Source organism: Harpia harpyja, chromosome 22, assembly GCF_026419915.1.
Source record: "Harpia harpyja isolate bHarHar1 chromosome 22, bHarHar1 primary haplotype, whole genome shotgun sequence".
NCBI classification, from domain to species: Eukaryota; Metazoa; Chordata; class Aves; order Accipitriformes; family Accipitridae; genus Harpia; species Harpia harpyja.
This window is the reverse complement of record NC_068961.1, coordinates 20,074,042-20,146,130: the sequence shown is the minus strand read 5'-3', so window position 1 is coordinate 20,146,130 and position 72,089 is coordinate 20,074,042. Positions and strand designations below refer to the sequence as shown.

General features: G+C 40.5%; 1 protein-coding gene across 2 annotated transcripts; it reads right to left on the bottom strand.

The window, feature by feature from the left end:
• Nucleotides 1–12,272: 12,272 nt before the first annotated feature.
• On the bottom strand, nt 12,273–66,260 carry TUBGCP3 (tubulin gamma complex associated protein 3). Of its 2 annotated transcripts, none has more exons than XM_052773926.1 (22): nt 65,961–66,260; nt 54,057–54,164; nt 52,260–52,327; nt 48,826–48,903; nt 47,993–48,210; nt 45,010–45,182; nt 42,356–42,474; nt 39,835–39,960; nt 36,225–36,293; nt 31,587–31,719; nt 30,082–30,248; nt 28,180–28,290; nt 27,675–27,783; nt 22,898–23,087; nt 21,490–21,625; nt 20,629–20,697; nt 19,751–19,886; nt 17,116–17,204; nt 16,850–16,981; nt 16,329–16,469; nt 15,625–15,741; nt 12,273–13,414 (listed from the first exon to the last, which is right to left on the bottom strand). In XM_052773926.1, exons 1-22 carry the CDS (start codon nt 66,034–66,036, stop codon nt 13,256–13,258), a joined length of 2,724 nt encoding a protein of 907 aa, XP_052629886.1. In that variant the 5' UTR covers nt 66,037–66,260; the 3' UTR covers nt 12,273–13,255. The 2 variants fall into 2 exon arrangements, with proteins under 2 accessions (XP_052629886.1, XP_052629887.1); XM_052773927.1 differs by having other exon boundaries at nt 12,273–13,349.
• Between the last annotated feature and the right edge of the window lie 5,829 nt (nt 66,261–72,089).

Genomic DNA, 72,089 nt, shown 5'->3' with positions numbered 1-72,089 from the left:
ACCAGCCAGTCCCGGGAGGGACTGCAGGAGGGAGGACGTGGCAAGAATTCAGTTAAAGCTAGCTTAGTGAAGTGAAGAGGGGGCAAAACAGAGGGAAGGAAGCAGGAGAAAAGACGCGAGAAACTCTCTTCATTAAGCAAGCACACGACCTGCAAGTGACGCTGAAAGACACGACAGTTTGGTATTACAGGTCCCATCCTCTACACGGGTCACAATTAGTTTTATCAAATACATTGCCATGATGGATGTTTCTGTTGCAAAACTTGGAGATTTACATTTTATCTTGCTAAAGATAACTGCTTCAAAGCGAAGCTCAGAATCTCGGCACAGCTTACCTAGGTCAGGACAGAGCTCAGCCATCCTGTAACGCAGGTGAGGAAGAAGCTGATGCAGGGCAGGCTTCTCTCCTGGTAGTAAAACCGCTTGCTTACCTCAGAGGCTGACCTTTGCCTGCTTCAGAAGCCTCATGCCAATTTAGCCGAAGTTTCTACTATGTCAGACCTTTGCATCATCAGGGAGGTGCTCCTCCCTGGCCTAAATCAGCGATTTGGTGCTGAGAGATCACCCTCTTTTGAGAGACAGCAAAATGACAGACAGACCAAACAGACCGGCAGTGTAAATTGCAGCTCGTATCACCCAGATTCTTCGGGTGAAAAATACAGGGCATGTTCTATTGGAGCTGGGAGAAGGCAAAACCGTGTCTTTGCCTCAGCTACAGAATCTGCAAAGTCTTGGTCAGCAGATTTATTTCAAGGGATTGGCAGCCTGCTAAAAAGTTAATCTGCCCCTTTTGATTTTGATTTAAAAGGCTTCCTCTTGAGCGCGATACGTCTAATTGTCCAGAATGAAAATGACATCGCGGCCGAATCCCCACCTCCCTCCCTCGCCCCCTGCCACCCCCGTTCCCAGGACTTACTCACCACCTGAACTTTACCTCGTCTCTGCAGCTCCATCCCTCTTACACCACACAGTGCAACTGGAAACTCTGCGTCCATCCCACTGGGACAGGCAGGTTACCCTGCAGGATAACCTATGGGGAGCACCGCTTCCACCATCAGCAGTGTCTGGATGTCTGGAGGGCAAACCTTTTAGTCTGGACCGGCGGGTTTGAAGCATCGTCCTCGTGAGAGCTCTCCTCCATCGTGACTCCCAGCAGCCGCGCCTGCACGGCCCGGCAAGTGCCTCTGCTTCCCAGGGTTCAAGCAGAGCAAGGGCAAAGGGCAAAAAAGGCCACAGACCTGGTTTATTTGAGGGCAATTGTTAATTAATGAATTGCACACAACTGTAACTATAGTTAATACAAGTACCAAAGCCTTGTAATGGGTTTGTTCGCTAGAGATATCTGTAAACCAACTGCACTCCGAACTGGAGGCTTCTCCTTGCTTACCCTACTTAAAAGTCAGTCTCTTTCAATTGCAAAAGGCAAAACAAGTGTTTGAAAGACAACTGTGTTTTTCTAAGTTTGTACTTGTGGAATACAATGTATGGATACTTCAATTACCTGATATAATGACATCCTTGCAAACAAAAAAAAGAGACTCCCTCCCCCAATATTTGGACAGCAATATATAAATACTTACAAAAGAAAAATAGGCAAGGAAAGAGAAATAAAGCACTCTTGATTACCCAAGTCATTTTCTTTCTAAGACATCGGATTTTGACAATAAACTACGCTTTCCCTCGAGAGTATTGAGGTTTTAACTTCAGTTCTTAGGATATTTCATATGCAGTAAGGTCACTCCTGCTCTGCTTCTACAGTTTGCTCCTATACAGTAACCATAGAATTTCCCTACTAAATGACTTTTATTTGTAATATTAACCTTGAAAACAAACACAGAAAAAAATTTAAAGTATGTAAGTTTGCCATAAATATATCACAGTATTGAAAATGAGCATAATTACATGCTTTATATAGCTTCTTAAGAAGAACGTTAGGTCTGAGTCCAAAACTCTTGGCTTTAACCGAAGTGATTTCAAATAGAACAAGTATATATAGAAAAAGAATCCTATTTTCTTGTTAAAAAAGGAAAGGATGCTTTCTTAAACAAAAGAACATGTGATTTTCTGGACACAGACCCAAGTTACAGTGGGGAGAGCTCAGAAGGCTCTAAATTAAATATCGCATTCATTAAGGATGATTTAAGAAGTTGATTGGACGAAGTTCAATCAGCCCGTTTAGTCTGGTAATTCTAGAAACGTCAGTGTAAAAAAACCCTACTTTTTTCCCTTTCTGCTATACAGTGTCACACGATCACATGACTGAAAACATGTTGCCTGCAGAAATGGTAGACACCGATCACGCACGATTTGGTTGTATTACGTCAACACTGATTGCCTTGTCCAACAAGAGGTTCAACGTCCTTCGGATACCGAGGTGCGGTCCTTAGCAGCTGTGTCACATATGTGAGCTTCGTCTGCCTCTAGCGCCCAACGACACACGAAGCCTTGGCTCTCTTGCTTTATAATGTTCATTGAAGTCCAATCTAAAGCTAAGAAACCGAAGGCTTTCGTCAGAACTCGTTGTCAGCAGGACCAAGAACTGCTGGACGATTCCCTGAAGGAGACAGAAAAACCCAAGAGACAGCTAAGACGACATCACCGGTGTGTTTTGCACAGGGATGCCGCGTGGTGCCCAGGCCTGGCAAGGAGGCAGAGGGAATCCGGCAAAAGGCGAGCACAAGCCTTTCTCCCCCACCGTCGGCAAATCGGTCGTGCCGGATTCGTTCTTCCCGCAAAACCCCAGAGCTTCATTTTATCTTCAAAGGTCTGCCACGCACGTCAGAGTCTCCAGGGCAAACAGCTCGGTCTTTTAAACCGCTCCCCCCGTGCCCTGCTGGCACCCTCCATCTCTCTGACGGCTCCCGAGCTGCAGGGGGGCTGCCCCTCGGCCACCCCCCCGGGGCAGCCCCACCGTCCCTGGGACACCATTCGGGACCCGACCCACGCCAGCGGGAGACCTCCCCTTGTTTCCGCGCGGCATCCAGGCCGGCGTTAGACCACCGCGTGCTTCAAACCCGCGTATCTGACGCAGGTTGTACAGCAGCATCAGCACCCCAGCACAGCAGGGCGCCTGCCCAGGAGTGCCGTCGGTGCTGCTGACCCAGGCAGCTTCTACCAATTTAGAGCAAAACCCAACTACAGTCTTATCACTGCTAAGAGCTCTTAAAAAATTTGGCCCAACTTTTCCCAGGGAGGGAGAAGTGCGATATTTGGACCCAGATGGCAAATTTCTCACAGGTTTAAAGCCCCCGTGTCAAAGTTCAGGATCACTACAGCCTCCAGCAAGGGTCACCAGTATTTTTTATCTGGGGACACCGTTCTCTTTACCATTAGACCTCAATATGAAGCTCTGAGCTCCTTTTGACAATGCAGCAGTTTGTTCAGCAAGGTTATAGCTTAGCCAGGTGGAAACTGGAATTTTTCATGATAGAAAAGGCTATAATGTAATTAAAAATACACAGGTGTTATGAGCCCCAACCTTATCTTAGAAAGCCATAGTACATAAACAGCACACATTAAAACAGAAGTTATACTTCATCTGCACTTTGAATCAGAACTCAGAATTCATATAAAACCCCCAAGGATCCCAGACAATGAGGCCAAAGCAGAAAATGTGTCATTTGCAATTCTCCGCTGTCCTCTAAAGGCTGTTTCAGGAATTTCAGCCTCGGAGTTTGCACAGCAAATCGCTTCTGCTCTGTGTCCATGTACTAAAGCACAGGCCAGCGAGTCGAAGAAAAGTGGGAGGTTTATGCAGAGCTTCAGCTGGAGCTCAGCAAACCCCTGCAGGAGATCGGTCCGACCAGAGACCCGGAGGGACCACGTCGGCGAGGTGTGCGACGCCGCATCGGCCGCATCCCTGTCTGCGCCGAGGGATGGGATCTGCAGGATTTCTGTTCTTCTGCAGCCTGTACATCCTTGGAAGCCCCTTGGTATGTCCGGGTGCCTGCTGCAAGTAATACTAACCTGCATCCGCATCAGCTTGCCGGGTTGAACTTCAGAATTTGTTGTTGCTTGGTACCTACCTACGCCTTCGTAAGGTGCTCTTGAGGAGTTCTTTATTTGTAATGGAGAAAGGTCAAGCCTCAAAATAAGCCTACAATTATATAATTGCCCATTAAGAAACCCTATAGTTCAAGCCACAAGCACCTGTAAACTTCTTCTATGCAGCCGTTTCTTCTGAGTCACTTACTGTATTGCCCTTTAACAGTCTTAATTAAGGAAATGTAACATTTATTCTTTTCTTATACTGCCTGGCTGCCATCCAATTACTCTTTCTGTAATTATTTCCTATTCTGTTATTAATGTCTGGTTTGCTCTTTTGGCTTGCAGGAGCTTTGATTTATTTTAACTTCCAAAACTTTTTTGCCTGTGAAATATTGGAACCTGTGCACACATTCCAACTCCAGGATACGTCTGGGTCTGGCAGGTACCATTCCTCTGCTGCTCTGCCTCTCACAGCTGCTTTGCTGCTTTTCTCCTAGAAGATGGGACGTCTTACCAGTAAAGGTGTCTCTTCACGATGCCAAAACTATTTTTTTCCTGTTTCTTTGGTGTCCCCTGAAGACTTTTTTGAAAATGCCTACCTGTTTCTTTTGCCCACAGGGGCTTACAGAGTAGATCTCACCAGCTAATTGCTCCTGTGGGCAGTGAGGTAACCTGGTTGATGGAAACATCAAAGACCTGGAGTATATTGCTTGTAAAGCCTGTACCATACAATGCTGGAGTACAAAGGCAATCAGAGTCCAGGACTCTTCAGCATCTGAATGCTGTTAGGAGGGTGTTGTGGGCAATTCAGAGCAGGTGTTTGTGTAATGTTGTGCTTATGATTATTTGTTTATTTATGGCTTTCTAAAGGATCCACCTTTCCTGCAACTCTTGACTAACTTAATCTCTCAAGAACTGCATTTATAAGATCCTTTGAACTCTCCTTCCTAATTGTATCAAGGATCCCAGAACTCCCCTAGAGGTTTGAAAGGGAGAAATGAGGCTGGTGGGGAGGGAAACCAAGGTGAAAGGGAAGTTGTGACATGACTTATTTTCAGAATGTAGCCGTCTTCTTTATTTCTCAGTCGTCTTTGAAAAAGAAGAATGACAAGAGATTTAGGAAGTCGAGTCACTACACGTTCCCTCTTCAGTTGTTTTGGGAAACACTGATCTCCAATTGTTCTTGCAGCTAAGTTGCAAATGGCTTTTGCAGAAGCACAGCGCTTGTTTTGTCTGCAGTGCTTATGAAACCCATTTTCTGCAGCGTCTAATGCCCTGTCTGGCACTTTGGAGAAAAACAGTGTTGGCTTACCCGTTGTTCTGCTGCAGCTGAGAAATCTGTACCATATCTTTTTCCTTAGCAAATAAAATGACATAGTAATTATATTCCTATTGGTCTACTCGCACTTCTATTAATTATGCGCCACGTATTATGTACACACATATATATGTGCACAAAGAGTATAAATTTATACCGCATTAGTATCTTTTACAGGATAATAAATAAAATATTCCAGTTCATTTACAGATGTTGTAATAACCTGGATCACAGCTGTCAAAAATATATTCTGGTTTTGTCATAAACTTAGTTGTGTTAATAAAAGTTGCAATGAGTGGAAATTCTATTGCTTTTTGCATTTATCAAATACCATTTTCACCCCACATTTTATGTTCTATTTATGCTTTCTGTTCTCCACTAAATGGTGCAGTTTTACTCCTCTCCATCTGATGGTTCAATTGTTTTCTAGAGAATTTTGTTTTCTTCATTTTCTGCCCATTATAATATGCTCTAATTCTATTTTTACACACCAGGTTGTTAAAGGAAAGTTCCCATTTGCCTTTTTAGTTGCTGTTGTAAGCCTGTCTGTAATTTCCTTCTGTTTCTTTACGCCCTTCAGCACTGTTCATTAGAAACAAGAGGTAAAACTCAGTACAAATACCCTCTTTTAAGGAGTGAATGCGGTGCCTTGTTAGAAAGCAAAGCAGAAGACTGTGTTCTTTGCCTCTCTCTTGGCAATTTTTTGAAAAAACTTTAAAGGGCAATGAAGTGGCCTTGACTAGTTTTGGGCATGTTCCCACTGTAGAAGTGAGAGGGGTCCTAGATGCGCAACTACCTTGTTCTTGTGGCGTGTATCTCAAATGCAAATAATTGGTTTTCATTCTCCATGGCACTGGATTTCATACACGGGGTAATCACCTTGCGACAGCTTTTTCCTATCAAACCTTTTAATATTCAGACTGATGGTAATAATCACTCCAATTGCATTTTCCATACTCTAATGTTTAGCTAACTTAATTGCTGTTCTGATGACTTCTGGAGGAAAACATTTAACAGAATTTGTTCCACAAAGAGCTAAAGTAAATTAACTGCGCAGTGATAGAAATTTCACCTCCTACACTCCTCGGATTTTTCTTGCTATGTTTTTCTTTCGCTATTCTTTCCTGAGCATCTTTTTGGTCACCATTTGCTGTCTTTCAGGATCCCTGCTCTCTTCTCCTCTGCCCTCCTTTCCTTTTGTGAGCGACTATCCATCACCTTGGTTTCTTTAATTTTCCTGACCTCTGTATTCTCTCTGACCCTGTCCACTTCTGCTCATCTTTGTCCTTTCACCTGCCTTTGAGTCTCTATTTCCACTCACGTGGCACTCAGGTTTTGGCCCAATGGTTTTATGAGAGAATGTACAATATTGGGTAGTCAAAGTGTATTAGCAAAAAGCTAGCTTCGGAACAAAAAGAAGGAAAACAAATACTGACTGAGGCACCTTTGCTGCTTTTCTGGTGAAAGACAGTAAGTACCAAGTTAACCCTTATGAGTTATTCTGATGCCTTAAAGACTGCATTGCTCCAAGCTAACATAAAGTAGTTAAAATACTACATCAGGGAGCCTGGCTTAATACTTCAGAAAGACCAAGTGGTTCATACATTAAATTTGTAGTATTCCCTGTCAACATAAAACTAAACATATTTTAAAATTGCAGTTCAGTGAGCCCTCAGAGTGATATATGACGAGTTAAATCAATGGCTGCAGAAACATTTCATTTTGAACAACTGCAGGCTAAGAAGGAGAATATCTTACTTGTGCCTGTTTATTGTTATCTTTGGCACTGTAAGTAATTTTGGTTTGTTAAATTAGGTAGAGCAGGTGATGGTTACAACGCCCTTCTAGAAACCATACAGAATTATTTCCTCCGACTTCTGAAACAGCAAGTTCTTGTATCTGTCCCTGCTCTACTTACAAATGTTTGCACATCTCTTGCAGGTCTCCCAGCTCTTTTTCCCTCTCTCCAATTAGTAGAATCTTACTAGAGGTTAAAGTGATATTTTAGGTTTCAAGTAGCCAAAAGAGGATTCTCAAAATGAATTAGGCACTTCTGAGAAGTCTCTGAGCACCTTTCCGTACGTGTGAAATGTGCTCTGTCGTCTCTGAGGCTGCTCCTTTGGGTGAAAATTGAAATGAGCACAAATGTCTACACCCACAGCTGGTTTCTAAGGTCAGCATTAGGAAACATTCATGCAATGTCACAGGGGACTCCAATCTTTAAGTCTAGAAGTTTTAAAATAAGCTTCAATTTTCTGTCCAGATGCCTCCCTTTTTTTTGATCATTCATTACCTTTCAACTCCAGTGTGTTTAAAAATTTACACGTGCACTTAAAGAGTGCCCTTAATACTGAATATCATTCTTAGATGCGGTGTTCTGGAAGTTACAGTTTCACACTGACCAAAGATAATTGGCCATTCTTGATAAAAATGCTATTTTAAAGGGTTGAAAAAAGTTCTTGTTCAAAAAATGGACACCTTAGATATGTGGGAGGATGAAGACAGAATCCTTCCACAACTAATTTTAACAAAGTAAATCATGTAGATTTAGTTTTTTTATAAAGAAAAGTATCCTCCTATGTAGAGTTGAGAGACCCTGGCATTTGTTCACTGCATCTGGTATAAGAGGAGAAAACCCACAGGGCCTTGAGTGAAAAATAGAATCACTAAAATAATACTGGATTATGATTATATTTTGTCCTTGATCACCTACCCTAAACCTAAAACTAATTCACTGGAAAATACATTATATCATGGGCTTCTGCATTTCCTAGTGGATGTTTCCAAGATATTAAATTGCATCGTCCTGTACCCCGAGGCAGTCGAGCTGTTGTAACTTACAGAGGGAGATTAAATTTTCAGGGCTCTTTTTTAACATTTTCTTCTTCAGATTTCATATTGGTTAAGATACAATTTCCATGTCAGTTACCAGAACAAATATCCCTTGTAATTTAAAAGAATAAGACATAAATACTTTTCAGCAATTTTCCTTTCAATGTATTTATGATATTGGTAGCCCCGCACGGATAGCCCTTCACCCTAGAAGAGTTCTGCATATTGTGTGACTTCCTGAGGCGGGTGATGATTTTATCCTCGGTTTCTGCATTTCTGCTTTTTGCTGCAGTTTCTCTGAAATTTCTTTAGGCCTTGGCAACTCTGAAAAGGAGGGAGCCGAGCCTGCGGGGTCAGTTAGCAGTGGCCCCAGAGTAGGATGCAGAGAGCAGGAGAAGCTGCGCCTGTTCCAGCCTGGAGACGTGGCTGCTTAGGCCCCCAGCTCTACTTGTATTTTCAGACACTGTAGCTCCAACAGCAAAACACTGTAATTACCAGCCAGAAGCCCGCATTATGTATCTTACAAAATGAAGAATAGCTTTGTATAGTAAATGTGGTGTTAAGAATGATAATCCTTAACATTGATTGTAGTAGATAAGCAGTTCAGTGTTAAAAAATAAAGCAAAAAGCTAAAACTCCTCTTCTCTTTAGAAACGTACCTGAACGGTGCTGCTGCCACCCACTGCAAGGCAAGCCATCGGTGCAGTCGCAGCAGGAGGAGGTTGTCAAGTTTTACACTAAGTACGCACGTTTATGTAGAATTCAATATTGGTCTCCAGGCACAAATGAAATGCAAGATCACTTCTCTCTCACTTTTGTTAGGAATTGCTGAATCCAGCAGCCTGACAGAGGTGAGGCTGCCACAGCTCCACAGCCCCAGGTCCAACCAGTAGCAAGGCTTGGGATGCATCCCCTATAGGCACATGCACACACCACATGTGTGTGTGTGTATATATATATATACACACATAATATACACATGGCCAGCCACACAGATCACCCCAGACAAACACACAGAGCGCTCGCATGAACACAGGCAGCACCAACAGCCTCATCCTGCTCCCCCCTCTGGCTGAGCAGGGTGGAAGTCCATTAGTGGGAGATACAGATATATATTAGTGGGAGATCTATATATCTGTATCTCCCACTAATATATAGTGTGTGTGCATGTGTGTGTATATATATATATATTACTTACCTTTCTAAGTACCATGTTCTGCACTAGGAGGTCAGTGAGTGAGAGAAGGGGTACAGAGTTCTTTCTGGATCTCAATAAGAAAGGCCTGACAACAAATGGCTTAACAAAACAGCTGTTTTAACACGACAGAATAAAACCAGGAAAATGAATAGGATAAAAAGAGGAATACAGGTAGTGAGCAAAACTTATACCTCTTCAGATGCTGGAGACCCCACCTTTGTGCAGCACGGGACGGAGCCTGGATGGATTTTCCCGTGGTGCAGTGCACAGGTCCCATCCGTGGAGGGTTTCCTTCTTCCCACGCCCCGGCACGCGGGATGGGCTGGCACGGACGGGACACTCCATCAGGTTCCCATACAGTGGCTGCTCACACTGACATTCAGGCTGCTCAAGCCCCAGGGACAAGGCCCCGTAGAGCAGACACGGCTGTTCAACCTCCCTAAATCCTTGAATACAGCACCATCCGCAAGGCTCGCACTACAGAGGCGGATCTCTGCCGTAGCCAGGCTTATACACAGAGTCCAGCCAGCCGCGGACCCCTGGACCCCTTCACCTCCGGATCCATACGTCCTCTCACGGCAGCGTCCGTGGTCGCTAGCACCACAGGCACACCTCCCACCCGCGATCCCACTCCAGTTGCCGCACTCAGACCCCCATCACAGACACCCAGGAGAAGGGAAGGGGATTTAGTAAGGAGACACGACAGGCTGCACTGATCAGGCGAAGGGCAAGGCTAAAAAAACATACTGGCTAGCACGCTATTTACACACAACCGGCCCCTTTTATCTGCTTATCCCACTATTTTCCCACGCTTTCTCCTTCCAAAATCACCTTTGGGTCACCTGGTTAAATCGCTGCTGAAGAAAAGGGTGAGTTGGTTTTCCCAGCATTCCTGGGTGGATGGCTGCTCCGCACAGTGAAGTATTTCTAGGGACAGCATCCTGGAGCGCAGTTAGCTGTGGGCAGCTCAGTTAGCCTTTCTTTTGCAAGAGCTTTATAAAAACAGTCTCCTCCTTCGTATCGATGAAGATTCTTTCATGAAAGCCATGCTTTGGTGTTGCAGAGAAGCAGCACTAGGTAACGCTGACAGTGCCCCAAAGAGGGAAGACCCAGCTGCAGGTGAAGGCAAAGCAAAAAATCAGCAAAAGGGTGGGGGGGTGGGGGGAAGGCTGAAATTGCCATAAAAATCAAAGATGACATCGCTAGCTCCCATCCACTTCCAGGGGATCTTCCATCAGAGCTGATCCAGTTACTGCGTGCCAGGGATTCGGAACCTTCCCCCAGCCTGGAGGTCAGAGAGGGTCCAAGAGCGGTGATGGCTCTTCCCCAGGTACCGGCGTGGGCAAAGCAATCTCTGAGAAAGAGAGAAGAATGGATGCCATTGCCTGAGAAACCAAAGATCTCAGAAACAGTTCCCATCCATTTCCAGGGGATTTTCCTGCAGAGCTGGACAGGTTATTCTATATGCCTTGCATTTCAAATATTTATTGATGCATCAAGTCATAATTTTCTGCTCTGGTTTGAAGTGTTGGTGCTGTCATATAATTTATTATGACAATGCTGTTATAGTTATTTCCAAGCCCAAAGGAAAATCTGAAGTATTTATTGCTCAACTTTTGATTAACTCTCTTGATGAGAATCTGGCCCTAACAGTACAGTGCCAACAGACGATCACAAACATTGATCTTTTTGTCTGTGTATTTCCCATTGCTCCATCTCACTTGAAAAGGGGTCACCGGCTTCCTTAAGCTATGCTTGTTACACCACAACTGATCAGTTTGAATTGTAGGATTGGAAGCTACAAAAAAAAAAAAGGTAGATTGACATAAACATGACAGCTGCTGGGTTGGGGGATAAAAGACCGGTCTCTACCCACAAAGGAGCACCGAGGACAACGGCAGGTCCCTGCCAGCCCAGGTATTCTGTGCCTTGGGTTCCAAACGTCCCCCTCAGCCTGGCAGTCAGAGCAACTCCTACAGCACTGAGGACTCTTCCCAAATCAACAGATTTCTGCAGAATCACCTCAAAGTGATCGTCCCCAGCATGGCCACTACCGCGTACTGCCGGCTTTATTTTAGCAGTGAAGGGAACTAAACCTTCCTCTGGAACTTGTCCTCTAGTTCTGACATTGATGCTGCCCCTCTGGCCTGTGGATTGTCTAACGACACATGGGATCATGTAACATGTGTCTCAAGGCACTGGCCAAAACAGTGCCCACGCATCTAGGGTTTCCCCCCCCCCCAACAGTTTTGGCCAAAACAAAATTCGCATAAGCTTTGTAGTTCTTTCAGACTTTACAAGAACAATACGCTCCCACCACACCCACAAAAACAGAGTACTCCTGCTTGCCAAGTGATTTGCAATCTTGTGACGCCAAGCTCAGCATCCTTCAGCTTTCCTTCAGCACACAGAATATCACTGGCTTCAGAGTCCGTATTTTTTTACGGCCAAAATGCTGCCTGCAACTACCCCCCCATGAGGGTAGCTGCACCAGCAGGTCCTTTAAGGGCACATGGTTAAGCGCCTTACATGTTTTATTTAACAAAAGCAAGGACTCCAAGGCCTGCACAATAACGGGAATTCTGGTGTCCGGAGGGCAAACCCGCTAGTCCAGGGCTGCAAGTCAGTGCATCATCCCCACGAGAGTTCACCTCCATCGTGATTCCCAGCAGTCTCACCTGCACAGCCTGGCAAGTGCCTCTGCTTCCCAGGGTTCAAGCAGAGCAAGGGCAAAGGGCAAAAAAGGCCACAGACCTGGTTGATCTGAGGGTAATTGTTAGTTAATGAATTGCACACAACTAAGTATAGATAAGACTAGTACCAAAATCCTGTAATGGGTAGGGGTCTGTGAATCAATACACTCCTAACTGGAAGCTTCTCCTTTCTTACCCTGTGGAAAAATCATCATCTTTCAATTACAAAAAGCAAAACACTTGATTGAAAGATAATTGTGTTTTTATTTTTCTAAGCTTGCACTTGTGGAACATAATAAATGACCTGATATAATGACAACTTTGCAAAAGAAGAATCCCCCTCACCCCAACATCTGGACAGCAATATATAAATATTTACAATGAAAAAATAGGGAAGAGAAGAGAATGAAGTCAACATTAGCCAAGTCAGTTTGTTTCTACACATCTGATTCTGAACATCAATTATTTCATTCAATTCAATCTTAACCAACACTTTCCTTTCACAGTACTGAGGCTTTAACTTCATTTTTTAGATCTTATGTGCAATAGATACACTCCTGCTCTGCTTCTATAGTTTTCTCCTGTACAGTAACCATAGAATTTCCCTACTAAATTTTTATTTCAGTTAACTTTGAAAACAACAAAAAAATTAAATATAGGTTTATGTCTCCTGATACAAAGGTTCTCACACAGTCAAACACATCACAACACTGAAAATCAGCATAATGAAATGCTGTATAGCTTCTTAACAAGGACATTAGGTCTGGGTCCTAATCTGTTGGCTTTAACAAAAGCTCTCTTCAAATAGAACAAGTACATATAGAAAAAATAACCTTCTTATTTTCTTGTTAAAAAAGGAAAGGATGCTTTCTATAAACAAAAGATGCAATTTCCTGGACACAGATATAAGTTACAGTGGAGAGAGCTCAGAAAGCTTCAAATAAAATTGGCATTTGTTTAAAAGGATGATTTAAGAAGTTGATTAGAAGAGGTTCAATCAGCCCGTTTAGTCTGGTAATTCTAGAAACGTCAGTGTAAAAAAACCCTACTTTTTTTCCCTTTCTGCTATACAGTGTCACACGATCACATGACTGAAAACATGTTGCCTGCAGAAATGGTAGACACCGATCACGCACGATTTGGTTGTATTACGTCAACACTGATTGCCTTGTCCAACAAGAGGTTCAACGTCCTTCGGATACCGAGGTGCGGTCCTTAGCAGCTGTGTCACATATGTGAGCTTCGTCTGCCTCTAGCGCCCAACGACACACGAAGCCTTGGCTCTCTTGCTTTATAATGTTCATTGAAGTCCAATCTAAAGCTAAGAAACCGAAGGCTTTCGTCAGAACTCGTTGTCAGCAGGACCAAGAACTGCTGGACGATTCCCTGAAGGAGACAGAAAAACCCAAGAGACAGCTAAGACGACATCACCGGTGTGTTTTGCACAGGGATGCCGCGTGGTGCCCAGGCCTGGCAAGGAGGCAGAGGGAATCCGGCAAAAGGCGAGCACAAGCCTTTCTCCCCTACCGTCGGCAAATCGGTCGTGCCGGATTCGTTCTTCCCGCAAAACCCCAGAGCTTCATTTTATCTTCAAAGGTCTGCCACGCACGTCAGAGTCTCCAGGGCAAACAGCTCGGTCTTTTAAACCGCTCCCCCCGTGCCCTCCTGGCACCCTCCATCTCTCTGACGGCTCCCGAGCTGCAGGGGGGCTGCCCCTCGGCCACCCCCCCGGGGCAGCCCCACCGTCCCTGGGACACCATTCGGGACCCGACCCACGCCAGCGGGAGACCTCCCCTTGTTTCCGCGCGGCATCCAGGCCGGCGTTAGACCACCGCGTGCTTCAAACCCGCGTATCTGACGCAGGTTGTACAGCAGCATCAGCACCCCAGCACAGCAGGGCGCCTGCCAGTTAGGGCAGCCAGTGCCCTACAGACCAGTAGCTAGACTCTATGCATTTGGAGAGGTTTTTATGTGGGACTGGCACTCAGCAAGCAGGAAGCACTCTCCCGAAGCCCATCTTCCCACTGGGCTCTAGCCAAGGGACTGCAGGAGCTGCTCAGCATGCAGGAAAGGAGAGGACTTCAGGAGGATGGGAAGACTCATTTGAAGAGCTCATTCCTGATCTCTACTAAATACTAACGTGGACATGCCCATAACTAGAGCACCCCATTACTTCCAAAGATGACCAAGGCTGGCCAGGTAAGTCCTGCCTGGAAAAATCTATAGTAGGGCTCAGCAGGAATACAGTCCACGCAGGCAAAAGATATATTGTCAACTTGTTGCAATCCTGTAGAGCACACAAACTACAATCTATTCACAGCTTACACTTAAATAATTTGGCTCTATTTTCCTCTGGGAGGGAGAACTGCAGTATTTGGATCCAGGAGCAAATTCCTCCCAGATTTGAAGTTCTCGCATCAAAGCTCAGGATCTCTACAGCCTTCAACAAAAGCCACCAGTATTTTATAACGTTTATAATTTTATAACAGTATTTTATAACAGGCAATACAGAAATGGATCTGATGCAAACCACCAGAGAGGAGGACTGGGAAGTGCTCTGCACATCCTGCAGAGGTGCTAAGTCACAACTATAACTGCTATAAAGAACTAGTTGTACTCTTACAAGGTAAAACAAACGTAAGGGTAACAACCCAGCAAAACCACTTCAAACTCATTCATTTACCTAGGGAAACAATGCATGCTTAAATGTTTAGCATTTGTCTAAATGTGTATTTATGGATATTGAAATAAGAAAGAAAGATACAAGAAATATCAACAGCAAGAAGGAAGAAAGCAGGCCCTACAACTTTAAGTCAAACTCAGTATCAACATTATTAAAAAAATCCTAACTTCAGGCATGCCAAAGGTGATAAATAAGAGAAGTTAAAAGGTACACCACACTACATCAAGAGTATCTCACATATCAAAGTCAAGAGATGAGGTGGGATAGGATTTTGGTTTTCAGTTGACCCAGGGTCTAATCCTGAAAGGCTGCTGTGGCACATAGTGCTGTGTCACTCCCTTTCATCGCTTTCTGGAATGCTTTCCTTGAAATCTAACAGCTGTTTTTTCTGGGGAATGGGAGCTTTAGAATCAGATAACAAATTAAGACAAAGCCAGAATAATTACCATTAAAGACGACAGCCTGCACACATTTGCCCAAACAGCTTACACATTGCCCACCTCGGTGTGTTTAAAATCAAGTGTTAGGCCTTTAATAAGGACCCTTTCTGCAGTCTTTAACAGCAATGACTTGCAAAGATGGTGAGAAAAAAAATGGAATGCAGAAGGATTTTTTTTTTTTTTTTCTTCTCAGATTACACCAGAAGATAGCTATTATTTCCACTACTGGATGAAGGAGGAGACTTACATGAAGAGACTATTCCCTTTGTCAGGGGAACATACATGATCATAACACCTACTGTCTGCTGAGGAACAGTGAATCCAGTCTTTTAAGTAGAGAAGCAAAAAATGAAGACCTAGATCCACAAACTGCACACAAAAATATGAAAGTTACACCTACTCTATATCTGAAATTGAGTTCTATATATCAAAGCTCAGCATCCATATTAAAAAAAATATAATCTAAGGGGCACCTGGTAAAAGTGAGTCAGTATTCGCAGCTGTGAACACATTTTGGGTATTGAGTCTTGAAATTCTTTCATCCTCTTGCTCTCCTCTTCATCTTCTGACGCAGTTACACCCCACTTGCCCTACGCAGAGACCAAATGAGTTAAGAGGTCAAGTGTCACATGATGAAAGTTGCTAACTGGGCCACCTTCTGCCCAGCTAAACCACCATGTTTATGCAAACCAACCATTGCCATAGTAAGCCACACATGGAGTCTCTAGTACTGAAACTATCAGTCCCCTTGGTTGTTGTACAGCACATGGAAGAAATTTGGGGTTAGCAAAGCGAGGCGAGTCTTGCACCAGCACTGCATGTCCCACAGACTGACAGTAGGGAGGCAGGCATGGAGCTATGGTATTTTTTGCAAAAGGGTTCAGAATCTTAAAGCCTCTTCTATTTCCTTCACCTAAAAGAGCCCTAAATTTCTCAACCTCCAATGGCCACTAGAGAATCTGCTCACCTAGAGGTTTTGGGCAAGACAGAAATGAAAAACACCATTCAGCAGTTTTGTCTGAATTCACTAGCTACTGCTGATGACTTTTACATTTGTCCCAACTACATTTTTCATTTTTGCTGTACCTCTACATAGTATCTAAAATCCTGAGCATGTCAAAAGGCAAGTATATCCACCTCAATTAATTTTCATGTTCTAGTAATATCCCTACTGTACCTCAAGCTCCCGCTGTTTTTTCCTCTCTTCAAATTGCAACCTCAGCTGCAACTCCTCCAAAGCAGCTCTGTACATTGCATCTTGGGCATTCTGGAGCTCAATGATCTGATCAAAAACAGCTCGAAGTTGGTTGAGAAGTACCTGTGAGACAGTTAAGCAACAAAACAATGAAGCAGTTGTACAGCAAAGGAGTTTTAAGTTACTACCATTCTTCAGGACATGAGTAAACTAAATCTTTTCATGCACAGCTGGAGAGACTGTTTTGCAAAGCTCTAAGACAGTTGTTGCACGATCACACAGCTTCTTAGGACTGAAACCAACTGGCCCACATTGTCACAAGTTTTATAATCAGCATCTGTCACTGTGTCTGGGGAATAAATACAGAGCCTACCATAATAAGGTCTTATATCAGAGGAAGAAAAATGACTTTTCCCCTTGCTCCTACAACATAAGAGAAGGTGGTTCCTAACACATAAGCCAAGATCAGAAAGCTACAATTTCATGCAAAGGAGAAGACTTACCCTGGAATCGCTATCCAGCAAGCACCGAGCTATGATTGTGTCTAGAAAAACTTCATGAGCTGCGATGATGTGATCCAAGTCCTGTGCTTGTTGGACCTTGTTCCAGAGTTCATCCCACGAACATTCAAGCACCTGGAGCAATGATTCAGGATTGTGCTGTTTTGATTTGCTAGATGACAAGCTCTTTGGAATTTAAGACACACAACACATACAGAATATTAAAAGTACTTCATTTTTAAGCAACTAATTGGGTGGATAGAGTATACCTCAAATGTAATGTAATACTGCATTTGATGAATGAAATGGACCATTTCTGATGCCAGAACGTGACACTGATGCAGCACCCCAGAAAGCTCTGTAAAAAAATCCAAAGAGATGGCATGTTAAAGACTGCAAGGACAGGCACAGCCATCAAACCAGCTTGGTAAACTTTTTTCTACCAAATTGAATACTTCATAAAACAGCCACTAGTCTTGGGTGGTAGCAGCAATACTGGCTGGCAACAGATGAGCAAAGAATATTGCACAATTAACTCCTAGAAAATGTGAGCCAAAGATGACGCCAACTGCGTGCTTGGACAGTGCTGGAAACTTGCTGAGTATCACTAGTGAAAAAGACCCTCTCAGTCCCAAGAGAGTAAAATACAGTTAATGTCCCATGCCTTCTTTCAGTTGAAAATCTGAGGCCACAGATTTGCAGCTGCTTCTGGGGCCTCTCACATCTCTTACCATTAGCCTTCAAACCACAGACAGCATATTTTTGCATTACTTAGCTACAGTGAGACCAGAAGAGAGGGTGGGTGTGACAGGGGGTAGGGAATTTGTGGCTCATGTGGTCCAGGTTCAATTCCCTGATCCACAACAGAGACCCACAGGCAAGTCACTAATGGCCTCAGCTGCTCACCTGTAAGAGAAGGTACCTCTGTTGCAGAAGGGTAATATCAAGATTACCATCAACTGCCAAAATTCTCTGGAATGAAGATACTCAGCCTTCTGGAACCAGGCAAATATCCAGACAGAAGAAGTAATTTCTTAAAAGCTGCCGAAGTAATTTGCCACTGCAGACAAGCTGAGACTACAACAAAAGGAATTCTACATTTTCATATCTTGGGATGTTACAGGACCATCCAATGATCTGAAAGATATTGTAACAAGCTACTTTTTTCTTCATTTCTTATGCCTTTGCAGGAAGACTATCCCTAACACATTATGTTGCATCAACTTTAAATAGGAGCAATGAAAAAAACCTCCAGGGTTGGCTAAAAAATAGAAATTCTTCAGCATCGGTGAGTCGGATACATCTGTATTTCTTCTTCCAATTACTGATAGGAAAAGAGCTAGCGTGCCACTACTGTGTAGAAGTACTACTTTAAAGCATTAAAATCCCTGGCTGTTAAGACTTTTGGGGAATTGTGAATAAAGCTATCCTGGAAAGTAAATGGTACCTCTTTGGGGTTGAAAAACAAAAGACCCTGGCAGCTGCTTCCTCCTATCAGTTACTGTCTTCCATTTAGTGCTCTGTGACTGGAAGGGCAAGGTACTGTTTTGGAGGGAGAAAGAGAAAATAAAAGCAAGTTCTACTACTACTTCATAGATCAGTGCTAGGGTGGACTCTCCATGTATTTCAGCTTCCAACTTAGACATGCCAGTGAGTAAGAAAGACTCCTGTCCCTCCAGGCAGAAGGCAGTACAGGTTTTTGTAAACATAATCTCCTTTGTCAGAGGCACAAACTGAGAAATACAACACTGCTCCTTCTGCCAACAATAGCTATAACAGCTTGGCCAGCATTTTAAATGTCTACATTACTTAAAATGTAGCCAAAACTAAAGTCGACAAGCAACTGCAGTCTACAGAAGACTGCTCCAAGGCAAAGAAAGGCCTCCCAAAGGGGTGTGGGGGGTTGGTAAAAAGGGAAGAAAAAAAGGAAGAAAATCAAACTTCCTCTTGAGACCAGAAGAACAAATAAAACCCTAGCAATGAGAGACAGCTCCAGCCTGAAGACCCTCAGGTGATAAGAATAAAATCTGTTAACTGCACTCTAGTCTCAAAGGGAACAAAATCCTGTCTCACAGAAGCAGAAAGGAAACATAGTCATCCTGTACAGGTCCAGAGATCAGCCTTGTGCACTAGAGCATACTTTACAAGAGCTTGTTTCCCAGCAAACTTCTGTGGCCCACCCACCAAACAGTTCCTATTTATAAAAACATAAACAAATTTTTGTAAATATTACTACGCCACAAAGAAGTGTAACCCTCAATAGCTATTTTTTACTGAGAGAAATGTAGACAGGTAAAAGAGTCAAGAGTGAGCCAGTACAGATGCTCACAAATTTGGCTATATTCTCAGCTGAGAAGTAGGATCAAAAAGTCCCAGTCTATTAAACATACACCAGAGCCACTACACTTAAAGAGCATTCCTCTTTCTTCTCAAACACCTCTCTCTTCTTAGCCTCTTCTCTTCTTAGCTAAACAAAAGCACAGGGAATGAGCAAAGGTAAAACTAGTAAATTCAGGAGTGTGTACGTGTGAGACTTACTACTTCCAGCACAAGAAAGAGGAAGACACAGGGTACAGATAGGAAGGCATCAAGGAAGATGAGTAAAAGGGGATGGAAGAGTAACAGTCTTTTTCCAAAGACATTGGATGTTTCATTTGCTCACTGCTACAAAAACTCACAACCAAGGATTAAGTAAAACAACAAACAGGAAACTTCAATTTACAATAATGTTATTTTATCTTCATCATCATCTAACATTAAACAGTCAGTCATGAGAAGCAACAAAATATAAAATTCATCTGTCCCAACAGACTACTTTTTTCCCCTCTTAACACACAGTTTAAAATAAGATGCAGTCATCTAAATCCAGTTTACCAGTATGTCATCCATTTGGGCCTCTCTCACCTGGTATACTTTTCAGAAGCTTTGCATTACACATGTGCCCTTTCCATATATCAGTAAGAATATACTCCATTCGCTTCGCTCTCCAAAGGAAATTAAATACTCTAAGATAGTGGCTCATGCACTCACGTGTAAACACCTACAAAACAAACAAGGTATCAGTACAAATTTAATAGACTAATGTTCTGAAGGACCAAGAACCTCTTCACAGTCCATCTTATCTGACCCATGCAGTTTATTGGTAAATATTGTCAAAACAAAATCCCTGGATACCCCAGAGCTTTTGGAAAGATCCTCCCTCAAGGGCTGAACTGAGCTACCTAACATTCAAGTAGGCACAGGGCACTACAGGAAGTCTAAGAAGGGATGAACATGGCAAAGCCTAAACATTTCGCTCTTTTCAAACTACATATGAAAAGTTCTTTACAAGTTTTTTATAGAGGTTAAATGATCAATAGTGTAGCTATTTTCTCAGTAGTTCTAATGAACACTACCTATCAAATTTCATTTAGACAATACAAATAGGTTCTCCTCAAATACATTCTTCAGTTCCTTGCAAATTATCCCAAATTAGCAGCTACAGACTAGTAATAGTGGAAGAGGAGCATGCCAGTTATTAAGTACTTGCTAAAATCTCTGCTGGAACAAATGAATTACTGATTTTCAGTAATCATTGTTTTAAATATAGCTTTTCAGCACTCACGGTCAATTTATAAGAACTGAGATTTTGGCTCAACTGTTTATACAGTCAGTGCATCCTAGATGCCAAAAAAAGACCCTCTGATCTTACACTCCAAAACAAACGTTATTTAAAAAAAAAAAATTTAGCAATTCAATTCAGTATTCAAGACATCTTCACAGCCAGCAGTATATGACATTACCGTTGCTATTGGCCCATCAACATGATAGTCCAAGCTGAAGACATCCCATCCAGTGTCCCCAGGAGATACCTGTATTAAAAAGATATGCTACTTTCAATGTATAATCAGAGCATACTAGTGCTGAAGACCAACTCTTGCTTACTCTTCCATTCTCCACAGCATATGAAGAAACAAGCATCCACATCAATATGAGTTACAGGAGTTCCTTGTTCAAAGTAGTAGATTAAGCAAAAATGAATCGGAGTTTGACACAAGGGTGGGATTCATCTCACCCAAATGTTAATGTTTGTAATGTCAATGTTTTTCCATTGGAACTAGTAAAGAAAATGACAGGAAGGAAAAACTTCTTAGGCAGGACTCAGCCTAAGGTATAGACTTATTTCAGATGCTACAGTTCATCAGTTAACTCCCATCTCTGAGACTGGAGCGCTCTCATTAACAAGTTTCTTACCAGAGGTCTCCTTCATGAAACACACATTCATTGCTTCACTCTTTGTAACTACTGGTGACAAAGAGACTACCCCCCAGATTCTTGTAAGAGAAACAGCAGCAGGAGCTGTTTGCAGAACCTCAAATCAGGGCCACCAGCATCAATTACAAATCTCAACTTTGTATTGTCAGTGAAACAGCTGTAAACCCACAGCTTGAAATACAAATAGACAATAGGCAGGAAATGAGAAAAGAAGGGAAGACCTATTAAATGAGGTTTACATAATTCAAAGTAGACTTCAAAGGGAAGGGGGGGGAGGGGGCGTATTTACTATATAAACATATGAAAATTTTGTTTCATGTAGATGTCTGCACATATACACACACAAAATAAGGTATGTTTCAGGTCAGAGTCACCATGATGCAACAGACCTCCAGAAGCCGAACATCCAATCGTTTGAGAATCTCAGGATTATCAAACTGGGCATTAGTTGCCCTCACCGCTGTTTCAAGGATTCCAGTTAGATTATGCTGGTATAAGGTTGTAGCTGGTCGTGCAAGCTCTGGCCTGGTGGTTATGAAACAAACAGTCATGGCATATCACCAAGATATTCTGCAGCAGCAATTTGGTAGTAACTGCAGCACACAGTGAAACACTTTTCTGACAGACTTTCAAAACCTCTCGTATTACTCTTTCAGTCTCAACCACAAAGAAAATCAATGAGCAAAATATTTCAGCAGAATATGTCTATTCATATGCAGCTATACACCTGAACATCAGCATGAGGAGTAACTTTATCCTCATTTAATGCCAGTAATTTGAAATTACCAGGATTCCTAGCATAATTATTCTGTAATTTGAGTTGCATTCATATCTAAAATGAGGCAGATTACATCATTAACACATCAAACCAATAATTTCATTTCAGTTTTGAGAGACTTACTGATAGGCATCTCACGGGCTTAGAAGTGCTGGCAGAAGCACAAACACACCCCCTCTACCTAACTTAAACTTTCCAAAGAGCTGCAACATGCAAGTAACAAGCACCTTGCACTACTCCTCTCCCCCATGATCAGGACTGGAAAGCCCCTCACTACTGCCTCAAATGTAATACCAATTCTGCAAACCAACCTTATTATGCTTCACACTAATTTTCACTTAAAAAAGCATGGTCATACACAAATCGTCACCAGACAATGTTGATTTTGATTTTCAAACAAGTTAATGGAAGCTCTATTACAAAGCCTGCCTCCTAGACCAAAGGAAGGCTTTGTAAAGGACATTTTTGATAGACTAACTTTCATCAGTAGCACCAGCATGTAAAAGCAGTGAGCTTGCAAATACACCAAGAACTGAAACTGATACTTGTGGGTGCACCTGAGCGCTTAAAACAGAGGCTGGTGAGGCATCAATTTTTGAAAAATGCACTGAGGAGTTTTGACAGAATGTTTTGGACGAAACACCTCCAAAATATAGAAGCCTAACGTTCACAGCAATGCTAACTAGTGGCATCAGGAGCAACAGAACTTTTCTGCTAAAACTTGCTGACAGGAGCGAGAGAAATGCTAACATCCTCGAGGCTGATACCTATCTTAGTGCAACTTTTCAAGACATTGTGAAATGCTCCTGTATGTACTTCCTACCAAAAAGGAAGAACAAATTTTAAGCCTCGGGGTCAAGAAATTAAACCCAAAATAGAATTTAAAAGTTGTTCAATTAAATGTTTGAGTAGTAAGATTCTTAAAGGGTCCCCTTCCAAAAGCAAAACAGTTTCTGTTCTCATCATGCACATTTGCAAGCTTCAGAAATTCAATATAGTTACCCTTCCTACTCTCTTACTTGAGCAAGTCCATTAAATGCCTGATAAAGTCTCCTTGACCAAGTAGTAAGTAGCGCCTCATGGCCTGCATGTGTTCCAGTAAATTGTACTTCTTATTGAGAACATCCAGCAGGTATTTGCTGGTCTCAAAATAAGCTGCATCAATTTTCTCTTGAAATGCATTTTCCAGATCTGTGAACAAATCAGCAGCTAAAAAAAAAAAAAAAGTTAGAATTTAATTACTATTTTTCCAAAACTGAGGCAAAGAAGCTTTGGAATTGAAACACAGAAGCAGAGAAATTGCTATTTATTCTGATCCACTATATTATACATTTGGCATAGCCAAGGTGCAAACAAGTCTAAAGCAGCCCATACTTCAACATTACTACTTTTAATCTGTGCCCAGCTTGTACTTTCCAATAAGAGCTCATATTATTTCATCACTTTTACACAGAAAGTGATTTTCTTTTTTTAGCTTGCTGAAATACTGCAATTTACAGAATCAAATAATTTGAAGGAGATCTAAAAACTCAGAGTTGAGGAAAAAGCTTTGTTGAGGGGGTGGGGGGATCTAAATCAGAAGTAACTTCTAAGGGTGGGGTGGGAGGGATGGGGGAAAGAAATCTAAGAATCAGTCAGAACATTCAACAGAAAAGAGCTCCCACATATAAATCAGAACGAGAGAGGAGGGAATATGCTTGTGTTATCTGAGGGACAGCCAGCAACCCAATGTTTTCTTCTCCACCTTAAGTGCATGGCAATTTGGAGGCAGAAAGTAGGACACTGCCCTTTAGTAGGAAGCGTATTTCATTCTGTTGTACAACTACAAGCTTATTAAGAAAGGGACTGCAGTAAGGCTGTTAGGAGATAGCAAGAAGTGTGGCCTCCTGAGGCAACATGGAACAAAACTCCAAATACTGGACTGCCAACTATCGTAAGATTCAGACCTTCCTCAGCATTAAAGGACACGCTCCCACTTTGAATAATTTTTAACCACACAACTATTGTTCTAAAGGTAAAAAATGAAGATCCAGGTACCAAAGTAGTGTAAGACAGTGCACTGCCTGCTCCAGGATTAGTTTCAACATGCACCGCAGACAGGAAAAATTAAAACCAAGTTTCATGTTGTTCTGATGAGATTCAGCCTCAATTAATAAAATGCTTTTAAACTGAAGAAATAAACAGTGGTTCTAATAAAGAAGTCACTCTTTAACGAGGGAAACCTCACAATGTCTGGTTCAATGACATTCCCTGAAGTTTCCAAACTCTCATTCAGTAACCTGTGAAGCTCTCCATAAGACACCAGAAGTGCAAGCATATGCAGAGATGTCAAAGAGATGACACTTGTATAACACATTGCTGTGCTCAAAATCCCTACACTAGGAGAATACTACTTAGTCAAGTAACATGCATCAAGCTTAGGAGATGTGAGAATTAATACAGCCTGTAGTAAGGAATCCTCAAAGTCCCCTTTCCAGTCACCGACAGCAAACCAGGAGAGACAGCTCACCAAGGTCTCTGCTCACTCTGGTCAAGGCAGAGATCTAGTGTGATCTGACAAAGCAATTCTTGCATTGCTCAGGTAAGGAAGCACGCAGCAGCGTTCCCACTGCTGGGAAAAATGGAAAAATGTCAGTTCATGCAAAGGCACTTGTCTCACTAGTACAGGGCAACAGGGCAGTGAGAATGTCCAGTCAATTCTGACTTTCATCTAGTTTTTCCCCATCAGCAGATCCTGTCCTCTTCACTGCTATCTTCAAAAGATTGGTTCAAGTGTGGCTGCTTGCACACATAGCGGTACCAGCCATCTGATCTGCCACATGGCTTCACTGCTGGCTTTAGAGGAAGAAGGAAGAACTTCCAGACAGGGAAAAAAAGCTAAAAGAGGTGTTTCACAGACAGAACACAGTAAGTTACAACATCCCAATGATGTGTTCCTGCAAGTGTCTTTCCACAAGATGCTGCAAGCCTAATGGGCAAAGCAGAAGAGGGAACAAGCCAACCCAAAAAGAGTTATGAGCTAATACCTTCAGCTACTGGACACAGAGGTTGGGCCTAGGACTGGCTTAAGGCACAGGTAAACCCAACAGGAAGCAGGGAATTGCCTAGTTTGCCTGTGCCTTCATCTCTGACTTCCCATTTTAATACATGTTCAGTTTTTTTACATCATGATTACTTCAGCATCAAAAGGAAACTGGGGAAACATGAGAGTTAAGGTTCCAAAGCAAATTAAAGAAATAAAAAAAATACAGCCAAACTCATGAAATGTTCAGATTTAAAGTGAGAAAAAGCATCCAGAATTCAGGCTGGCATCCTAGCTTTCCATCATCTTATTATAAGTCATTATCTGAAGGGACTCTCAGGATGTTGTCAGATGGCACAAACAAGGATGACAGGATGCATTTGCAACATCACTGACACAGAATGTTCTTTCTGGATTGAATGGGTAAAATGCCCTAAACACAAATGCAGTTTCGTGCAGAATTAAGCTCAGCATGCCTTCAGCACATGGCAGATATAGTGGATAACATCCATTTCTAAAACTACACTTCTGCCTGAAACATGTATTCTCAGCACTTAAGATAATGTACTTGCTTTGAAGCTCTCATCTCCTACATAATAGGGAATTTGTGCAGGGCATCCATTCAATCGAGAGAGAAACGAGTGCAAATTAAAAAAAAAATTGGAAAAGCATGGCCATAAACACTGTGTAAAGTGGTGAAAGTAGTGTAGCCAAAGAATGTTTTTGCCTTTTTCTGGAGTAGCTGGCAAGATGATGGTTCAAATGCATTTACAGCTATTACTCACTTAGCCCTGATCCCTCTCTGCACTTTAAGCGCATCTTTGACTAGGCAACCACTGCGCATGGTACAAAAATCACATTATTAGATTAAATATTCTTGCGGACATGAATGGGATTTTATTATTAGAACATCTTCCATGGAGGTACTCATGCTGAAAGTCCATGCTGTGAAGAGTTAATGTAAAAACTAATCCAAGGTTAATCTGGAGGGAGAGGAAAAAAAAAAAAAAGACAATCCCACAAAACTAAGCTTCAAAGTTATATATAATAAATTTATCTTTGAGTACAGGAATAACAGAAAAGATATTGTACAAGATATCAGAAAGTGCAAAGAAGGATGTTCTTAGAAAACTAAGTAAAGAACTTGACAGAAAAACAAATGCTTAGATAATTCTTCTCTTGGCAAAAGCTGGATATACTAGTAGGACATCATTATACTTCTAGAAACTACATAGCAAATAGCATCAGAGAAATTATCCCTGTCCTGGTTTCAGCTGGGATAGAGTTAACTGTCTTCCTAGTAGCTGGTACGGTGCTATGTTTTGAGTTCAGTATGAGAAGAATGTTGGTAACACTGACGTGTTTAGTTGTTGCTAAGTAATGTTTAGACTAAAGTCAAGGATTTTTCAGCTTCTCACGCCCAGCAAGTGAGAAAGCTGGAGGGGCACAAGAAGCTGACACAGGACACAGTCAGGACAGCTGACCCAAAGTGGCCAACAGGGTATTCCATACCATGTGATGTCATGCCCAGTATATAAACTGGAGGGAGTGGGGGCGGGGGATCGCTGCTTGGGGATTAACTGGGCATCGATCAGCAGGTGGTGAGCAATTGCACTGTGCATCATTTGTATATTCCAATCCTTTTGTTATTACTGCTGTAATTTTATTAGTGTTATCATTATCATTATTAGTTTCTTCTTTTCTGTTCTATTAAACCGTTCTTATCTCAACCCAAGAGCTTTACTTCTTCTCCTGATTTTCTTCCCCATCCCACTGGGTGGGGGGGAGTGAGTGAGCGGCTGTGTGGTGCTTAGTTGCTGGCTGGGGTTAAACCACGACACCCAGTGATCTACATGTTAACAATTAGACTCTCTTTGGTATATTAAATGAGTTCTAAAAAGAAGTTATAGTAGTAAACTATCACCTTCACGAGAAGAAAGCACATTGTCCTTTCTCCCAGATGCAGCAGCATCCTATGCATTACCTTACCTTCTTTGCTTAGTATTTACGCATAGTCTCCTTGTTTTAGATGTTTATTTGCTATCTTTCATCATAACAATGTTAATTTTAGTGCAAAGAATATGCCACCAAAGAATAACCGCAAATGGTATATAAATTCTCATTCATTAAAACTGAAATCTCTTTTAAATAGAAAGAAATAACCTGAAGGAATTCTGATAGTTAAATTTTGGTTTAAAGTTCAACAGCTGGCAACCCCAATTTTAAGTAATCTTCAAAAAGAATTTTATTAACCTTCCATATACTCAATTTTCTTCAGACATATTACAGTGGTAGAGTGCATTTACAGAAAGGCTTCTGTCCTGCCTGTTTTTACTGCCCATTCTCTTATTTACGATTAATTGATTATTTATTATTTTTTAATCACAGAATTAATTCAGTATTATTATGGAATTGTATGATGAAGTATATTTGATGAGGAGGCACAAGTACTAAATTCTTACTGCAGCACTCCAGAATATCCCTGCCCCCACCCCAGCCCTTTCAATGAAAGTCAGCTGAAGGCAGACTGGTTTCTGAACGGTTTCATTCAGAAATCCAGTACATTAACAACCATCCAGCAAACCTATCAAATTAAGAAAATTGCACATATGCATCTTCATACATCATTTGTAAAATTCAAGTATCCATTAAAATACCTTTATTTTAGGTCAGTTGAGACTTTTGTACTCCTTTCCACCCCACTATCCAAAATGTCAGTTTACAGTCTAAACTACATACTGTACAGAGCTCAGTTCAAATATTGAATACTCTACCATCTTTTGAAGACTCTGCAGATTTTGCCACAGCAATCATCTTTGTGGATGGAGTTTGATCATGACAAACTTGATGCAAAAAGTTTATGGATTTTCCTATTAGGAGGACCTGAACAAAAAAGGATATATTTTTTTCAAGTGATTTGCAGATAAGAAAAAAAAAAACACCAAACCAAAAAGCCATCCACAACCACCAGGACAACAGGATATTTTGTCATCCCTGTGTGCTCTTAGCTTCACAATCCCAACCACAGCAATCCAGAACTTCAATGCTAACACAAAAAGGTTTTAAACACAAACTTCTTTTCCCCCCTTGAGATCTCCTTAAAGTTTATCAGTTAGACAATGGAAAGGAGAAACAGTCTTATAGTCTTCCTCAGCAAACAATTATAAAATTCTTAAGAGGATTATTTATTGTTAAATTTGGTCTCTATTTTCTTAATGGAAATCTAAACAGCAGCATAGGGCAAACAAATCATCAGAAGACTAATTTTTGAATTCCTACCTTTTTTGATTGCTCCATTGTAATAAAAGAAGGGATCATTGATTTCCTCAAAGTGTATTTGTCATGCCACAACCGATCAGTTTTAACTGTAGGATCTGAAGCTACAAAAAACTGTAGATTGAAATAAATATTAAAACCAAAAGACTAACATAAACTCTCTCCCCTAGCGTTTCATTTCAATATTTAGAAAACTGTAAAAATATTCTGAATTGTGCTTTTAACTAAAAAAGAAAAAAAAATTTTTTCCTAGCTAACATGCAGAGTTGTCCTGGCAATTGATATTTAAATTGTATGTTGACCAATATGAACGCTGAAGAAAAAGTTAAAGAGCTCACATAACTTAATCTCCTCTGTACATTATGAAACCTTGACTACCTCAGGGTAAACTGTACTATCTGTAAAACATCCACTACGAAATACAGAAGCATATAGCATTTTCCGGCAATTTGTAACACAGTTAGGGTAGAAGATAAAGTTCAGAATATAAGTATAATATGCTTTTGTTTTACTGATTCTATTTTTACTCAAGTCCCTTTGGATTTCCTCCTATTTTAACAGATGCAGAATTGCAGAAAACAAAAAAAAACAAAACAAAACAAAAAGAAACCCCCAAAACCAAGAGATCCCTGCAATTGAACTGGTCATCAAATGCTAAGGTCTCTCAACTCCATGCAAGAAAATACCTTCATTTATAAGAAACTAAAATTACAGGATTACTTTTGTTAAAGTGACTTGTGGATTGATTCTCTCCTCATCCTGTCAAACAAGATACTGATTTTTTAGACAAGAACTTTTTTTCACTGCCTCCAAATACCATTTCCACCAAGAACGGCCAATTGTCTTTGTTCAAAAACTGTGTCTATGGTCTGAAAATTGTAGCTTTCGGTATACCACATCCAACAGTGATTTTCAGTATTAAGAACGCTCTTACAGTGCCCACGTAAATTTTTAAACAAAAAGTTGAAAGCTGATGAATGATATAAAAACCAAAAAAGACAACACCTCACATGTCTGAGGAGTAGCTGGGAAAAAAAGTAAAGTCTATTTTACACTTCTAGCCGTAAAGATTCATAGACATTTCACACAAGTCTCCTAATGCTGAGCTTGAAGATCAGCTGTGGGCGATATTGGTACTCATTTTAATTTTGACCCAGATGGACAGTTTCAGAAAACAGACAGCATATTTCATGCTCAAGTACAGTTACACATATGTGTCTCAGAAGTGCTCAATTCATTTTAAAAAATGATTCTTTGGCTTCTTGGAAGCAAAAAAATGTCACTTTAACAAGACTGTACTGATTGGAGACAGGAAAAAGAGTTGGGAGAGCTTAAAAAGGCATAAAAACATTTCCAAGGAGAAAAAGGACAGTTACTAGAACTTGCTGTTACAGAAGTCGGAACAAATAACAGTAGAGTTTCTAGAGGAACTCTGGAACCATAAACCTCTTCTACCCAATTTGACAAACTGAAGTTATTTATGAAGCTGAGGATAAGAGCGGGTAGTCAGAGTATTCTGAACTTTATTCCAAATACAACGCTTGCATTCTAAACAAAGGACTCTGGATACATTACTATTGTTACACTAAGCAAGAAAAGATAGATGACTTTGCCTCTCTTCAGAAGCAAGCATCTATTGCTAGTCCATTCTGCCTCTATTAAAACAGACTCAGGATATGATTCATTGAAGACAACATACTGCATCATTGCAACCTCCAAATATCACACTGACTGAATCCATGCAGGATGTCACATTTCATGTTGTTATTGTGTATGTTACTTACTCATATGTTATACATTTCCATCACAGTCTACTTTTCAAATTCTCCTCTAAGCTTCCCACAGATTATACTCCCACAAAGCAAACGAACAGAGAAAAAATATTTATTGTATCACATATATTACCTCATGGTATGTATCCTCCAGCTCTCCATCATAAATCCAGCGATAAAGGAAATTCAGTACAGGATGGGATACTAGGCCAAGAATGTGTTGAACCAGAGATCTCATGTAGGGATCTCCTGTTTTAGTATAGGCATGAACTGCTGAGGCTAGTTCACCACCTTTTCTCCCTGTAAGATCATAGGGGAGAGGAACAGAAACATATGAAGGAAAAAACACACACACCACACTTTAATTCAGCAGCCATTGATTTTAGCAAGTCGTATGTCACTCAGAGCTTGCTGAACAACAGTTCTAAAATGTAGCAAAAGTATATTTTTTTAACGTTGACAGGGAACTCCTAGGTATGAATCATTAATCTCACTGAAGCATTAAGCACAGTTCTCTGACACCATATTCTGTCTACTTTATGGTAGCTTGGAGGAATGCAAATTTCAAGGCATCAGATCACACACAAAGGTTGACTTTATGCTTCTTTTCTTCCCCACGGCCCCCACCAGAATAGCATTAAAGGAGCCTTAGTATGTTTTCCTTCTCTCCTGTACTTGACTCTCTCTCAGATGATCTGTGTGCATACATACACACAAACACATCTTTCCTGCTTCTTGGTTATAGTTCCCCCCAGAGCTCCTTCAGGTAATACCTCCAGTCTTCTTGCAATTGAAAGGTAAGAGGTTGTTAAAAAAAATAAAATAGAACTAGTACTTGTTTTGCTGTTATGCTGCACATCTTAAAGGTTCCTTGCAGCACAGGCTGTAGCATTCAAAATTTTGATGAATGTCTTAAAAGTAAAGCCCACTTTTTTTTCTAAAATTGTTACCAATTCCAATAATCAAGGTAAAATAGATGTTGTAAGCTTTTTTGGTTAAGATGCTTTTTCCAAAGGGTCACAATCTCCATTTATTTTCAAGACAGCAAAGCTGAAGTACCCTCAGGGAAAAGCATAGCTTATGGGTCAGCTGCTGGGCAAAAATTTTGGTCAGCTCCACCACCACTCCTCAGCATTTTCTTGTGGATTGACAGCACAGCCACACACTATTTGCAGATTTGTAAAGTTTCATGGTTTCACATGAATCTGCAGACAAGTTGCAAATGACTGCTTTATGCCATCATATATAGAGGAATAGCATAATACTCATACATCGTGAAGAGACTAAGCCAACCATTTCATAGTGTATTAGTGGGTTTTTTAACAGTGTAACATTCTCTGAAAGATGACTAACATTGAATAATTGAAAACAGCATGAAAAGTGTGTACTTAAAATTTGAAGGATTTCTCAAGCATGTTCTAGTTTGAAAAAAAGGCAAAAAAGTCTAAGTATATCAAACCAGCAGTATAATTCGTCAGTTTTTTGCCTAAACTAAAAGGTAGAGAGAGAATCTTCTGGATTAGCTACTTTAAATTTTCTAAAAAAAATAACTAATATTATTGATATCCACCTTTGGCATGCACAACTACTCAGAGTTACACAACTTCCCCAGAAATATTAAATTAATGTTAAACAGACCTTGACAGTGATCAACAAGTGCTGCAAGGGTCTTTAACCTTATTTTAGGATCGTATGTCCAGACTAGAAGACGGCGAAGTGTTAAACTGCTCTCAAGTCCCAAATTCACGCCCTGATCATCTTCCAATTGCAACTGATCAAATCAGAAACAGAAAGACATATCAAGGAACAAAACCGGCAAAACTGAAGCAGAACTGTCGTTTCATAGTTTTAGTTCTGAAGTTAGATTTTTACTAATACACTTGAAATACCCAGTATTATATGTTCTCTCATTAAATCATTGGGCCAAAATCCAAGAGCCACACAAGTGGAAATAGAGAATCAAGCGCAGATGAAAAGACAGAGACAAGTGGAAGTGTAATAGGGCAGACAGAGCACAAAGGCCAAGAAAGTTAAAGCAAGCAAGGTGATAGATAGTTAGTCACAAAAGAAGAGCTAAGGAAAAGAGAGCAGAGATCCTGAAAGACAGCAAATACTGGCCAAAGAGATGCTCAGAAAAGAGTAAGAAAAACATCTAAAGGAAAGGAAGGGTGCAGGAGGTAAAATTCTTATTACTGCACAGCCAGCTTATTTTAGTTGAACGTGGGACAAGTTCTGTTCAATGTCTTCCTCCAGAAGCCATCAGAACTTAAGTTAGCTCTATAGTGAGATTAAGGAATTGCTACCATAGGAAAAAAAAAAAAAATTAAAAGCTATTATAAGAAAAATCTGTCGCAATGTGACTACCACAAATCTTCCAACGCTACAGGAAATGAAAGCCAAATATTTGCAGCTCAGATGCAAATGCACATCTCACACACGTACAGATGGTGTAAGCAGGACAAGAACACAACCTAAGAATACAGAAGCAAGTTCCTAGAACAGTCCAAGCAGATAAACTCTTAGAAAAAGATGCTCTGTTTCCTGTATAGGCAACCAACCCACTCCGTGCTTCCGCAACTAGCACATTTTTAGCCAAATACTAGGTATCAGTTAAGTTTAAGACTAGTGTCATCCACATTAAGCTCAGCCTTAAAGCCAGATTAGCTTCTGGATGCTCCTGGGTCCATGTTCTTTTTGTTTTGTTTTGTTTGGAAATTGGCAATAAGAGAGATGTATGAGCAAGAACCACCCTTTGTCTTTAGGGAAGAGATGATACATCTTCATCATGGAAGTGGATTTTTAAATGGGCTGACAACATGAAAACAGTCTGCAAGGAAAAGACCTGAAAAGCTTATGGAATAGTACGCAGTACACTCAGGACAACTCTTTCAGAGGCAGAAACATGTTTGGGGGAAGCTGTGAAGACATAATGTAAAGCTATAGAGAGAAAGACAGTACAGAACCCTTTGATGAGATTCTTATGTACTGCTATGCCTGAACTGCTAACTGGAACAGCAGCTAACAACTCCTAAGCTGGCAGCCTGTATGACCTGCTGAATACAGGAATGCGGCATGCACTCGATTCCAAGACACAATTTTCTACATGTTTTCAAGTAACTGAAATGTACGGTTTTGTAACGAAAGTGTCTTTCAAAAAAGTGGATTTTTTTTTTTCTGTCACTTTTGAAAATAAAATTGACAAGTCACCAAGCTCACCTCTGGGATAATCTGGCAAAAGTCTTGAGAATGCTGACTTCTTTCTTAAAGATTTCTGCTCCATCAATTATGAACATAAGGAATGCCATCCTCTGTCAGAACGCTGGCTAGATGAACTACTGCTCTATCTCCAATAATGACAAAAGGAAGCACTGTACAGGAGCAGCACGCAAAGCTGACCCCTCTCTGCAATCCGTCCCCTTTAGTCTCCTTGCAGCCCAGTTGCAGTGTTCAGGACATCAGAGGATGCATCCTGGCTCAGCCCTTCTAATAGCAGTTTACAGATCTGTCTTCCAGGAATTTGTATAATCCCTTTTCCAACCTGTTGGTACTCCCTTTTGCCATAACATCCTCAGGAAACAAATTTTGCAAGTTGGCTACTCTGTTTTATACCAACCTCCTGCCAATTTCAGAGTGCCGAGTCCAGCAGTGCAGACAACCGCCTGCGAGGTCACCAAGGTTCTTCCCCAAACTGGGCCAGCTGATGCCAAGTCCAGCACTGAGGAAGCATGCATTAGATTAGCTTTCTTCCACATAAAAGACCTTGTACTTCCCACACTGAGGCTCCCGAGCACCGATTTGCTCACACACTGTTTCGTGCTGCTCTTTGCCATGGACAGAGCATCCAGAGTACCAATGCTAGCAAGCTTTCACTGACAGACTGGGAGATTTCACTCTACCATACCTTCTCCAGATCATCAACATCAACTAAAACCAGTGCCGGCACCTATCTTTGGTGCACACTACTGACCCTTCTCCATCCTGCAGCGTGACCTTGTGCTTCCCAGCCTTCAAGTCACAAGAGAATCTCTTCTCCACTGCTGGATCTCCTTCCTTTCTTTCACAGCCTTTGGGGAGGAATCTTGCCGGGGCTTCTTCAAAATCCAAACATAACATGCCTCTGGGATCCCCTTCAGTCAGGTGCTGAGGGACATCCCCAGAAACTCCAGTCTGCTAGTGCAGCAAAACTGTACATTACAGACACTGTATTGACTGTTCTCTACCAGAATGCATTTAATTATCGTGCTCAATACACTCATGAACTCTAACACTGGAGATGAATCTGGCAAGAAACAAAGAGCAGCAAAAAGGTAAAAGGAAGTAAAAGGAAGACTGAGAAAAATGTGTGTCCAACAACTGAATGGTGCTGGGAAAGTGGTGACAGGAAAAATGGAAAAGGCTGAGGTACTTCATACCTTCTATGCCTTGGTTTTTTGGTGAGATTTGTCACTGGGAATACCAGATGTCACCTGGGATCAGAGGGGAAGTCTGGAACAAGGAAGACTTACTCCAAGTGGAGAAGGATCAGTTTAGGGAACATTAAACAAACCGGGTATACTTAAGTCTATGAAACCTGATGGAATGCATCCATGAGTATTGAGGGAGCTGGCCAATGTCACTGCAAGGCCACTCTTGATTATCTTTGCAACATCATAGCAATCAGAGAAGGTTCCTGACGACTGAGAAAAAGCAAGTATCACTCCTCTCTTCAAGGAGGATCCACAGAACTACACACCATTGAGACTCACCTCATGCCCTGGGATGCTGACAGAGCAACTAATCCTGGAAACCATTTCCAAACATATGGAGGACAAAAAGGTTTTCCTGGGAAGAAAAGCTCAGGGAAAGGAGGAGGAAGGGAAGACATTTGTGGTGATGGAGCTTGTCTTCCCAAGCAAGTGTTCAGTGTGCTGACACTCTGCTTGCCAGGAGCGGCTGGACATCTGCCTGCTGATGGCAAGTAGTGAATGAATTCCTTACTTTGCTTTTCTTGCACGCACAGCTTTTGCTTTCCCTATTAAACTGTCACTAACTTGATTGACTTGTCTTTTTGCCTTCCTTCTATTTCCTCCCCGTTCTTCAAGAGACAGGGGTGAGCGAGAGGCTGGACGGGTGTTTGGCTACTGGCCAGGGTCAACCCACCACAAAGGCAAATGCAGTTTGAAAACAAGGGATGCCAGAACTTTCCTTTCGTTTTCCCCTCACATGCTTTCCCTCCCACCAGACTCGTCTCTTCTTTTGGAAGGTTTAGTGGAACAGAAAAGGTAAGAGGAAGCTGCATTTCAAAGAAGTCATAAATATTTTCATGGTCAAGAAGTTTTAGAAGTTAGAATAAATCAAAGCTCCAACAAACCAAGAGAGCAAACGTATTTTGGACAGAGCAGGAAATAATTACAAAAAGAGTAACCGGATAGTAGCCAGGAAAAACAAGCAAAAAGTATGTATGACAGGCATTCCAAAAGTCAAGAGTGTTAAAGAACTGCAAGTGAGTCAAAAGGAATAGATGCCTTGAAAATGTTTACAGAAACCTATGACTTAAACTACAGATTTTTTTGAATGAATTTTAAATGGCATTTTAATTTAACTTTAGGTCAATTCTCAGAATAAATTTTTCTCAATTACAAATAAGGAACTCCTTGAAAGTCCCATATAAAAAAAACAGTAAGCAGAAGAAAAAAAAATATCTAATTTTTATTTTAGAGCTAGCATCTAGGTGCACATACCGATAAATATTTGTGGACAAACTGCAACATTATCAGCACTGAGCAGGTCTATACATCACAGAAAAAACACACTGAAACATCTTACTCTCTCAATACAATGGAAGCGACAAGGAAAATGCACAAACTGCCCCAGACAGAACAAAAAGTTGGAACTGTTGTTACTAGCTGCTGAACCATGCATTGCTTGAAATACAGAAAGATTTTTTTTTTCTCTCTTCAAAGATGTATCATGCTGTTTGGGATTTGAATGATAAAGATATCACACAAGATGAAACTGACAAAAAGGATGCAAAATAGGGACAGAGGCTTAGAAATACACATTATATACCTTGCTTAGGTAATACATCAAATAACAGTGAATTTCTAAGAGAAAAATATTCATTGGTACATACATCCAAAGAGTAAGAAATGTACAGGTTAGAGAATTGTGTCCACTGTCAGTAGAAATTGCTGTACATCCTTCCCTTTCTAATGGGATACCTAGGTATACCTTTTAGGAGATACTCAGATAACGTAAAGCAAAATAAGAAAGTTAAACAAGAACCACTTAACTTACCTGAGAATGTAAAACAGACAGAAGTCGGTAGTATTCTTTAAGTTCCTGATGTAAGGCTGCACAAAAACTCTGTAAGAGAAATAAGAGAAAAAGAAAAAAGAAAAAAAAAATCAGGAAAAAAAATCTTTCTGGTTTAATCTAGAATAACTTTTATTCTATCACCACACTGTGAAGGTAGTTAGAAATTTCCTAAGAAGAATGAAGCTACAAGTTTCAGCACAAAAGCCAACTCTTAGAAAACTGGCCAACATATAAGTGCTTCCCTAAGAGATGCACAGGCCTTTTCCAAGAATATATACACGCTGTCAAGTGACTTTCTGTTTCTTGCTGTCTTAATTCTATCAACAAACTATGGTAAGCATAACTCTCCAAATAGATGTATCACCTCAATAAAGACATTAATAATTGCCATAGGGATGTGCAAATCATAACATGACCCAGAAGAAATTTTCTTTAATAATTATGTAACATACAGCATGTAGTAAAGTAATAAGAGTTTCAATTTCAGGAAGGCCTCTAATAACAGAACACAGAAGTCAGGCAACCATCATTATATTTACAGTATAGACTATATGACACGAACAAGAAAACACAATGCTCAAAAGAATACTCCCAGTAAGTGCTGCTGGATCAAGTACTCTGAATTTCTGGCCTTTTATCAATTGACAGTCATATACGATTCTTCACTTGACATGGAACAAATGAATAACACTAAGTATATCCTAAGAAATCTGTAAAATGTGCAGAAGTTAACAGGCCTGAACTAAACCAAAAATTCTTCATAAAACAATTCTAAGCACAGCTACTTTGGGTTATTTTAAAAATAATTCCTGAAAGAATACTTGGTTAGTAACAGATAGTTTTCCACAGTTTGGGGTCCTGGGGTTTTGCTTTGTTTTTGTAATAATCTTAATCTAACACACAGACAAAAAAAAAAGAAAAAAAAATATCCTGCAAAACATTTTCTAAAACCGAATTAAAAATATGGCTCATTAATTCTGGACTGTTGAAAATTTTGGACTTTAAGCACTTTTGGGGGTTTTGAAAATTTTTTGGTTTTTGAAGAGTACTTCTGTGCACACACACAAATTCTTCAGAACCAATTTCTTACCTAATTCTCAGCTAATGATTTTGATATCTATTTTAATGGACTTTTTTTTAATAGGAAATTCCCCAGGACACTCCCCTCAACCCCTTTTAAAGTCATCACAGTCGAAGTAATTTGGAAAAAATAAGGAAAGCCTCACAAAAAGAACCCAAGAGCTTAAAGTAAAATATTTATTCACTAGAGTGTGTAGAAGGGAGAAATCATTACTACAAGCACAAGGAGAAAATAAATCTTTTTTCCTGCTAAGAGGCCTACCTGCTAAGAGGCTAAGAAGCCTAAAAAAAAAAAAAGAAAAATCATTAATCTTGCCATTGTATCCTTTACAAGGAAAGACAGCTCCTTTCTTCAACTCAATGTTATAAATTAGAAAGAAATTTGAAATTCATTTTATTCCAGGGGATACTGAAGGGCAAAAAGAAATCCCCTTAGGTGTAACTCCACTTTTCATTTCTTCTCACTTGCTTCTTCAGTACATTTTTGAACTTATTAAAGTAGCACTTGCCAAGATAGAGGGCAGAGTAGAGCCTTCAAGAAAACATTCAAAGGCACTATACATCTACTCAAAAAGTGAGAACAGTAATCACTGACTTCAGTAGCCAAAAGGATTTAGGATCTAACTGGCCATCAACTTTTCAGAGAAGCCTTAGAAGTTAAAATTTACATCCAGTGCCAATTCCTGCATCACAAACTACATCTTTTTGTTTCCCAAACTGTTATGGAAAACTGGACATTATCCTAGAATTCTGCTTTGGTGTACAGCAAAAGAGAATTCAGGAAGAAAACAGAATGCTTGTTCAAGAGAAAAAAATTAAAATGCCCACTACCTCAACTAGATTTAAATGGGCAAAATGTCAAAATATAAGGCAAGTTATATTTCATTGCTGATAATTCTTTTTGCTTTCTGAGGACAAAGTAGAACTTAGATACTAAGCAGCAAAGGTAGAAGAATATGATGTTAAAGTGTAGTATATTGTTATATCTCTACTCCTAAAAATTGTCAATACCTGACATTTTGCATGATAAAAACAGCCACCAGAATCATAATAAAAGAGGTGACAGACATTTTATCCTACATGTGGTTTAAACAGGGGTTTACGCAAGCATTCTTTTAAAACATTAGGCAAGAGATGCTTTAGAAAGTACAATATATTCTTGTGCTAAATTCTTAATGCACAATGTGCAGCACCTGAAATTGTCAGCTATAAAAGCCGTGAAGAGCAATGGTATATACTTTTTGCCCAGATACTGACAGCAGGAGTAGAACATATGTTTTTATTTGTATGCTTATGTCCTAGAAATATAAATATATATATATATATATGTGCTTGCCTCAAGCAAAATTAACAGCATTAGAGCTATGCAGATTCAGCTAGCTAACTGCACAGCCCCCTGCACAGGATCTGAAACCTGCATATGGTAGCTAAGATACCGCACATTTAAATTCACTGAAGAATTAAAGTTCTCCCCTTGCTGTAAACTTGAAGGTTAAAGCCAGAGACAGTAAAAATAAGCATAAGCAGGAAGCTACTAGATAAAGTATAAGAAACTTCACCCAGATATAAGGGGGAGAGTCTGAAGAAAATGCATATACAGTAGCACTACTATATAAAACATGGAAATCAGCATTGGATCACTAGAAAAATTATTATTTATGTGTAACTAAAAGGGTTACGTAGAATAAGAGACAGAAGGGAACAGAATAAAACATTAGAAAAGTAGGAAGCACTACAGTGTCTCTACTGACCTCTTAAGAAAAATTAGATTGAAGGGAGAAGCACTTCAATTTCTTGGCAGATTAGGTAGGATGTTATGGCTAGAGGCAAGGATAACATTTCTGTCGACTCAGAAGGGATAATATCCAGTTTTACAGAGGGAGCAAGTGAGAGGAAACGGGAATGCCTTAGCAGTAAATGTGGTTTTGGGTATTACAGCAGCTGTGAAGTTACTGTAGACTACAAATCATGATGATGAAACCTATAAAAACAAAAATTAATATTCTTTTGATGCTGTATTCAAAAGAAAGGGCAGAAGATAATGGGGTATTTGCATTTTATCTAAGTTAGTGCAGTATTAACACACAAACATCAACATTAGCTGACAAGAGTGTCTCCTGCATAGGTCACTAACAACTGAATTGGTGATCAATTAGCTCAGGGATGCTACCATCCCATTTAAGCAATATTTTTGTTTATAAACATGCATGAGTACTTAAAAAAAAAAAATTTAAAAAAGGAGATTAAGAAAAGAAATCTATGCATGAGACTTTCCAGCTACAAATGACAGGGACAACTCCTTCTTACGACCAGCATGAGCACATGCCTTTCCCTTGCCTTCAGACCATGACCCATACCAAAAGTGGCAGTCCATAAAAGGAGTAGATCAAGGGATGAATGATCCAAGCTCCAAGGTTTACGCATCATTCTAGTACTGCATTTACTCAGCAGTTTCTAAGGGAAACAAGACCAAAATATTGATCTTGCTACAATTTTTTAGCTGACCTACCTGTCCCACAAGTCCAAACGCACGATCCAAGCTTCTCTGGTCTGTGTATTTTCTTATTTTATTATGTAGCCATCCCAACTCTGCAAGTCTACTTGTAGTATCTCTGAGAGATTTGGACAAGCTCACCTACAAAGTTAACAGAAACAATAACTTGCAATTAAGTCAAATCTACCATGCCAATACTTGTTTCTTCACAAAAGTCCCTCTTTCTCATAAGACAAGCCAGTTCAGGAAACAATCATTTTACATTTTACAGCAGAAATAGTGCCAAAAAAGCAGATAACCATGCAATTAGCATTACATTTATACACATAAGCATTGAAAAGGCAGCAGCAACAAACTACTAGCAACTTTGTGACCTTCCCTCTTGGAAATCTTAAAATAACAGTATTCATACACTCTTTTTACATTAGGCAATTATGGCAGTAACAAAAGTCTTCAGAAAAAGAGGAAGAAATCTGAAATTTTATGATGCAGAATCACATTTCATCTTATCGTGATAAACAGCAAGACTGAAAATATTAGAGCACTAGAAGAGTCGTCGACTACTGAAACTAATGAAGAAACCTAGAGAAAATAATTAGCTACTACTGCTTGTGAAACAAACCTTTAACAGAAGACAAATGACCCAACGCCAGACTAGGTATCAGGAACCGAAACTTACAGAATCCAAATTCCAAGTTTAAGTCTGATGCACCAGCAACAGATTTTATAAACTATTTAATCATGTGCCCCTCTGAGATCCCTAGTCTGCTTCTACTTTTCTTACGCCAGGTATCTCGCTTCACCCTGCAAGCCCGCCTTAGTCCCAACACCGTATTTAACTACTACTACTATTTTCATCTGAATCAGCACATTTCTTCCTTTAAATTACCAACACATAAGACACTGTTCTTCCTTCTTGAGATTTGCTTCTACCACATTCCGTCACATTACCCAAAACCACCATCATGAAGTTCTCAAAAATTTATTGGACAAAAACCCCCAAACAATCTGACTGATACATAAGGCCAAGAGGCAGAAATTGAGTTTTGCCCACAGCAATTGTGCCTATCCCACCTCTACAGACAATTTTAACTTGAAGAGCCAGCTGGAACAGTCCAAACCAAAGCAAGTGCACTAACAAGCTACATGGATTGCCAAAGAACTAGAAATCAAGCTCGTTCACTAAGCCTTTTAGTTAGCAGTACAGGCATTCTCTAAGATAAAAATCAGATACAGAGTGCGTTAGCTGCAGCAGTGTGGGCTTGAACCAGGCAGCAGCATTTGGTTGCAAGACCAGATTTCCATCCCTTGCCCTCTTCTTTAGCTATAGAGGCACAGCTTTAACTTCTTGAACAACATCTGTAGGATATACTCTAGCCCAAACAAGCATAATTGGACATAGTTAAATTGCCCACAGCTAAAACCAAAGAGATGACATAAGAACTATTTAGAATTCTGCAACTACGCAGTACTTGGCAAGCAGTAAGTACAATGCACATCCTCTGGAATCAAATGAGGAACAAGCAAAATTGGCTTAGTGTTATTACATTTGTATCTTTTAGATCAAATCAGAAGCTGCTAGCTTATACAGTGCTAAATGTCACCAACAGACCTAATATTAACACTGACATTAGAAAACATTCAGGCAAGAATAACAGCTTGGAAAGCGTGTTTCTTTCTGTAAAAAACAGATTATGTACAATGACACTTTCTTTGTGCAGTTGAGGGAAAACTACATGCTTTGACTACTATTTTGCCTAACATGCAGTCAACACAGCTAGAGGAGGTATGAGCTTGGTCCTCCTTGTTTATCAGAAAAAGTTCCAGCTGCAGCTCTAGTCAGTCAAATAATTTCACCTTCACTGGGTCCACTAGCTCACTACAAGTGCCAATAAGGAAGAAGGATGGAAGACAACTGACTTCAAAAAAATAACTGAAGACACAAAGTTCTCAGGAGAAAGCATTATTGACCACAAACCACCTGAATAATCAAACTCCCTGTATTAACAGATTTAGGAATTCAAACTAAAGCAGTTTTTCCACCTGAAATTAGCCTATTTGATATGAAAGCTACACAGAAAACTAATGAAACCCATAGTGCCGATTTTGCAATCACTGACTTAGTTTCCTCCACATTCCTCTAGAAAAATCTATTATGCTACCTTCCCTTTGCCATATATAATCTAACTTGTATATGGAACATAATTAACTCGGTGAAGGTGTTGAGGAATTACAAACTTTGCAGCATCTACACGTACGGAAGATGACATCCTTAAATCTTGTTAAACAGATTCTTAACTGATTTAACAAGATTTAAGTTTTCCATTTTTCCCTCCACTAAGCAGCCCTAAATGTCACTGTAAAGTAACAAGGGGAACAATTATACATTTCACTTTCTGCTATTATTACGGTGGAGAAAAGAAAATTAGTTCAGTTATCAACATTAAGATAAGTCTACTGTGCTCTTGGCACATGAAATGGCCCCAAATCAATTCCCCACCATTTTAGGACTGTCATATTGTCACAGTATTAGTACCTTTCCCTCCACTTTATAGCAATTTTCAGAATTGCACATTTTGATGTTTTTGCCATCTATTCCCTGGAAGACATACAAAACATCTCTTACAAGGTTTGCTTCGGTTATTTCAACAGAGCCTAGAAAGAAAAAAAAAAAAAACAACCAGTATTTAGATTTGTTGGGACAATTAGGCTTGAGTACAACTTCAAAAAGCTGTTTAGAAGCCTAGCCAAAAAAAGAAAAGAGAAAGCCTGTGTTTATAACCTGTAAAGAAATGTTTTAAGTCCTCTTAACAACCTGACAGGAAAGCCAAGAATTCCCTTTACCTGCCTCTACCGATAGCGGGGATTCTCTCAGAGCAGGTCAGCTTGGACGACACAGGGCATGTAATATTTTAACCAACACTTCAGCCAGTTCTTAAACTGATTCAATCACCAGTGCAAGTTCTGAGGCAAGCATCACAATAACGTTACCTTTCTTCAAACAAACAGCTGAAGCTGTTAAATGGGACTTACAGAATAATCTCTTCTACATTCAGCTAGGAAAACAACAGAGTTAATCCAGAAGGAAGAACTGCTTGTTTAATATTTGCTTTCAATCACATAGGCCACTGCTCAGTGAAAAGATTGATCAAAACCAGACTGCCAGCTGCATAACAGCTATAGAGCTGGCAAACAGAAAAGCATAAATACTGTTTCTGAAGATAGATATACCTTTGATTTAGTAAAGCTTTTGCTGTTGCAGCATACAGTTTGCTTCTGGCTCATATTTCTAGTTAGAGGTTAGATTATGTTTGAGATTTAGGGTATTTATTGATTTAAAGGAAACAGAAGATTGAAAAAGTGCTGTGCAGGCCACTGCAACTACACCCACCTTTTCTGGGCAAAACAGCACCATCTGCTTTTGTAACTTACATTTAAGATACCAAGAACGAAACAATTTCAACAACGACTATCCAGAAACTGAGATGCTACAACATGCTTCTCCCAAATTTGACAGCACTCTTACCTTATCAGTTTGCCTCCCCAACAATCCACTTTCTCAGAATAAAAACAACAAAAAATAAATTCTACTCTTATTTTGGCAAAAGTAGCCATCACCTCAAGATGCTGTTTAAAACTCAGACTCCCCTCATAATACTAAGATGCGGACAAGAGTAGCTAGTCCCCTTTAGGAACTCTTAGTGAAATGGTAAAAGATTCAAGTGCACGTTTCTTTAATTGGTAAATAATACAACAGGTATTAATATCAACCTGTGAAGGCATAGCAATAAGAAAACTCCAATTAACAGCAACCAACTTTAGAAGAAAAAAACCCAACCCTTTTAATTAGCAGAATTTCATATTCATAGAACTGTATCTTCTTGACAATAGCCTTTTATATTCTGAATGCAGTCCTACTTCTAGTTCTACATCAACAAGTGACTACATTTAAGACAACTGACAGTCCTTATAACCATACCATATAAGAATCAAGAGTCACAGCTGCTGGCTGACTGAATGAAACAAGTTTCTTGTTCTTTATGGCAATTAGTACAACAAAAATAAGAGGCAGTGCTAGATTTTACATATTTTTATATATTTTTTTCTGTATTTATATATATTATACCCATCATATATATAAAAAGAAGATATATTTATGAATATTTATATACATATACACACATGTGTCCTCTTGCACGTCAACAGTATTGTTAATTAGGTTCTAAATGCCAAATGCTGCCCTCAGATATACCAGTATAACTCTGGTCTATAAGCTCTTGCTTCGTGCACTGTTACTCATAAAGATGCAGGGGCTGGCAGATAGGCTGTATTTTAGCTTCTAACTATCCACACTTTGTTATATAGGAGTTATTTAAAAAACAAAAAATCTCCCAACATAAAACCCCACATCTCTTATCTATCTTTGCCAGAGAGTAACAGCACTGTAGGATGACAACATCTGCTGTTAGCTCTCTTATTTGGAAAAGTCTCCCACTTTTACAGTAACAGTAGAGTGGGTTGAAACTTACACAATTGCCACAGAGATCATCTGTTAAACAATTTCTCCGTAGCTACACTTGTGTAAATTCAGAATAGATCCTTTAGGCATCAGTTTCAAGTTTACAGCCACTTAATCAAGGAAATAAATTAGTAATATTTATCTAATTTTTATTTATCAACAATATTTTATGTCAATTGCTGTAAATACAACCACCATAAACAGTGTGCTAATATAAAGAAAATAGTTGAGCTCTATATTCCAGTGCGTATTTCCAAATTTTAAAAGACAAAATCACAAATGGATGAGTCTGTTTCAACAAGATCTATTCATTGAGCTCTCCTTCTGACTTTCTAAAAGCAGTAGCATCTTCTGATCATCAAAAGACTGATCATTACTCAACAAACCACAATCACATGATTCTGACAAACACTGCAATGAAGTCAGTCTTTTAAGAGGACCAGAACACATTATCAAACCAACCACTGCAAAAAGAAATTAACAACCAGCCAAAGAGATTGTGGCCAAATATACTAGTCTTGCATATTTGCTTCTATCCTTCTATCGGATACATTCTAGCAAAACACTCCTCAAAAAATTCAACATGCTACAAAACCACTTCAAAATCATTAAAAAATAATGGATGATATAGGTAACAACTGTAATAAGTTATCTTTAACATCTTTGCTCACCACTTGTATCCCCTTCTCGCCTTGACCTTGGCACACCACGGGAGACAGCATTTGAAAAGCCTTTTGAGGTAGTGCTTTGTAAAGAAGGCTGGCTTGCAGTTAGAGTCCATGCGAGACGTGACCCTAATTGCTGACGGAGGCAGTCTCCAACGCCTGGAGCTTGATAGGATTGTCTAAACGGACAAAAGGAAGAAACATCTTTAAAAACTTTGATTCTATACCCATCACCCGGGTTGGGGTATGCAAATTCTGAAAAATGCCCCAAGCTTCAGATTTTTTTTTTGGTGGATGTTTTGTTTGTGGGTGTTTTTTTTAATGAAGGAACCTTAAAAAGGTGCAGAACATACAAGCAATTTATTGCTTCCGATAAGCCTACACTTCAACCCCCCCCAACCTGCATGAAAGAAAGGAGGTACAAATTTGTCAAATACGATTTCATATCAAAGATTGACTTTGTTCACACTGAACTGTGTAGACATGCTGAAATGAATTAAAAGTGAAGTTACAACTATAATAGTAATAAACAACAGTTATAATGAACAACAAATATTGAAGTTCTGTTACTACTTGAAACTGTAGTTACATGTCAAAGAACTAAAGGAAAATAGAGAAGGAGGAGAAAGTTCACTGTCCTGCCACTCTACTGTTTAGGATAGTTTGCATCAGGTGCCTGAAGATGTGATCAAGGAGGGAGTATCTAGACAAGCTCCGATTTCCCTTCCTCTCAAACTTATCAATTCTTCTCACAAAAACAGTCTTAAACATAAAAAATGTTAAGACTAGAAGCTAACTTTCTGATTATTTCTGTATAATGACAATGAAAAATAAAGTTGAAAATATTTGCAAGGGATTTTTGCTGCTGACCATTCCTCCCCTCTCCCCCAACTGATTGTAAACATTTGGAAACGTACACATATTTAAAAAAATAAACTAATTCCACAAAGCTGTGAAAGCAGTTGCAGGGAGAGATGGAACAAGATTGCAACGCAAATGTCCATGTAAAAAAAGTTGAGGAATGCCTTTCCTCTCTCAACCACCACATCGTAACTCATGGGATAGTCACACATCGTACTTATATGATTGTAGCTAGTGAACAGAACACAGCCCGCAAGACAGAGCAACTCTGTTGTGCTTAGCATTTGTAATGCCTCAACTAGAGTACAACACCGAATTTAGGCTGTTACCCTTCAAGAACGTACTCTAGAAACAAAGGGAAACATGTATAAAGAGAAGTTCAGGAGGAATGAAGCTCAAAGAAAGATCTAATCTGGGTTGCCCAGCTCACAGACTACAGGACTAAAGAGAGAGCAGTGAATTTCTATAAAATGGAACAGCCTGAACAGGTCAGACCAAGAATATGTCAGGAACAGGGTAGGTTCTGCTGATATTTTTAAGCAAGCAGATATATGACATAACCTCATTGACATACCTTTCTATACTGTATCAGGATTATATAAAGGTTGAGGTTGGAAGGGACCTCTGGAGATCACCTCCTCCAACCCTGCTACTCAAAGCAGGGTCAACTAGAGAAGGTTACCTGGTGCACTGTCCAGTCATGTTTTGAATATTTTCAAGCATGGAGACTACACAACCTCTCTGGGCAATCCATTTCAGTGTTTCACAACATTCCCCCACCCTCAAACACACAGCCTACCTCACTGCAAATGAAGGGTTTTTTTCCCCTTATGTTTAACTGTAAGTCCCAGTCTCACAAGTTTTGCCAATTACCTCTTGTCCTTTCCCTGGGCACTACCGAGAAAAGTCTGTCTCAGTCTTCTCTACTCCCCTGGTCAGGTATAATCACGTGGGTAAGATCCCCTGAGCCTTTTCTCCTCCAGGCTGAACAGTCCCAGCTCTCACAGTCTCCCCTCACATGTCAGATGCTCCAATCCCTTAATTAGTTTAGGGGTTCCTTCTCCAGACTCCCTCCAGTCTGCCCATGTCTTTTTCTGTACCATAACTGGACCCAGCATTTCAGATGTGTCCTCAGCAGTACTGAGCAGAGAGGAAGGTCTACCTCCATCAACCTGTTGAACCACTCCCTCTCACAGGGATGTTTATTTTCCCTCCATAGAACATAAATTCTGTGAAGTGCATCTCTGTCAGGCTTTGTAGAGCTACAGGGGTAATACAACATGATATCCCATGGGCTCAGATTTTGAGCATGTTACTTTCTGTGTTAGCTTATTTAACAAAGTCAACACTATGGTAATCATCTTATGGCTTACAATGGCTAGGTTTTACCTATAAAAAATCTGAACCATTTGGTATTTTAATGTTTCGCTTCCAAATGTAGATTCACCTTGGTATGAACAGACAATTAAACCACTGCTGAACAGTAGGTGATTTAAGATTTTTTTCCTAATAGCTAATTTTTTTTAGTCAACTCTTGTCTAATTTTTTTTTTTCCCCAAAAAAACCCTGTCCGCTCAAGATGTGATACTGCTTAATACAACAGCCAACCTGCTGTGAGCATGCTTAAAAGAAAGTCAGACCATGCAAGAAAGGTCACCCATTTGAAAATGGAGGATTTTAAGTCTACTAATCTGACACTGGCTGAGGAATGCTTTGTAAAAGGAACTTGAGTGGGGACTTTAAATCCAAGGTTTTTACAGAAGACAGATAAAGACTATTTTAAAGTGTTTCAGAGAACCGAGAAATTTGGAAAAGGACTTGGCACTAGAATCCAAAGGAGTGGATCCAGTAAAATATCAGCAGTTCAGCAGATAGCTAAGTTTAAGAATGTATATGTTTGGCCAGCCATTTATGACTTCATATAGTCATATAACAGCACCTGATATTCAGAACTGTTCAGCTAAGGAACTCAGTTTCTACGCACCTACAGTGGAATTTCCAATGGCAAACAAATAGGGAGGGTAAGGGAAAGAAAAATAAGAAAAAAAAAAAAAGCAACAACAACAACAAAGCAGATCATCTCTAGCCTTCTCCAAACCTATTTGTAAGGTAAAACAGTTTAATTTACCCTGGAAGCAGTGACTGTGGAGTTGGCGTTGGCCCATTCAGGGCATACAGGCTGATGCTGCTGATCCCACTGCTCCCCATGCTGCCAGAACTCTGGGCAGACTGAGCACTGCGGTCCTGGTAATTCAGTGGAAGGCTTTGAGGCCTGGCATAGTAATAAGGGGTTGAGTGAGCATCCCGTGGCAATGCTTGAGCAAAGAGCGTGGCATAACTTGATACCTGAAAAGGAAAGGATTTGAAAAGGGAGGAATAAAAAGAAATGATTTGTGAGTTGCTTTAAGTCATGTCTTACAACAGGAGTGTAATATTCAACAACGCAAAAAATAACTGAAGACCATATTTATGCAAAGAAAAATTTGTTGTTACAATTATAATGACAAAAAAGCAAGTCCCTTACAGTGAGCAAAAGTACTTTTCGCAATACAGCTTATTTTTGTCTGCAAATTGTCATTAGCAATAGCTGCAAAAAGCACTTTGGTGCTAGCAGAGCTGCAACCAAAGGAGAATTTTGCTCTCCCTACTCCATTTCAAACTCATTAGCACATGAGTAGACATTACACCACCAAGCAGAAAGCGGGAAAAAAAAAAAAAAAAAAAGTCACAACTTCAGCTACAAATGTTGGACAGCTCATATTTCTACATTTACTTAGCACAGAAAAATTACACAGAAAAAAATTGCAGATACTTGTCTTAAGTGTGTTCTTCCTTTCAGCCTCACACACAAACACAACCTGAGGTGTTGGTTCCAAGTCTGGATAGTGATTCTTAATGACATCTAAAGTAAGTGACACACATTGACCGTTTCTCAGAACTAACAAAGGTCTCCTCACTTACCTTGTTAGACTGCTTACGTGGATCTTCACTAAGGCTAAGCAGGAGGTAGAGTACTGACCATTTGTTTTTCAAAATGCCCTTTAAAAAAAAATTAAGACAAACAGAAATGAGTTTGTTTTAACTCTTGATAATAATGTATTTTTTTTTATTATCTAGCCTACTAACATGTACACATACAAATCAATTTTCCACACAAATAACACCAACTCAGAGCCAGATTCTCGAGTAAACTGGGAATGTGCAGTGCAGCCTCTGTATTGCTAATTTTATTTTCTCCACTGTGTTCAAATCATGAACTCACCTGCTCTGAGATCAGCAAGTACACTCAATTTAAAATTCATAGCTTCTAAGAAAGAGGTTTATACAGAGTTGAACTTTTACCAGCATTCCCACACACTCTCACCATTTAAAACATCTCAGATCTGGATGCTACTGTAACCTAAAGGTGAAGAAGCAAAATTCTTGATACAGTCTTAAGCAAAGAACTGTCTTTTCTCCACTTTCCCCTTCACTGTCCTTTACAGGGAGGCTTCAAAAGTTTGAGGGTTTCAATTTCTATTACTTTAAATGCCATTTAAGAGAGCTACCAAAATTTTCACAGCTTAAGATAGACACATTGTTAATGTGAAACTTGAGGAATGTGCAATATAGTCTCTAGCAAATAGACAGATACATACAGACTGCTAGAATAACACTCTCAGCAACTTTAGATCTCAGCAGAAAGCTTAGCAGCAGAAGACAGAACAATGTTAAAGCCCAAGCTACAAAAAGAACACTTTGAAGAGTTATGGCCAATATTAAAGTGTTTTATTTTAGATAGGCAAATGTTTCTAGATATATTACTCCATAGTTCTGTGACACTCATGCTTGCACCTGAATTGATCAGGGATATAGAACCTCATAATGGACATTAAGTAGTGGAGTAAGACAAAGAAACTCACACAAGTTCCCTCACAATATTGATCAGGCTATTGTCTGGAATACTAAGCAATGCTGAATATAAAGAAAACTTCAGTCATACCAAGATTCAACAAAGATTCCATCCCTTATGAAGCAACGTAACGTAATTCAGTGCTATCAGTCTTGCAAAAAGCACTTTCAAGGTCACTTTGAAATTCTCTTTTTTAAACACATTTTCACTCTCACCTTTTCCTATTTTTGCTGTTTCTCTGCAAATTATGCATTTTGTACATATATGTTACATGGTATAAGAATTTTGGTCATCGAACATTTCTTTCTTCAGGACAGAGCCCGCTAACCAAACCTACCAAAGCTCTACATTTGTTATAAAAGCATAGAAGGAGACATTCTGTATCATTATGTAGAGCAGAAGTTTATCTTCTGCTTTGATCTCAACAAGAAGCAGAAAGTAGAGGTATTGCATCTGTTGCAAGTAACTAATCCAGCAACTCATTAACAGCTGGTGAAGAAGGAGCAGCAACATTACCACTGCTTCTGTGGGCCAGGATGGAGTAAGTCTAAGCGCCTCAAGAAGCATGGTTTGCTCAACTGGCAAGCTGCCACTAAAATAAGCACTGACCTCCTTTTCTCTTTAGAGTAATGGATGAAATGAAGTTAAAACAGATTCACGCAAGCTTTTTTCTTTCTCCTAGTTGCTTTCAAGAGAATTGCTGGAGGAAGAAAAAGCCTCATTGATTCAAGAAACGCATATTCCTTCTGTGCCCTTCCCTAAGCTCATGGGGAAAGGAAATGATTGTCCACCATTAGTAATAAACCTAACAGCAGATTGAATAATAATTGGTAGTGTGAATTTTAAAGAAGGCAGTATTCAGATGATACCATTTCATGTACGGAAGATGCTAGCACAGAAAAAAAACAATACAGAAGGTTAAAAGAACCTCAAACATTTGAGCAGGCAGCAAAATACAAGGAGATAGCTGATGTAAGCTTGTATTACATTCGGAAGAATAACCAAACTGATACAAACACGGACAAGGCATTTTGTTTCCAAATTTACAGCCATTGTGCTCTGCAGCTATGTTGCTTGCAAAATGCAATGGCATGGCAACACAGTACGTAAGCTACAGAAACACGTTACAGAAAACCTGTATTAAAAGAACAAGATCACATAGTGCAATACATGCAAGAAGAGGCTGAAACAAATGGCTGAGGTCATCAGAACAGGTGTCTGCAAACCAGTGACACTTGCTTCACTGTACAAACCAATGCAAACAATATACAAACCCACAGGATAAGGAAAACAGGAAAAGTTATACAACTTCAGCTCCAAGCACTAACAAACTAATGGGTAAGTTAAGTATGGATGAGGGGAGGGGCAGAACCAAGTTCTGACTAGTCACACTCTCCACAGAATCACTTTTTCGTCATCTTAAAATCTTAGTATTGTCCCATAAAATTTAGCCATGATCTATACATAAATTAATGAATAAAAAGCAGAAGAGGAGAGAAAAACATTTCTCCTAAATACAAAGGGCAAAATAAGGACAAATTTCCTGTGATATAGAAAGCATCATCTTTTACATTAACTGAATTTTGTTGTCAAAAATCAGGTGTGTGCAAGTGACAACTGGGAATCTTATTCTATTACTGCCCACCACATTCTACCTTGCTAAATACTCAATTTTATGGAGAATCCAGAACAGATTAGCAGCAGTCATTTTTCACCTACGTCAGCTGAATTTCTATCCCCACATCTTTCCCCCCTTTCACCTAGTCCATCTTCTTGCATCATGGGCTTTCTATACACTAACATCTTTTGTCAGAATATCAACATGCAGTATTCTTTCATTAACACTAGTGTTAGCAGAACCATCAAAGTCAGCAAACTCTTAACCTTCAACATTAAGACTTAGAGCACTTAAAAATTCAGAAGCATGAGGACTGTTTGAACCCTAGATTAATAAAATCAATATACTTATAAGGCATTGCTGTAAAATAAATGACAACGAGAAAATTCATCAGTCTTACGTATAAAATGAACAGTTATTTTTACAGAGTTCCTTCCTTCATATGAAGAGCCCCATCATGTAACTGGACTCAAACTAAAAACGCATCCTTTATTCTCTTCCGATTTACAATTAAATCCAAATTAATTTCTAATTAATAGCAAACAGCTCATAGTAAAAAAAAAAAAAAGCGACTTGTAAACTTTTTCACAGAAATTACAAAATGCTTGATGTTGGAAGGCACCTTTGAAGATCATCTAAGCCCAACCAAGCCCTCTGCTCAAAGCAGGATCGTCTACAGTATGTTGCCCATGACTGTGTCCAGTCAGGTTTTGACTCTCTCCAAGGATGGAGACTCCACAACTTTCCTGGGCAACCTGTTCCAGTATTCAACCATCCTCTCAGTAAAAATATTGTTAATGACCTGAGCACTCTCCAGAACAACTCTATAACATCAGAAGGATGCATGTGTGTGCCTTCAGTTTCTTTATACAATTATTACACTACCTGTGAACTGAGTTTTCTGTAGAGTTCTGAAAACAAAGCAGCATCTGCTTCCCTTCTTTGTCGCACAACTATTAAAAAAAAAGAAACAGAGATTAAAAATTTGAAAGAAGTATAAGAGTTTTCCTGTTTTCATGTTATCTGCATTCCAGCCCTGAAAATTCTTGCATCGGAAGTGATGCAATGTAAGTACCTGTTTTTCTTAGAGCAATCAAAATATACACCTCTTAAATAAGTGCCCTTTTAAAGTCTAGTCTGCCATTCTGTAGGTTTAGGGAATTAAAACATAACTGAAAGCAGATATGTGTTAAAGAATGCTATAAAGCCCTTCACAAAATTAAGTGTAAATGTTCCTATTTTAGGCAATCAAAGCAAGAAACAAAAGTAGTAATGCCACTTGCTCAAAGTCAAGCAGAATTCCAAGGTCACGCACTTCTATATATTAAGAAAAATAAGTCTCAATCACTGCCAGTTACATAACAGAAGTCTTTGCTCAGAGGAAAAACATCTTCAAGCTTTAAGAGGTCTTCAGAAAAGCCTTGTTACATCAGAAAGAGCCAGGTTTAAAAAAAAAAAAAGATAGATAAAACAAAAACATCTGAAGAAACCTTAATAATAAAAAAATGTTGAATTGTTAATTAGCATCAAAAGCCACTGCTAAGTACACTTTGCTAAATAAGTCACTTCCTGCACAGTAACTCCAAAATACGTGTAAATTTAGAAGGATATATCCAGTCACTTGTTACATGAACACTAACATCAGCCTATGAGCTGAAGTTGGGGAGAAGAAAGATGACGGAAGATTGCCCTCTTCAAAACTCCTGGCAATAGGCCCAAAGCACGTAGAAACTCATCATGCAGAAAGCGTATACTGTAGATTTCAGTGTTTTGGACTTGCATCTAGAGACATTCTAATGGGCTTATTTGCCTATTAGCAAGACATGGAAGCTCTGCATTAGGAAAAAATACACATGTATTTTAAAACAGTTACAACCACTGACTTCAGTTACCCTAATTCAATCTCCCTGACTGAATAGTCAAAGCTCAAATATGAATCTTTAATTTAATTAGCGTAGTTCAAGTAACTGTTTCTGGACATTCTCCTGTAGAGCAGACAATCTGCTGAAAGCAGTATTTGGCTTTTCCAGAAGAATGCATCACATCCCCATTGGATTCACACAGTGCAACACTTGACTCAGAGCAGCATACAGCACAATGGAATGTAACTGCAACATAACTTACACTGTCACAGTCTAATGTTTTAGTTTTGAGAAGGTGGTTGCAGAAAACTTGTAGAGAAACTGAAGGCAAGAAATATCAGGTAAGTCACATAAACAATTCCACCAGTTCCCAGGATGCTCATTCAGCAAGTTTCACACAGGTGCTCATGAAGTTAATTGCACCAAAGTATAATATTTCTAAAGTGCACATCAGAAAAATATAAGTCTTCTAAAAAGAACTATGAATTCGTAAAGTCGGAGTACTATTAAAGTGAAAGGAGTGCAATATTAATTGTTCTTTATTTTCATGGTGGCTAAGATACAGAGTCAATGGCAGCAAGGGAAGTCTAAGCTGAGCATTCAGAAAAATCTGAGCTGTGAATACAAATAGCTACTCAGGAATACTAGCTAGGAATTAATGGAATTTCCATAATGATATTTTCAGGGATGAGTATTAATAACAGATAAGATAACTATCTGTGAGGCAGAGTTGTCTCATTTTCAGAGGAATAAAGTGATCAAATAACTTCTTGAAGAACTTCCATTCCTATTTCTAAGAAAGAAACAAAGATGTGCTTACGTTCTTTCTTGATTTTCTCCGCTACAAGAAATTCATCTCGTTCAACAGTGGGAGCAAAGTTGCTTCCAATAACTCTCACTGCATACTGAAACTGCTGGGCTGCATCAGCTGAAAGAAAAAAGGAAAACCATCTCAGTTAAGCAAAGTGTTAAAGTTCTGTTAAAATAAATTAAAAAAAAAAGTTAGACACGAGATTACATTGGTATGGCTGAATCCAGTGTAAACGTACCTGGCTTAGATCAGGTAACATTATACTATAATCCTTAGACACACTTCTAATCAGAGGGCAGTAAAGTCCAGTTTACCCACGAGCACATTATCAATGCTATATGTACTTCAAACACACTCACCTGTATACACTCCACAAAATAACTGCGCTTAAATTTGTGAATAAGCCTTTCCTATTCTGTGCTGACAGAAGAGACACTTAGGCGTACCCAGTTATTAGAGAGCATTAGCATACTTCAGCCGGCTCTGCCCTTCCCCACAGACTGAAATGCTGCGGGACTTGGCACAAAGTCACAAAATTTAGCTCACACATAGGAACAACATAGCCATGTTCGCCAGGCACACTCTCCCACCAGGCACCCAAACTGGATTATCCTACCTGTGGATCTTTACTCAGATATCCACAACAGTGGTTTTACCAGTTTGTGTGTTGGTTTTCGGTTTGGTTTGGTTTTTAAAACAGTTTACATGGTTTCACCACTTATGTTCAAAGCTAGCTCAGAGAGACTGGCATCATCTCCTAATGCATAATGTAAATACTAATGTAGAGGTCACAAGCCAGTGACCTCCCTCCACTGCTCCTTCCTCATGCAATAACTCTATTTTTAATATTGTTGCTGAACAGTACTGGTTTAGTGCAAGTATCTCTGCTTTCTGGGAAGATTAATAGTCTGGTAGCGCTAAGTTAGGGCCAGCTTAGTATTAATGCCTCTACAGCATAGTCATGTTCCCATTTATTGACCTGAAAAAAAAAAATCAATCAAACAAACAATAACCCCACAGACATGTCAAGTGCCCTTACAAAACATCAGGTAAATTCCTACTCCTTGTAAAGGAATAAATGTAATAACATAAGGGGAAAGGTACATAAGAAAAAGCAAATATAAATGCGTTGTGTCAGCTACTTGAATCCTCACACTTCCTGACTTCAGGAAAAAAAACATTTAAGCAATTCTGCATATTAAGTCTGTTTTGTATATAACAATTATGTGTGCAAGTGCATCAGACTGTGTTTTATTTAGTCAGTTAAGCAGTCAAACTTTCAGAGAAAATTGTAGAGTAATGCAGCAATGATTCAGCCAAGGAAAAAGCAAGGATGCTGGCTTGCACAAATACATACAAAAGGAACAGAAAAACAGAATAGGGTAAAGGTCCACTAGAAGCAGAAATACTTTAAGCATTGAATTATCTCTTAAATTAACTAAAATTTACAACTGAAAAAAAATCACTTGGGAGATACGAGTCAATTGTTGATTAAATGCATTAAAATATCCAGAAATTTATGGAAAGGAGAAATTTGAAATCAGAATGTGCTACATTCTTTCTGAATGCCCATTTTTTACTGTCTTGTGATATAAATGCCACCCACTGGTGCTAATCTACTAGAATACAACTGTAGACCAGCAAACATTAACCAGTTCACACAAAGCAGTACTTCACACAATCAGGAAAAAAGCCTGCTCAGACAGAATCATTAATATTTAACAGTATTTGACAATATTGGTCTACAAAAGGAGCAAGGGTATAATTCTACTTCCAGGGAAGAAAGTGCCAATATCCAGACCACTGGAAGGTCACAAGTCTGCATAACTTAAATGCCTCCCAGAAAGAATAGTTCTACTGTTAGACTAAGCAACCTCTCATTTGCAACAGGGACTTGAAAATACAAATATAAAAGAATTTAATAGTTCATCTATTGATACCTGAAACCGAACTGATGAACCAGGTGGGAAGAGGCAAGTATGAGGAAGTGTTTCTGAGTAATTCTTAGGTATAATACATGTCATTGCAGAACAACTCAAGATTTCCAAAAGTACTCTGCAAGGCCAGTTAAAGCCAAACACTGGCACTGAGTTATCCCAAACAATAGTAAGAGTTTTATCTTCCGTTAATTCCTCAACTGTCTACCTAGCAGCAGTTAAGCAAGAGCTAGGCTTTTCCAGTAATTCTTACATATTTTTGGCATGTTGTTATAGTGAATTAACAGGGGCTACAAATTAAAAATAAAATTGCTAAGAGAGTTCCAGGTCAAGCATCTAGGATGAACTAAAGTCAGGAGAAGGATCAAGGGTACTTTATCAGTTATGACATGTGTCTAGATTAAATAATAAACTCCCTCACTGATTATTCACTAAAAAGCAGGAGAGAATGGATCTCCAGTAAACCAGTTCAATACAAGTTATAGAAAAATCGAAAAAGAAAGAGGCAATTAAAAAAACATAAATAGATGTCATCTTAAAAAAAAAAACCAAACAAACACATGGACACAAACACCCCAACCACAACAAAGCCACAAGAACTTCTCCCTACAGCTCCTCCTCGCTCATTAGATGCATTACCCTGGTTTTCTAAGGAAAATTATGTTCTGAAATTAACTTCTATGTCCACCTGCATCACCCTATCCCTTAGGGACTGCCTTTCTTACTTTTTTTTTTTTTTTTTTTTTTAAACCAGATTTGATAGAGGTCTCAGGGATACCAAGTTAAACAGGTTTCATAGAAACTGGGGACTGGTAGAACAAACATCCGAACAACTCTCCCTGGGGGAGAGAGTGCACTGAAAGCTCAATGGTTAAGTATTTCCTCTCATTTGCCTGCACAGAATTGGCAATATCAGGTACTGCCTCCTGCCCCGAGCACGAAGGAACAGAGACCTGGAGGGTGAGGGAAGAGGCATTTCTGAATAGAGCTACAGGGAATGAAAGTACAAGCTGGCAGTATTGCAGCTGAGCAATGCAGGGCATTTACTGAAGAGAAGATTTGCAACACAAATCCACAGGCAATAAAGACATATTTAACTTTACTGAACGAACTTGTTTACGATATACTGCAAGATCATAAATGTATCACAGTATGTTATCTTTTAAGAGGGTTGAATAACAAAATATGTAGTTGATTTTAAAAAGAAGTAATTCTGCTATGTCTGGACAATTGAGCGTTATTCATTCAGCTGCTTCTGCTAACTTTTCAGTACATGCTATGATTTATACTGCGATTATCAGTAAGCTTAATGCTTGGAGAAAAATATAAAAATCAGAGCATTATATTTTACACTGAATGACAATGTACAGTTTTTCCATGTAAGCAATGCTATATTTACTGTGTTTATTCATTTTTTAAAAATTCTTTGGTTCTGAACAAAATGTTTCATATCAGTGTTTCAAAAAGATTTAAGTGCTCTGTTTCCTCTCTGTTGTTCCCTGTGGTTTTGGAGGTTTAGATTAAATTCAAGTGAACCAAGATCTACACAATGAAAAATCAAGTGGGTTTACTGTCTTTAGTCACTTGATGAGATAATTACAAAATCCAGCAAAGATGTGTACAAAACCTCTAGGGACACTCTGGAATTTCATTTCTCCAGAAGAATTGACTCAGAAAGATGGTTATACATTGCCAAAGTTTGGGTGGGGTTTTCTTGGTTGATGATGTTGGAATGGGGATTTACCTCAAAACAGTAGAAGAAAATCATGGACTTTGCCATTTTTGTGTTTTCCAACCTGCCTCTGACACTACAGCCTTTAGAAGGCTACCTGTGCTTCTAGTTCTGTGGTACAAGGGAATATTGATGGCAAGAATGAAAGACAAAGAAACACACAAAAGTTTCTGGACAGAAACCTCGAAGATTTAAACCTCAATCAAATAAAGATCACAACAGATACTTTATTAATAGCAAGTAGCAGGATTTTTTCCTGTAATGGGGAAGTTTTAAGAAAGATGTGTAACCTTCTATAAAAAACTTCTATTTCAATACCAACCATAGCAAGACTAGTTAAAGCACAGAAACTTAGTACAGTCTTTTCCATACTGCCCTATGAAAGCTCTCTAGTTGAGAGACTACAATTCCATCCAAAAAATCTTGATTATTAAACCTGTCACACTAGTAACAATATGGAACAAAGTTATCCACACTATACACATACAGATTTGCACTGGTAATTCAATAGCCTTGCAGCAAGACTGTTTTTATATTATATTTTATTCAGATTTTCATGTTTTATTCATATCAAGTCCAGCTTCTCTTTTACAAACAAAACTCCCTGCTGTGGGAGTTTCTCGAGCAGATTATTTCTTATGAGTCTGTAAAATAGCTTCAGTACCTAAAGTGATTAAACATAACTTAATACGGATATCTGTCAGTAAAATAAAAGATTCACATAGTTTATAACTAATGGACACATTTAATTGCTTCCCTCCTCAAAGAACTACCATTATGACAGCAGACAGGCTTAAAATACACAGCTGTCTACGTATGTGTACCTCCTTCTTCATCAAAAAGTGATTACAGCATGACTCTACTATGTAACAGCAAGCTCAACATACATGATGCATGAAATTGATGCCACTATTTGCAGGGTAAGGGGGGAAACACCACTGATCATGGCTCATTTTCCAGAGGTCTGATCAGAGCAGTGAATGCAGGTAGAGACAGCCACTCACCCTCAGACTATATCCCTCAAGTAATACACACATACATACACAATTAATGACACTGGCAAGCTGCCATACAGCTGAGCGAAGAAATAGCACTTGTGAATCACCAAAAAAAAAAAAAATTAAAAAACGTCTCCTTAGAGCAGAGCAATCTATCAATAATTCAAAGATCTATACTCTACTCAGCCATTCAAACTTTCCTACAAACAATGCAGTACTAAAACTGAGCTACTTCAAAAGGCAGATAACGGCATTTTAAAGCTGCAGAAAAAATAAGTGTAGCACATGGAAGAAGTACAGAAGCAATGCACAGGAAGAATTTGGTTGTAAAGAAAGCAAGGACAAATAGGACAAAACATAAAGTTTAAAGGAAAAGTTCAAGAGACAAAGATACAATTGGCCAATATACTTCCAAGAAGCCAGTATTTCAGAGGGAATGCTGAAACTGAGCAAGTTTTTTGCTGAAAAGAAGCTTCTAACATTACCTATAATTTTAGGAAGTGAACCAAAAGTCACCTTACAGTCTTACATTCTTTCAACACCATTGGCTTCAGAGATTAGCAAACTCTCTCCACTATCTCTTCCTCCAGTCACCTGTCTGTCATCCTAGACAAAAGTCTTGCTTAAATGCAGATATTCATTACTGTAAAACAATTACACTCTAAACTGCATTCAATGCTCTAAGGGCGGCACTGACTGGCAAACCCTCAAAAACCCCAAAATTCTTTCCTGTAACAAACTGTTTGCTAAACACCTAATGTGCAACTATTGCAAAACTAAGCCTGGAAGAAAAGCTGTAGAACTCGAGAACCTTCTCACATATACCATGAGCAGATACTGTATTTGTCAATATAGTAATGCTGCTGTATTTTCTCTGTTTTAACTATATCAGAAGTTCTACATCAGTATGAATTATTACCTGGGAAAAAAAAGCAATTGCATTAATATGATGTCATATACTGATAAACTAAAATACTAGTCCAGAATGTCATTAGTGTTACTATTTTGGTTTTGAAGAGAATCTGCACACATTGTATGCAAAACTGCTTGTTCCTGTAGAAAACATTGTGTTTGAGAAGTGCAATTTTAGGACTAGAGCAGTTACGAAGCAGTCCTGAAAAAAAATTTAATTTTGCATCAGTCTTCTGCTTTAGTCAATGATCTTAAACTTCTCTGTTGTATGTTCATTTCTTTCAGAAAGAAAAATAATAGTAAAAACAAATTATAAAATGTAAATGTAAAAATATTCTGTTCGTGCAAGTTTTTATTTGAAGCATTTTAAGTTTATTCCTAATTAACAGTCTTTGCAGTCTCCACACTCCTCTCCTACACAGGAAAAAAAGAACCCAAACCCACCAAATAAAATCCAAACCACACACACTCCCCTGTCTTTCCTTACTTCGAAGTTGTCCACAAACTTTGAAGCACAGCACAGGCAACATAACTATTCTTTAATTCTGTTAATATTCCTGGCTCTTGTTGTATTGTCAGTAAACAGATTTATAGTCCCACTGGACTATCAGCAACACGGTCAGACGATCTTCTCAGAACTTTCCCTCACTCTTAATTTTTGCCTAACTTGTCAACTTGCATTTGCTTCTGTTATTAGCATAGGTAAAAGCCCTCTACATCACCTTTTGAATGAACTCTATGCTTTCCCCCCACCATGAAATTTTAACATCTATTCCAATAGTTCAGAGCTTAAAAATCCCAAAACAAACAGCAATAACAAAACCGCCACTGACATTACATAGATTAAATGAAGGCCATAGTATGGACTTCAGGTAGCAAACTGCTCTCTGAAGACTGAAATACTACTGTCTAGAGCATGCACACCTCCAGAAGTACTATGGCACACAAAAATCTTTTTAGGATTCAAAACCAAATAGATGTAGCTTGATTATTTACAGCAATACCATTTGATTCCATTGGAGGCACTAAGAGTTCTTGCAACTGACAAGCTTGTACAGCAGTCTACAAAGTCTCTAAGATTACCAAGAGGTTTGTGAAAGACAGCTAAGAACAAGCAGCTTTTTGTCAGAGGATTAAATTCACTGCCCAAAGAGAGGCATGCAACCCTGTATAACTGCCGGAGTCCACAAAGAAGGGGAGGGGGGAATCATATAAATTACTGCACAGGCAGGCAAGCTCTCTGCAAGATCAGGTATTAGTACAAAAGCAAGGCGGATAGCCTGGACAAACACAGAAGGATTGATAATACAAAACTAGACACTAGTTCTTAGACACTGTGAGGACATGAGGAAGAAAGAGGTCAGCAATGGCCGCAGCCGCAGAGCGCAGGGATCCCCAGCTAACCACAGTGGGTGACTGCGGACACACAGTGCCACGGGAAGCTAGCTTTAAGCCCTTACTTGGGAACTGGCTAAAGCACAGGAGCAGAGAGCTTTCAAACCTTAGTTCTACAAAAAAAAAAGCTGAGGTAGAGAATTTTTTTTTTTTTTTTTTTTTTTTTAATTTTCAGTAGAGTTCTTCCAGGTAACTCAGCAGACCTTGTAATGAATTTCTCAGAGGCAGAGCTGTTTGCGAAAAAAACCCAGTAACTAGGCCTATGCAGCTGACTGATTTGGGAAACGAAGTAAGCCATCTACTTAGTGGATGGTCCCAAAAAAGGGAGAAGAGAAAGAGGATAGCTCCACCACTGGGAGCCTCTGCAGCCATGTTCCATCATAGCACAAATTCACTTCAACATAAATCTTTAACAAGTGGGGAAGATGGAGGCCGCCCAAGGCCATCACGGGCAGAAACGAAAGAATCCTCAGTGGAGCCTGTTGTCTGCTGGGTTTATGGAGGACTTCAGGCATGGGATTGCAGAATGGAGACATGGATGCAGAATAAGACCGCTCATCCCACATGAGCTGTAAGTGCACTATTATGATACAGACATTATATAAACGGAACCCTTCAGCTCCTTCTGAAGCCATAGCTTCCTCACAAACATAACAAAACACAAGTGCTGAGAAGGAACATAGCCAAGCAGAACAAACATTCTGAAGTACAAACTCAGGGAACGTACAGGCAGGAAGAACCATTAGATTGTCAAGTCTCAACTCCTTTCTATTATTTACCCATTACATTTCACCCAATTACATTAGCACCTTGTATTTTACTGGAGCACTTACTCCAGGAAGGTTTCAAAAGCTAGGATTTCAAGAAAATCACAGCAGGCTAACTACACAGATGGTTAAAGATGGCTGTTTGTACCTAGCTTCAGTCTCTTGTTACTAATTTTTACTAGGAATTTCTCTAATTAATTTAAAGATCTCTTAAGTATCTGAGCTTTTTCTCCCCTAAACTCTGTAGAAGTAATTGAACATTATAAATTACTTACCAAAGACTAAACTGATAATACTTGTAAAATTTGCTTCAAAAAAGAGAACACATATACAAAGCAGCCTACCTTCATCACTACACAAGGAGGGGAGAAGCTGCATGTAGACCACTAACCACACAAAAATACCATACTTTGAATTTATCCTGGGCTGAAAGGAAATTAGAGTTACAAGCCTGAAAAACAGTAAGATGCTAAATAACTTGTCTGGTGGTTTTCTTACCACCAAGGGATACATGCATCTACCTCAACACAGAGGATGCTGGTACTAACAAAATTCCCTTATTGTCTTTGTTCCTTGGACATAGAAACCAGGGGGGGGGACAACCACCATACACACCTTTCATGACTGAGATGTCTTTCACGGACTTTTATCAGTCTCCATGCACTTTGAATCAATAGCTGAGCTGATGACAATCTAACACAGGTACTACAGTCGAGTGTTTCAAGAGAAGTCTGACGTTGGAAGGGTGAGCCTTCAGTGCTAGTCCCTCATAACACAGGAATAAAGAGCAGGGTAAGGATGGGCTTCCTATCTGTCACATGCATAAAAATACACGTAATGGTAAACATGGCAGACAACCCACACTATTATTTTTAAGTTATTACTTCAAGGGAGTCGTCAGATAACCCACATGCGAACAGATGTAGCGAGCTATAGGTTGCACGCAGCAGCTTAGCACGATTTGGGGCAAAATTTCCCCTTTCATTAGTCACACACAAAAGAGATTTTGTTTACATTGGTAGAATCCCAGCGTACAGGAATAGGTCCAGCATTTATTTAAAAAATAACAAAAATCAGAGTTCTCTTGCATGTTTTCGCACATACTGCTTGCAAATAAGCTTCTTATTCCAGTCAGAAGAGATGGAGATGTATAGAAACTATGGCTTCAAAAAGAAGGCTAGATCCAAAGTTGGTAGAAGTGAGCCACCTCTCCTCAATACTCACACCTTGATTGATAAACACAGAGGTTGCTGTTTCTATTCTCATGCTCTGTTTAAGTTTTATAAGTATCACAGACCTAGATAAGATACTCAGTATCAAGAAACAAGCTTAGATTGGGTTTAGATTGCAGTCCCTTTCAAATCTAAGAAAGAGTCATGAAGGAAACAGGATTAGGCAATATAGAAATAATGTCCTCACAGAGGCCTCCACTATTCCAGTAAAGCAAGACAATACCTTTTTCAATTTTTTTTTTCTTGTTTTTCTTTCTGGAAGTAGAACTAGCACAATAATTTGAGATTTCTGGTAGCAAAAAGTTTGAAGTGCTCTTAAGTAAGAACATATACCAACTGTATTAGAAAAAAGTTTCCAAGGCATGTTAAAAAGCAAGAAACAGCTATAAAAGCAGAACTATAATAGCACCTTAGAATTGTAGGCTGATGTGAAATACCCTTTAATACACAGTTAAACCAGCTGCTAAAAAAAAAAAGTGTGTGGTTACATGAAAACACAAGAGATATTAAACAGTTTAGAAGCTACTGTTGATTTGGGGGACATAGGGGAAGAGTAGAAACTTGCCACATGCTGATAACATCTCACATCAGGAATTACTGTCACAGAATTATTATAAATTGACATTTCTGGAAATGGGAAATTTATGGCCTTGCAGAAGACTTAAACATGCAATGGAGAGGGAAAGGATTTTAGAAAACAAAACAAAACACAGAAGTCAACAGCTGTTGATCATAGAATCATGGAACCATTTAGGTTGGAAAAGACCCTTAAGATCATTGAGTTCAAGCAATCAACAGAATGTTTCTGTGAAGAGGTCCCTACTCAACATTTCAGCGAAGACAAAGAAATTCCAACTTCTTACCAACTCTTCCAAGCTTCTCAGATCAATCACAGAATCACAAAATGGTTTGGGTTGGAAGGGACCTTTAAAGACCATCTAGTCCAAACCCCCTGCCATGGACAGTGATGTCTTCCACTAGACCAGGTTGCTCCAAGCCCCATCCAACCTGGCCTTGAACACTGCCAGGGATGCGGCATCCACAGCCTCTCTGGGCAACCTGTTCCAGTGCCTCACCAGGCTCATCATAAAAAAGTCTTCCTTATGTCCAATCTAAACCTACCCTCTTTTAGTTTAAAAACCATCGCCCCTTGTCCTGTCACTTCAGGCCTTGGTAAAAAGTCTGTCATTCTTATAAGCCCTCTAAGTACCGAAAGGCCACAATAAGGTCTCCCCGGAGCCTTCTATTCTCCAGGCTGAACAACCCCAACTCTCTCAGCCCTTCTTCACAGGAGAGGTGCTCCAGCCCCCTGACCATTTTCATGGCCCTCCTCTGGACCTGCTCGAGCACATCCTTCTTACGTTGGGGGCCCCAGAGCTGAACACTGTACGCCAGGGGGGGTCTCATGAAAGCGGAGTAGAGGGAGAGAATCACTTCCCTTGACCTGCTGGCCACACTTTTGATGGACCTCAGGATATGGTTGGCTTTCTGGGCTGTGAGCGCACATTGCCAGCTCATATCCCATTTTTCATCCACCACTATCCCCAAGTCCTTCTCTGCAGGGCTGCTCTCAATCCATTCACCCCCCCAGTTTGACTAATATTGGGGTTGCCCCGACCCAGGTGCAGGACCTTGCACTTGGCCTTGTTGAACTTGATGAGATTCACATGGGCCCACTCCTCAACCCTGTCAAGGTCCCTCTGGATGGCATCCCATCCCTTTCCTCAAGCATACCAGCTGCACGGCTCAGCTTGGGGTCATCTGCAAACCTGCTGAGGACATACTCAATCCCACTGTCTATATCATTAATAAAGATATTGACCAGCATCAGTCCCAATACAGACCCTCAAGGGACACCACTTGTTACTGATCTCCATTTCGACATTGACTGCAACTCTTTAGATGTGGCCATCCAGCCAGTTCATTATCCATCGAATAGTTCCTATCTTTCCAATGCAGAGACAAGGATGGTGTGTAAAATGATGAGGTGCTGTCTCCAAGAGATGGAAACATAAAGTTTGAGAGAGAGAGAGAGAGAGAGACAATAAGTGGGTTTTCACCTTGTCACTCATTTTCTAGACTTTTAAGATAGCAGTAATTGACATTTAGGCCATGTTTTAGTCAGTTTCAACCCAATTCTTTACAAGTCAGTACTCAAAATTATTAGTTACTGTCATGGAAATACCTAAAGGTAACTGGGAGTGACTTGCCAGAAGAGAGTGGCATGGAGGGAGAAAAGAACACATAAAAGACTTTATAGCCACTACTAATAAGGAAGAAAGCCATCTCTCATACAAGAAAACAGGTACAACAAAAGCTATGGCACGAATTTGTCTAGTGAGCGACGCTTACAAAGACAGCAACTTAAAAAAGGAGACTTCGCGGATGCACCTCTTCCTTTCCACCCTCCAACTGCTTACTAAAAACAGTCTTTGCCTTGATTGCAACAGATAGAAACTTACACAAACAGGCAAGAGATGCATTCCCTTGCTGGAGGATCACAGCAGCGTCAAGCTGTAGGGGACCTAGCGGATGTCAACGGCTTGAGCACACACGGGAGGAAAGCGGAGAGATTCCTGAACGTGCAGACGAGCCACTTTTTGCCCCAAACACCCCGGCAGCGGTGCCCCATCCCCGCCAAGACCAGAACGCCGTTAGCAGCCACCGAAGGCAGAAGGGCACCAATGGAACCCCCCCCACACCCCCCCGCCTCAGGGCTCCCCGTCAGCCCGCACCTCCGGCTCACCGGGACCGCCGCCGTGCCCGGCCGGCAGCCGAACCCCCCGGAGGACCAGGGCGGATCAACCGGGCCGCCAAACCCCCCCGGCACCCCCCTCACCGGCCTCGCCTGCCCCCCCCCCCCCCCGCTCACGGGCTCCAACGGCAGCCGGTGGGGGGGGGGGGGGGGGGGCTAGTGGAATGGCTGAGGAAAACCTTTACCTTCGCTTTTGCCCAGGATGCGGCAGCAGAGGTTCTGCAGCAAAACGTTGGGGGATTTTTGGTCCGGAGTCGCCATCGCCGCCCGGGAGGTGGGGAAGGGAAAGCGGGCGGCAGAGCCAGGAGCACGGCGGGATAACAGCGGGAGGATGAGGAGGATGAGGAGGAGAAGCTTCCCCCACGCTGAGCAGCGCAAACACCCGGCGACACCTCCCGCCGCCGCCCGCCCGCCGCCTTAAGGCGCCATTTTAACAGAACCCGCCGAAAGCCGCAGCGGCGGCAGCCCGCTACCCACAATGCCCCTGGGCGGGCGCGGGGGGGGGGGGGCGATCGGAGCGCGCCTCGACGAACACCCTCCGCCGCGCAACCGCCGCCACCACCCAGACGTTCCGGGGCAGACACCGACCCCCTTCCTCCTCCTCCTCCTCCTCCTCCTCCTCCTCCTCCTGGCTCTTCTCAGCCCCGCCGTTGAGCCTGGCACAGCCCGGGGAGAGGGCTCGCAGGGCTCCGCTTTGGGGGTCCGGGGGGGGGGGGGGTGGTTCTGAGGCAACGCGGCTGTGACCAGGCCTGCGATGCGTGCTAGCCCTGGCCAAAAATGTCCCTCGATCTCCCCAAAAAATGGGAAATAGAAAATTCCCATTCTGCAACAGCTTTCCATTGTTGGGAAGCGTCCTCTCACCCGTCCCTCAGAAACCCCGGGGAGATCGGGCTTACTCATTCCTCTTCCGAGAAGAACAAGCCGGGCGCAGGCCGTGGGGCGGCTGCGCTTGCTGTAATTCACTGCCGTGGGTAACTTTCCCACACAAAATAGTGAACGAATCAACGCGGATCTGGAAAAACGCGTCGAGATCCTCGGCCCACACCTCCCCTGCGCCCCTCGGCCCGCGGCCGGCCGGGCAGAGCGGGTGGCCGGGCTGCGGTGCTCTGGGTGACCCCCTCCCCGGGCTTGTCAGCCCCTAACACGGACACTGACTTTCCAAGATGTCTTGTCTTCCATTTCTTTTATTCAGCAAATTCATGCTGGGTCCGGCATCTTTAAGTAGCAAAATAGAAACGCCTTTATATACAGCTTTTCCACTATGTGGAACCATAGAATGGTTTGGGTTGGAAGGGACCTTAAAGACCACCTAGTTTCAATCCCCCTGCCATGGGCAGGGACACCTTCCACTAGACCAGGTTGCTCCAAGCCCCATCCAACCTGGCCTTGAACACTGCCAGGGATGGGGCATCCACAGCCTCTCTGGGCAACCTGTTCCAGTGCCTCACCACCCTCATCGTAAAAAATTTCTTCCTTATATCTAATCTGAATCTACCCTCTTTTAGTTTAAAACTGTCACCCATCATCCTATCACTATCGGCTGTGATAAAAAAACCTCTATCTTTCTTATAAGCCCCCTTTAGGTACTGGCAGGCTGCTCTAAGGTGTCCCCGGAGCCTTCTCTTCTCCAGGCTGAACAACCCCAACTCTCTCAGCCTGTCCTCACAGGAGAGGTGCTCCAGCCCCCCTGGTCATCTTCATGGCCTCCTCTGGACCTGCTCGAGCAGATCCGTGTCCTTCTTATGTTGGGGACCCCAGACCCGGACGCAGTACTGCAGGTGGGGTCTCACCAGAGCGGAGCAGAGGGACAGAATCCCCTCCCTCGACCTGCTGGTCACACTAGTGATGCAGCCCAGGGTACGGTTGGCTTTCCAGGCTGCGAGGACACATTGCCAGCTCATATTCAGTTTTTCATCCACTAATACCCCCAAGTCCTTCTCCTCAGGGCTGCTCCCAATCCACTCATCGCCCAGCCTCTATTTGTGCATTGGACTGCCCTGACCCATGTGCAGGACCTTGCACTTGGCCTTGTTGACCTTCATGAGGTTCGCACAGGCCCACCTCTCCAGCCTGTCCAGGTCCCTCTGGATGGCATCCCTTCCCTCCAGCGTGTCGACCGCACCACACAGCTTGGTGTCGTCGGCAAACTTGCTGAGGGTGCACTCAATCCCACTGTCCATGTCGCCGACAAAGATGTTAAACAGCACCAGTCCCAATACTGACCCCTGAGGAACACCACTCATCACTGGTCTCCACTCGGACATCAAGCCATTGACCACGACTATTTGAGTGCGACCATCCAGCCAATTCCTTATCCACCGAGTGGTCCATCCATCAAATCTACGTCTCTCCAATTTAGAAACGAGGATGTCGTGCGGGATAGTGTCAAATGCTGTGCACAAGTCCAGGTAAATGACATCCATGTCAAATGCTGTGCACAAGTCCAGGTAGATGACATCCATTGCTCTTCGCTTATCCACCAACACTGTAACTCCGTCACAGACGGCCACCAAATTTGTCAGGCACAATTTGCCCTTAGTGAAGCCATGTTGGCTGTCACCAATCACCTCCTCATTTTCCATGTGCCCTAGCATGGTTTCCAGGAGGATCCGCTCCATGATGTTGCTGGGCACAGAGGTGAGACTGACTGGCTTGTAGTTCCCCAGGTCTTCCTTTTTTCCCTTTTTAAAAATAAGGGTTATGTTTCCCCTTTTCCAGTCAGTGGGAACTTCCCCAGACTGCCATGGCTTCTCAAATATTCTGGGTAGTGGCTTAGCCACTTCATCTGCCAGTTCCCTCAGGACCCGCGGATGCATCTCCCCAGGTCCCATGGCAATTGCGTCACCGTTCTGAAACCAACACATTAGGGAGCAGCACAATAAGAACATGCCATTAAAATGGGCTCACTCGTGTGTGCCTGCAAACAGAAGTACAATTACTAATCTAAGCTTTTCAACTGCAGCAAAACCACCTCCTACGTTATGCTTCTGAAGTACTGTAATAGCCGACCATTCTGTTACATTACTGGGAATGTGTCCTTTCATTTCTAGCTTCTTTTTCCTAAGGAAATGAGGCTTCTACAGTTATTCTGTGTGTCAGTGCCTCCTTATAACTGTTGGATCTCTTTACCAATTTCAATCAAATTTAATAGAGGGATAGAGTTCTTAAAGATATTAACTTAATACAAATTTTAAGGAACTCAGTGGCTGAGAGTCCTAAGGTCCAAGTTAGTGCCCCCTTGAAAAGAAAGGTAAGGAGAACTTAGTTCCTCCTACTGTGTTTGCTATTTGCAAACTGGCTAATTGGTATACACACCTTGGAGAGCATGCTATACCTAGCTCTGAACCAGCTACAGTACCAGCTACTTCTTGCCTGGCCTGACAGATGGAGGATGCAGGAACTGAAGGTGTAAGGGACAGAGACCTCTGGAAGTAACATGGGAAGTAGTCAGAAAGAGGCAGAAGGGATGCAAATTGCTGGGAAATAGAGGAAACTAAGCTTCATTAGTTCTGCTGCTCACAGAACTCCTTGCTTTTTTCTTAATGAAAAGAATTAATCCTGCAATCCTGTCTTAGAAATGCTAATTCTGATAAGGCAGGTTGCTAGCGTATGCAGGTTATCGTGGTTCTACCAACTCCAGTACAGCTATGATCACATAAATCAGCTTAAGATATCCCCCAGCATTTTTATGGACATGCAGAATCGTCTTAATTGGTTTCATTTTTGAAAAGCAAGAAAGAAAAAATCTCAGCTCTTTTTTCTTACTGTATAACTATAAGCTCAGTTCACCTTGCTGCTTGGCCTCTGAGCATTGGACAATAAAAAAAAGTAATTGCCATTCAGGTTTTTCATAGTGTAGAAAATCCATCAGTTAGCATAGTTAAATGCATGCTTTTAAAAGTATGACAGTGACTTACAAGGGATTTCGTTTATCCACAGAAGCTTAAAGAATCTTGCATTCAGAGCCGCTACATAAAGAACATATTTCTGATAGTAAATAGCTTTATAACAGAAGAACGTACAATGAGATCCAGCAGGAGATGGAAGCTGAAGCTTGGCAAAATAAGGCTAGAAAAAATGACGGGTTTAATTCAATAAGGATATTCAATCAGTAGAGAGATATTTTTAAGAGCTTGGCACTTTCTCCATCTCTCAAACATTTTAAATCAGCCTTCCCTTACAGGCTTAGTGACCAGATACAAACTGACACAGAAGCTACTGAGTTGTGTGTACGCTGTGCACAAAATCAGACTGGAGGGCATCATACTCCCTTTTGGTCTTCAGCTTTCTCAGTCTAAGCAATAATGCTAAGAAAAGATTCTTACCCTTATAAAAAACCCGAGGGTTAATTGTTCTGGTTTCCTTAACTCCTTTATGGTTATGTCTACAGGGCACAATACCTTAGATAGCTCTGGCTGTTGGTGGGACACGCCAAAATCAGTAGGGCATCGTGCTGACATCTCCAGCATTCCAGTGTGCCAGATAGACATAATTTTTTTGTGTCATATAACCAATGTCAAGAATTATAGTGGCTGGGGACAGCGGAGGACAGTGTCTGTGCCTTACTTGGGGTATGGCAGCCCTGGAGGAGCAGCAGCTGGGTCACTTCTGGCTTCAGCACCATTTGGCTTCTGTACCTAAGCATGTATTTTCGACACAGGCAACCCTGTAACGGCCTAGAGCCCTACTACGCTGAGTTGGGAGTATTAAAAGGTTATAAAGGTGCCCACAGATCTAACCTTTGAAAGGCCGTATGTTTTAGGATGAGGTGCTGTGACTTGATTTCAGGTAGATGTCTTCCCTGTGCACAAGTAGGGCTCAGATGAAAAGAGTTTGATCCAAACAGTTTAACCCTCCCGAGTGCATTAGTTCTGCATCGCAGCCTTCTTGTTGTAACTTTCACAGTATTCCTACCATCTGTCCTTTTTCAAAACTCTTCACTTAAGCTGTTCTGCTGACTGAGGAGGCTGAAGTGTGTTCCACAATGCCATATACCTACGGAAAGTCCATTGAACTGGCATGTGTATCAAAAAAGAAACCTGTGTTTTGAAATATTGAAGACGTGCCAGAAACTATGACTTAAGCTATATAAGGGCAAAACGAAGGACATTTTCATTTTTTATTTTGGATTTTTTTTTCAATTTTTAAGGTAAAATAACAATTTTAGATGAATAATACTAGCTATCCTATAAACTGGAAGTAGTACTGGTGTTTTGCTTCTTAGAACAGTTGTCTTTCTTCTGGTGGTGCCTCCAGTACCTGTTAAGTTTCATTTTTACCAGCCCAGTACTTCTTAGCCATAAACAGAATTCTTTTCCAACATGAAGATATATACACACACACACACACACACACGCGTTGAGTCCCACTCAATATTAAATGTTATTGATCACACAGGGATGGACAGTGTTATATATCTTTCTAATGAATACGATAACTGCAGCCAGCAAACAGGCTTTTCAACAAGCACAGTAAAACTACCTGATGTTTTCTAACTTCCTGTGCTGCCCATAGTATCGCAGTCATGTTACATACATGGAGCTGCAGTAAAGAAATCACATCAAATTCTCTTCTACCAGAAAGTGATTTGGTGAAAATGTTTTGCAAGAACGCTTCTGTTTTGTCAAAACCCCACAAAATACTGTCAAAATATTTTTGAAAGTTAAAGCCACTTTATGACAACTATTTAATTTTAAAAAGCAGAGCAATAATTTTGGAAGGGAGCCTGGAGAATGAAGCTCTGTAATAAAACTGAGTTCGTATTTCCAAATATATGTTTCATTTTGTATACAGCATCAGCTTTTCAATAGGAGCTTTGACCATATCTGGCTCCGGTATTTTAGAGCAAAGGCTTTTGATCTTTCCCAGCCTTAGACAAAGTGTGTGTGTGGGAACTATCAAAATAAGACACTCAATACAAAAATGGTATGTAGCAGACCAATAAAAAAAGATGTACTAATGTATTTGCAAGGAGATTATTCCTATAAGTGTGATAATATCACTAGGCAAAAGTAACTCATTAAATACAGCATAAGTCAATAACAAAGCTCTACAAAGCATTGCAATACTGTGCAAGCAGGAATGACAAGGTAATTGGAGTGTTTGGATCAATTTTCTTTTTTTGGAGGGGGGTGTTGTTTTAGCTAACTCATTATAAAGCAATAAGGTCAGAGGGGCTTTTTTGTTTGTTATTTTTTTATTTTATTAACCTTACTTTGTTTACTTATTTCCCCAGGTGCATTATTTCTCCTGCCAATAGCAACTCCCACATCTGTGTGAGCTGAAAGCCACAAGGTCAAAGTTTGGGTTTTTTC

Bases quoted from the DNA above. Each gene is read 5' to 3' on its own strand.
- TUBGCP3 (XM_052773926.1), bottom strand. From the start codon at position 66,036: ATGGCGACTCCGGACCAAAAATCCCCCAACGTTTTGCTGCAGAACCTC. The intron at 27,784-28,179 runs GTAGGAATTCAA...TTTTTTGTTCAG, and splicing joins CAATGGAGCAATCAAAAAAG to GTCCTCCTAATAGGAAAATC. The intron at 13,415-15,624 runs GTGCCCCTTAGA...TGTCTCCTTCAG, and splicing joins TACTGACTCACTTTTACCAG to GGAATCGTCCAGCAGTTCTT.